Raw genomic sequence first — 71,813 nt, 5'->3', positions numbered from 1 at the left:
ATCTCTACTAACACACACATCCATGGTTGGGAGGCTCTGTTTGCTGCGGTGGATCCACTGGGGGTTGATGTCATGGGGGTTGAGTGAAAACCCACTAAATTGACAGCAGAGCGCTCTCCAGTCGCCGTTGGGACTGCGCCAGGAACGGCAGGAAAAAGGTAAATTGACCGAAGAGCGTCTCCCATCGACCCAGCCCAGTGTAGAGCAGTAAGTTGACCGAAGCGACGTCAAATCCAGCTCTGTTATTCACGCAGCGGGAGCAGCGTAACTTAGGACGACTTCCTGCGGTAGGATTGAGTCATAAATAGAAAGGGAAGGCTAACCACCTTTAAATCCCTCCTGGCCAGAGGAACTGGGATTGTTTACTCTACAGAAGAGAAGAATGAGGGGGGATGTCATAGCTGCTTTGAACTAAATGAAGGTGGATCCAAAGAGGACGGATCTAGACTATTCTCAGTGACAGCAGATGACAGGACAAGGAGTAATGGTCAAGTTGCAGTGGGGGAGATTTAGGTTGGATATTAGGAAAAACTTTTTCACTAGGAGGGTGGTGAAATACTGGAATGGGTTACCTTGGGAGGTGGTGGAATCTGCTTCCTTAGAAGTTTTTAAGATCAGGCTTGACAAAGCCCTGGCTGGGATGATTTAGTTGGGGATTGGTCCTCCTCTGGGCAGGGGGTTGGACTAGATACCTCCTGAGGTCCCTTCCAACCCCGATATCCTAGGATTCTATGATCATTTGGCCAACAACATGCAGCAAAGCACCCAACTCAGTTGCATGAATGCTCTATAAACCACTCCTCAATTATACAGAGACACCAGCATATCTCCCCAGCTCTCAGCCTTCCACCTCAGAAATGTACCATCTTACACGGCTCACGGCCTTCTCTTGAAAAGTGTAAGCTCATTAATTAGTTCGCCACTTCATCAAAAATAAGGGGGACATGCACCAGCCTTTGTCATGTGAGCAACTTTCCCAAGCACTTTGGACAAACTCAGGAGTAAGTATAAAATAGTAAAATAAGTTTATTAACTACAGAAAGTTAGATTTTAACTGAGTATAAGTATTGGTCACAGAGGTCAAAAGTGTTTACATAACAAATGAAAACAGACTCCCAGTCTAAACTCTAATTTGAATATACAAAGCAAGAATTGGATCAAACAGCTTTTCTCACTCACTGGTTGCTCCAGGCCATGTTGAGATCTTAATACACAGACTGAATTCCCTCTCAGCCTGGGACCAATCTCCGCAGTTCAAATTCTGAGTCTTCCAGACAATCTTCCAGGTGTTGAGATTGGGGAAGAGACAGGCCACGTGGGGGTGTCTTTGACTCTCATACATATTTTTTCTCCAGCTGCTAGGTAGATTCTTGCCGTGATGCTGGGGTTAGTTAGCCCCCAATATGGAGCAGCAGTTTGCCTCCTGCACCTTGTGGTAGGCATGTCACAGCTCCTTCACTTTGACCCCGCACGGCAGTGTGTCCCTGTCATGGCCCCTTTCTATCATGCATCACGAAATCTGCGTGCGCACCTCGGGAGTTACACCGCAGAAAGCTGCTTTCCTGTGCAGAAACTTGCCCATGTAGACAAGGCCGCAGAGGACTTCCATAAGAACGCACGACAGGTCATAGACTGGGTCAGACCAATGGTCCGTCAAGCCCAGTGTGCTACCTGAGAGCGACCAGTGCCAGATGCATTGGAGGGAAAGAACAGAACAGGCTTGTTGACCTGCAAGGTGAGGGTCTTTCACCTTTATATTTAACTTCATTGTTGTCAATTCCTACTTATCCTATATCTAACTACCCCTCCTCTGACGTCTCTAGGCAAATCAGGTGTGAACCACTCCATTGACACAGACGTGTCCCAATCCAGCTGAACTGAGGCAGAATTTGGGCCAATGTCAGTTTGGAAAAGGCCTGCTTCACCCAGCAGGTTTCTCAAAGTATCCGCTGCTGTGAACCGCATGTCGTCTGGATGTGTGAACTCCAAAGATAGCAAACATGAAAAAAAAAAACGCAAAGCCAGTTCTGAGGTTTCCAGAGCCAGGCCTGAGGGTTAAAGAGCTGTGCTCAAAAGGACAAGGGTCTCAGCAGCTATAAAAAGAACTAGTTGCAAAAACAAAACAAAAATTACATGGAAAAAAACAACCAAACAACAACCACCCAGAAAAGCTCCTATCACTCGCCCATCACCATTGTAGATCTTGACATCTCCTGCCTAATGTGACATCTTTGCTTTGCGAACAAGAGCCCTGGGGAACTCCTGCGAACTCCAAAGATAGCAAACATGAAAAAAAAAAAACGCAAAGCCGGTTCTGAGGTTTCCAGAGCCAGGCCTGAGGGTTAAAGAGCTGTGCTCAAAAGGACAAGGGGGCTCAGCAGCTATAAAAACAACTAGTTGCAAAAACAAAACAAAAATTACATGGAAAAAAAACAACCAAACAACAACCACCCAGAAAAGCTCCCATCACTCGCCCATCACCATTGTAGATCTTGACATCTCCTGCCTAATGTGACATCTTTGCTTTGTGAACAAGAGCCCTGGGGAACTCTCTGGCTCACCTGTGTGGGTGGAAGGGGTCTCACACTACGTGGGAAGGCTGCATCATGAGAAAAACCACCTGTGCTCTACTTTCACACTTTCTAATCTTTCAGAGTAGCAGGAGGCGGAAAAGTGAGACACATGCATTAGACTCAAGAGCAAAACTAAGAGACCAAACCACAGACTCTGGACTCAGCATTCATGTATCCTGCAGTCTGAACTTGGAATCTGTTTCCCTCATTGGCTACCATCATTTAACCAACACGGAAGTGCTTCTTGTCCAGCAAGGCAGCCAGTTTGGGACTCATAGGCATGGCATGGCTCTGAAGGAATCAGCTGTTTCTCTCTGTGCATCAGGAAACTTGGGATCCAAATGGTAAAAGACAGTTGTTCCCAGTTTCATCATGGCATCCTTTAGAAGTGTGAGCAATTCTAAAAACAGTTTACCTTGGCCACAGGTCACCATAGCGTCCATCTCTGGGGTGAAAATCAACCACTCGTAGCTCTCATTTCTACCTGAGTTCTTGTCAAATCTTTGACCTTAGTTGTAGCAATTTTACACGGCTCTGGCGTAGAATTCTTCACCAACCAGGAGTGAGCTGAACAGAAATGTCACTTCCATTTTTCCCATCTCTACCTAGGAAGGGATTGCATTTCCCAAATAAGAGGCAACATGCACCTGATTAGGAAGGGAAGATCTTCAGGAGCAACCTCCTGCAGGGCATGGGCCACAACTGCTTTGGGAGGCAAATGAATGGGTCTTTTGCTTAGTTCCAAATCATTTACTAGAGAATCCTCTTCCCAGCCCCTTCGGGAAATATTGACCTTACCAATTGAAGAACAGGGGGATAGAGATGGTGATGGAGAATCCCTCTGATTTACCCTATGTTCTTCTGTTGTTACAGAGGGGAAAAGACATTTTTCCCTATCCCTTCCCTATTCCTGCTCTTTGTTATACTTCAATATATTTTAAGGGAGGAAAACGGGAGTAAAAATATCTGCCTTCAGGAAAACCTGAAGCAACAGCGCTCTGATGAACTGTGACAACTGGGAATGAAACAATATGATCCTGGTGGGGGAACTTGATGACTAACAATGGTTTTTAAATGGGGGAACAGTATAACTGTGATGCTCAGGCTTTGTTTAGACTAGGACATGTGATGGAGTTTAGGTCAGGTCAAGGGGGGGAAAGCTAATGCCAACCACTGCACCTCGGCTGCATCTGCACGACAACTGTAATTGTCTTTTAACACCAAGATCACTAACTTGAGCAGCCAACGCCATGTACAGTCCTACTGGATGTAAGGCACGGGTAGTTTTTGCCTCAGTGTAGCTTGTTGGGAACAAACCTCTCTCCCCCACCTGGAGCTGATGAACATTCCTGGCTGGAGGGACACACGCTCCTTTGATCCAAAAGGAAAGGAGTTGATAGAAAACATCACAGGACTGACCCCAAAGAAGGGTGAGCTGCAAAAGGCAGGAGCAGGCAACTCATCTGGGGGAGCTGAGTAACCACGGTGAAGATGGGGCACAGATCACTAAGTGGGAATTAGCAAATGTGATTTAAAAGAAAAAAATACCTTTGGCCAGCCCTAGTCAAGGCATTTGTTACAGATCACTCCCATGTGGATTTTCTGATGTCTAATAAGGGTTGAGCGCTGATTGAAGCTTCTCCCACACTCAGAGCACGTGTAGGGCCTCTCTCCTGTGTGGATTCGCTGATGTGTGGTAAGGGCTGAGCTTTGATGGAAGTGTTTGCCACACTCACGGCATCCATAAGGTTTCTCACCCGTATGGATTCGCCGATGTATGATAAGGTATGAGCTCCGATTGAAGCGTTTCCCACACTCAGAGCATCCATAAGGCTTCTCACCTGTGTGGATTCTTCTATGTGTGGTCAGTACAGAGCTCCGATTAAAGCTTTTCCCGCACTCAGAGCACATGTAGGGGGTCTCTCCTGTGTGCGTTCTCTGATGTGTGATTAGGGTAGAGCTCTGATTGAAGCTTTTCCCGCACTCAGAGCATGTGTAGGGCCTCTCCCCTGTGTGGATTCGCTGATGTGAGAGGAGGGATGAACTGTCAATGAAGTGCTTCCCACACTCAGGGCATCCATAAGGTTTCTCACCTGTGTGGATTTTCCGATGTGTAATTAGGTGTGAGCTCTGCTTGAAGTGTTTCCCACACTCAGGGCATCCATAAGGTTTCTCACCCGTGTGGATTTTCCGATGTGTAATAAGGTGTGAGCTCTGCTTGAAGTGTTTCCCACACTCAGGGCATCCGTAAGGTTTCTCACCCGTGTGGATTTTCCGATGTGTAATAAGGTATGAGCTCTGCTTGAAGTGTTTCCCACACTCAGGGCAGCCATAAGGTTTCTCATCTATGTGGATTCTCTTATGTGCAATGAGATGCGAGCTCTGCCTGAAGGATTTCCCACACACACAGCATGCGTAAGGTTTCTCACCCGTGTGGATTCTCTGATGTCTGAGAAGGTCCGAGCTCCCTTTGAAGCTTTTCCCACACTCGAGGCATGTGTAGCGTGTTCCTTCCAAGTTCATTCTCTCACGTGTAATAAGGTCTGACTGGCTACCGAAGTTTTCCTCTGGCCTCTGCTGACTCTCACAGGCTTTTGTTTTTTCTGGGCGTGCACAGCTCCCAGAATCATTCCCTTTGGACCTTCCTGACAACATCCCATGGGCTTCTACTCGCTCAGCATCTTCCTGCTGGGGTTCCTCCTCATTTTCACTCACCATCCCAAAACCTGACGGGAGACCGAGAGAATCCAGACGTAAGTCTCTGCCTGCGCCAGAGAGAAAGGAAATCTCAGAGAGAAGAACGGAAAAAGGGATGAAGGAACGAAAACGTGTACAGGACAGATCAAACCTATCAGGAGCTGATTTTCCCTTAAACCTTCCCCAGAGGAGAGAAAGGAAGGGATCAGTTCTGGGTCCGTATCTCAGAAGAAATCTCAGGGGACAGCGAGATTGGGGAGGGACCTGCTGCCAGTTGTCAGTCAGGATAGGTGGGAAGCCATGAGTGACCTCTGCCTAACGATTCCACATCTGCAGGGAACAATCCTGAACTTGGAGAGCTCACAAGATCTTTGTAGGGCATCCCAAATGTTTCCTGTATTCACCGACAGTTTTGGGGTTGGTTTAACCAATGCCTCACCTATGCAGGCAGCTCTCGGGAGCACTTTTTTCTTAGAGCCATGAAGGTCTGGGACGCACGACTCCTCCCCTCGTTCCAGCTGCGAGATCACATCAGTTCTGGAAACTGGAAACCCTGCTCAAGGCAAAGAAAACAAGGGAGGTCAGTGGAATTTGTGGGATACTTGTCACAAAGAATATTCCATGCTTTTAAGCCCAGCTCACTTTTAAGTAGTAACGTCCCAAGGCCGGCTTCCTTGGCTCAAAGTGCCAGGAGATGATTATTATAAATCATATTCATTACCTTAGTGCCTAAGGGCCAACTAACAGTGGGTCCTCATTTTGCTAGGCACAGTACAAACCGAGAAGCATTGATGGCCCGTGCCCTGAAGAAGTTACAATCTAAATAGACAAGGCAGACACAGAATGGGGGAAGGGGTACAACCCACCAGCAGAGTGAACTCCGTGAAGGCAGAGTGACAGATCTGATCAACACAGGCCTAGATCTTGAGACTATCGGATTTAATGTTACAACCAGGGCCAGCGTTTTCTGGAAATTGTAGCTAGGACTGCATTTTTTCCCAAAATTACTCTTTGTTTCTGGAATCACCGTTAATATCCGGAATTGCTGATCAGAGGGTGGGTGGGGCATGCAGGGTCACAATCCCCCAGATTTCTCCCTGGAGACACCCGTCTCCTCCCCAGGGCACAGGCTGGCTGCGGCTGAGACTTGATGCCAATTTCTTCCCTCTTCATAGAAGTCTGGGATCGGCAGTGGGACGCCAGGCTCTCTCATCATGCTGCAGAGAGGACGGCACTCACAGCTGCTCGCGGCCGTGTCCACAGCACCTCTCCCCTGCTCATCTCCCCTGTACACAGCTGGTTCATGCCCCGTCTCTCCAGCGCACAGCTGGCTCTAGGCTCTCAATGCCCAGTATCTGAGCCCCACCGCCCCCACACAGCCGGCTCCTGTCCCCTCCCCCCAAGGCACTTTCAGGCTTTAAAGGATTAGATATTGCTCACGTTTGTCAATTACTCTCTTTTCATTGCCTGCAAACTCTTGCCCTAATTATGACTGTTGTCTGTATATCTAAGCCAGCCCTTGAAAGCATGAATTCTTCACAGACTATGATGCCGAGATGCGCCACATGATACCAGGAAGGGCTGCGGGTTGGGTTTCCTGTGCAAGCTGGTATCACTACAGGGTGATGAATGCCAGATCTCAAGGCTGGTTATGCAGAGCTCCACCTTTTGAAGCTTTACCCAACGCAGAAAGGGGTAGGGACGGATTTCCCCTCATTCAGGAGACTGAAGACGACAGACTTTTGGGGGATAAACAGCTGAGTTTGAGCTGACTGAGGGGGGTCTTTCTGGGCTACAAACTCACAGGACCTGATAACCAGCAGGAGGTAACCCTTTAAGAAAGGTTTTAATACACTTTGGAACCGATCAGGGATTCCCATGAGGACTGCTGAGGGAATGAAGGTAAACACGCATTTGGATGCTCTTCTTGTTTTATGAGAATGGGAACAGGAAGGGCAGGGATATCACTGAATGCAGGATCTCAGCAGTACTAGATGTCAGGATAGCACCATATTGCAGCCCATTGGAAAACATAATCCCAACTACACATATAAAATGATGGGCTCTAAATGAGCTGTTTCCACTCAACAGAGGGATCTTGGAGTCACTGGGCACAGTTCTCTGAAAACATCAACTCAGTGTCCAACGGCAGTCAAAAAGCAAAGAGAATATTGGGAATCATTCTGAAATGGATAGATAAGAAGACAGAAAATATCATATCGCCTCTATATAAACCCATGGTACACCCACATCTCGAATACTGCCTGCAGATGTGGCTGCCCCATCTCAAAAAAAGATATATTGGAATTGGAAAAGGTTCAGAAAAGGGCAACCCAAATGATTACAGGTATGAAACTCTTCTGTACGGGGAAAGATTAAAAAGACCGGGACTATTCAGCTTGGAAAAGAGACAAAGGGGGGATATGAGAGAGGTCTATAAATCAAAACTGCCGAGGAGAAAGTAAATAAGGACGTGTCATTTACTCCTTCTCATAACACAAGGACGAGGAATCACCCAATCAAATTAATAGGCAGCAGGTTTATAAGAAACAAAAGGAAGTATTTCTTCACAGAATGCACAGTCAACCTGGGGAACTCCTTGCCAGAGGACGTTGTGAAGGCCAAGATTATAATAGGGTTACAAAAAAAAAACAAACACACACCATGAGAAATCTATTGAGGACAGGTCCATGACTGGTTATTAGCCAGGATGGGCAGGGATGGTGTCCCTAAATTCTGTTTGTCATAAGCTGTGAATGGGTGACAGGAGATGAATCACTTCATGATTCCCTGTTCTGTTCATTCCCTCTGGGACACCCGGTGCTGGTCACTGTCGGAAGACAGGACACTGGGCTAGATGGACCTTTGGTCTGTCCCAGTGTGGCCATTCTTAAATACCAGGGAACCTAGTGAGTCCAGTGCAATGGGAGGGAGTAGGAAAATCCCTGGCTGTGGAGAACACTGGGAAATTAGAAACTATCATTCAGAAGCAACAGACTCTAAATAGTCTAGAAAAGCAGAATGTGAAAAATAAGAATCGGGGTCATGTGACTTCAGGAATGAGGGACTCAAAAAACCAAGTCTGCAGAGGAGAAAGATTGTGGCTAGTGCACATGGGGATGGGGGGAGCAACTCTCCAGGTCTCAAGGATTTTCACCAGCAACCGAGGCCATTGTCCCATGCACGGGGCAATCCGGAGCAGTGAGGAGTTGTGTCATCTGTAATCCTGGCTGAGTTTCAATGTTCTGCTGCTGGAGCTCCCTTGTCTGGATTCCCCCAGCCAGCACTCAAGGTCTGTGTGATCAGTAACCCTGGACCAGCCGCTCTGACCCCAGCAGCCTGCTTCTTACACCCCAAGCACATTCTGGTCTGGGTGGAGAAGGCTCAGGGTTTGAGAGAAGGCCAGGGGTAGGAAGCTTCTGTTCGTTATGCTAGACCTAACCCCCCGTTTTACTTTTGCAAACAGGAGATATTTGACACTGTTTGATTCTGCTCCTGTGCTCTCTTCCCACAGCGTTCAGCAGCAGGGGAGGGTCTCTGGTCGTGTGTGTGTCACGGGCATGCTGGGGTGATGCTGGAACAGGACAGAGCAGAGTTGGCATTGTGGGGGTGGCATGAACCTCATCTCTTCCGTTCCCCTTCCAAGAACCGAGGGGACAGGAACCCTTACCCAGCGAGGTCACAGTCTCATAGGTCTCCTGCATGACGTCTCTGTAGAGGGCTCTCTGAGCGGGGTCCAGCAGAGCCCACTCTTCCCTGGTGAAATACACAGCCACCTCCTCGAAGGTCACCGGCCCCTGAAAGAGCCAGAGCCCCACACTCAGGACCTGCTGCCCCACTCACAGCCCCACTATTCATGGGGGAGAGGAGCCAATCAAACGGAAACTCTGGGTGGACCGCAGTCAACAGAGTCCCACCCCCACCCCGCTCAGAGCACCCAGGAAACACCAGGGTGAGGGGGCGAAGAGACACCCCTCCTCTCTCCCAGCAGATCCATCACACACCTACTCGCCACAGACTGATACCGGAGATGCTGCCCCGAGCAGGGTCTAGGGAGAGATCTCTTGTAGGAAGCCCAACACCCTCCTCCTTGTGAAAAGAAAAGGAGGACTTGTGGCACCTTAGAAACTATCCAATTTATTTGAGCATAAGCTTTCGTGAGCTACAGCTCACTTCATCGGATGCAAACTGTGGAAAGTGAAGAAGAGCTTTTTATATACACACAAATCATGAAAAAAATACCTCCTCCCACCCCACTCTCCTGCTGGTAATAGATTATCTAAAGTGATCACTCTCCTTACAATGTGTATGACAATGAAGGTGGCCCATTTCCAGCACAAATCCAGGGTTTAACAAGAACGTCGGAGGGGTGGGGGGGCAGGAAAAAACAAGGGGAAATAGGTTACCTTGCATAATGATTAACCACTCCTAGAGCTGGATATGAAGCAGGGGAATCTCCCCTAAGCCTGACTGGTGGCTTCCCCCTTCGTATTTCAAGGCACCCGCTGGTTAGTTCGGTCAGGCTCCAGCACTACGAGTCTGGTCCTTTTTCCCAGCCCTATCTAGGTAGGTTATTTTCTGTTCACCAGACTGGAGCATTTCCACCTCCGAACCTCATGGGTCTCTTCCTAGAATCTAGGCCACTTATTAAACAACTCCCAGCAGGTCTGCCACCCCCTGGCCTCCTCCCTTTCTCCACCCTGTGCATTTCCTGCCCCGCTCCAACCTCCAAACCAGACGGTGCAAACCTTCCCCTCTCCCGTGTATTTGCTGTCCCTCTCCCTCCTGCAGGAACAGATCAGAACCCCCCCACAATAATCCCCACCTGAGCTGGCTCCTCTGCAGCCATGTCGCTCCCTTGTCCCATGGGAGGACGGGATGAACCGGAAAGAAACATGAGCTTCGTTCTGCAACCTGGCTGGGCAAGAAGGGCTGTTGTGGAAGTTTAGGAACGGGCATAAGTTCATTTCATATCACGCTTCCCCCAGGCTCTTTCCCTGCAGAGCGAGATCCGAGATTCTGCCGTGCTGAGAAAATGCTCAATCTCTGGATTACAGCAGAGACCTGGCCCCTCCTGCCAGGCTAGGCCCACAGACACACTTTTAACCTCCTTTCTCCCTCCCGCATCCCAAAACAAAGTCTCTGAATGCAATCCTAGAAAAAAGCAGAACCAAAGGAGTCCCTTTCGAGGATTCCCTCTGACACTGACCCCACGGCAGCCACACCCCAGCAGGAGGGACATGGGGTCAGGAACTGGGTTTTCCTCTCTCTCATCCTCGTCTTGTCCACAGGAAAGTGATTCTCCCCACAGTGCAGTAAGACATCTGTCTGGGCAGATGAGAGAGCTGGAAATCTCTTTCAAAACTCTTTTATCCCACGGACCCTGTCAGTCTCTCTATCTCCTTTTCCCTGTGCCCTCTCCATGCCTGTCTGCTAGGAAACTCTCATTCCTGGGTTGTTTGCTCCCCCATGGCTGGATTTGCTCCTGCAAATGGCAGGAGAAATGGGGTGGGGGGCTGTTTGTGGAGAGTCATTTTATAGTCCTTCACTGCCTGCCTGGGATTTCCCCATTGCCTGCCTAGGACCCCCACCTGCCCTCCTCCAGGATCTGCCAGCCCATTTGCCTGGGACCCCCTCCTCCTCCCAGCACAACCCCCTGACGCTTTACAGGAGGACCCCTCACTCTGCGCCAGGGACCGCCCCACCACAGCTCTGTGCACTGGGCATGGCAATGGTCCCAGGAGCCAGCTGGGCAATCCCAGACAGAGCCCCTGGCACAGCACCAGGCAGCGTCTAATCCCCTGCCCCACCTGCCCAAGAGAACCCCACCCCCAGTGGTCTGCAGCCAACAGGCCCCCAGCGATACCCACCTCCAGGACCCATAGCCTTAGGGCTGGGCACTTCAGAACTACCCCCCGAAACCCCAAACCCTCCAGAACCCACCAACCTGACTCGGGTCCCCCCTGCCCAGCCACCCAGAGGCCTCCCCCTACCACAATGTCCCTTCAGCTCCCGCTGCAATCTCCCCACACAGACACCTGCCCCCCCAGCAACAATGTTCCCTCACAGTGTCTGGTAAGTGGATAGAAAGTTATCACCACCCCCTGCTGGCCAGTCACACAGGCAGAGGGAGCCCGAGGGGACGCCTCTTTAACAGGAGAAGGGAAGCCATGGAGGGCCAAAATAACTAAGAAATTTCCATACTCTGTCACTAGCAAATAATGGCCACCGTGGATCCACCCCAGAGTTGGCTACATCTTTGCACTGCGGGAAGCCCCCCCCCCCCCTCACGGAGACCCATGGAGGGTGATAGGTTCCCCCCAAGGAAGGACAAGTTGCTAGGATTTACAGACATGGGTAACAGCCCCAAACCCAAGAGGATTTTTAATTGACATTTGATGATGACATCGTAAGAGGGAAACCTGAGATTTGAGATCAGTGTTCAGAAATGAAAGAGAAAGGGTGGAAATCTGAGGGATTTTGGATCCATTTATGCAAATTATAGAGAGGAAAGTGGAAAATGAGTGGGATTTTATAGCAGTTGTTGATAGGAGGTAAAAGCTGAGTGTATTTCCCACCACTATTTGGTCAATGAATAGAGCGGAAATGGGCAACATTGGCAAACGTTTTAGATCCATATTCAGGAATCTGAGAAAAGGTGTAAATCTGAGTTTTTCGTCGTAATTTATAATCACAGAGACAGGGAAAGCTCTCAGGGGCATATTCAATTAGAAGTAGACAACTCGAGTAAAAGTGGGGAAACGTTGAGGGTATTTTTTAGGAATCTTTGAGACGTACAGAGAAAACGTGTCACAAACTACGCAACTGAGAACATGGGATAAACGCCAAGACCGGGGGGGATTTTATGTGGCTATTAAAGAACTAGCTGCAAAAGGGGGACCGTTTGTCATATAAAATCCAGCCTGTCCAATACATAAACAGAGAGTGATGGTCCCGTCCCCCCCCACGGCCCCCGTTCACCTGGGCAGCAGGGAGCCCTCTGAGGGGCTGACTGAAGGGGGCGGGGGGGGAGCTGGAGGGCTCCCTGGGGGCTGGGAGGGGGCGGCAGTGGGGGATGGGCAGGTGGGGGGCAGAGAGTCACTTTCCTGCCCCCCCCGCCAGCGCTCCCCCCCCCCGGGGTCTCCCACTCACCGGGGCGGGTCCCAGCTGGACAAAGCCCCCCCCCCGGCCGGGCACGGGGGGGTTAATGACGGGCCCCACCCCGCACAGACCCCGGAGGGGAGCCGCACCTGCTCCTGCGACAGATGCGACACGAGGCAGCGCCTGGTCTGCTCCGGACTCCGCCCCCAGACGCTGCCCCGCCCCCGGTCTGCTCCAGGCTCCGCCCCCAGACGCTGCCCCGCCCCCGGTCTGCTCCAGGCCCCGCCCCCAGCGCTGCCCCGCCCCCGGTCTGCTCCAGGCCCCGCCCCCAGGCCCTGCCTCGTCTCGGGTCTCTCGGAGGAGCAGCTGCGGCTCCGCTCCGGGGTCTGTGCTGGGGGGGCCCGTCATTAACCCCCCCGTGCCCGGCCGGGGGGGGCTTTCTCCAGCTGGGACCAGCCCCTGGCTCTGCCCGCTCCCGACCCGGTGAGTGGGAGACCCCGCGGGGGGGGAGCGCTGGTGCGGGGGCAGGAAAGTGACTCTCTGCCCCCGGCACGGCTGGGATTGGGGGGGGCAGAGACTGGGGCCCGGCGGGCGGGGTCCCTTGGGGGGTGTTGGGGGGGAGAAGCCGGAGTTGCGGGGGGTGGGGGTTGAACTGTCTCTGTGCAGCCAGGAAATTACCGGGGGGGGAAGTGGGGGGCGGCGGGGGAGTTAATTGGATCCCCTTCCCCCCCCCCCCACGGGCACAAATCCCCCCCAGTTTTCCCCTTTTCCCTCTAGGTAGCTCCCACGTGGTTGTAAACTCATCCCCACCCCCCCATTGATCCGCTCTCTCGTCTCCCCTGATCCCCCCCCCCGTCTCTCCCTCCTCCTCACATGTCCATTGAAACTCCCCTCCCGTGGGGGGGGCGGGATTTCCCTCCCCCCCCCCCCCGTTTTATCCGCAGCGATTTGTCCCGGTGTCGGTGGGAAGTTGGAGCCTGGAGCCATCCCCCAACCTGGCTGCCCCGGCGTGGGGGTGGGAGGAGACGCCTGGTCTCTGCCGGGGCGGGGAAGGGAGGGGCCGTGTCCCCCATGGGGCTGCCCCCGATCCCGGCTTCCCAGTCCCACTTGCTGCCCCCCAACTGCAGCACCTGCCCATCCCCCACTACCAACCCCTCCCCTCCCCCAGGGAGCCCTCCAGCTCCCCCCCCCCACCCCCTCCAGTCAGCCCCTCAGAGGGCTCCCTGCTGCCCAGGTGAACGGGGGCAGTGGGGGGGGGGGACCATCACTTTCTGTTTATGTATTGGACAGGCTATTTTATATCACAAAGGGTCCCCCTTTTCCAGCTCGTTCTTTAATAGCCACATAAAATCCCCCCCGGTCTTGGCGTTTATCCCATGTTCTCAGTTGCGTAGTTTGTGACACGTTTTCTCTGTACGTCTCAAAGATTGATAAAAAAGTTTCGGGGGACTTGTGGCACCTTAGAGACGAACCAATTTATTTGAGCATGAACTTTCGTGAGCTACAGCCCACTTCATCGGATGCAAACTGTGGAAACTGCAGAAGACATTATATACACAGAGACCATGAAACAATACCCCCTCCACCCCACTCTCCTGCTGGTAATAGCGTATCCAAAGTGATCATCAAGTTGGGCCACTTCCAGCACAAATCCAGGTTTTCTCACCCTCCGCCCCCCCACACAAACTCACTCTCCTGCTGGCAACAGCTCATCCAAAGCGACCACTCTCCTTACAATGTGCATGATAATCAAGGTGGGCCATTTCCAGCATAAATCCAAGTTTAACCAGAACGTCGCCCTGAGTCCTTCTCCATCCTGGTTGGGAAATTAACCCCCCTGCAACAATGGTCATCTTTCCCTCTCCTTTGAGAATCATTTGTTCCCTCCTTTCTCTCTGTTAAAAATGTTTGCTGATAAAAGAGACTAGCCATATATTCAATACCCATCAAAGCCAGGGGCCTCCCCCTGTTTCGGGGATGGGTGGTTCCCAGTTGGTAACAGGAGAGTTGGCTGGACCCTTCTCTTTTCTCCAGCTGGCACGGGATGAGGAGGTCCCTCTGAGTGCAGCGTGGTCCAGAAGTATCCCAAACCCCATGACAAAGGGTCTCCGTGAGGGGGGGCTTCCCGCAGTGCAAAGATGTAGCCAACTCTGGGGTGGATCCACGGTGGCCATTATTTGCTAGTGACAGAGTATGGAAATGTCTTACTTATTTTGGCCCTCCATGGCTTCCCTTCTCCTGTTAAAGAGGCGTCCCCCCGGGCTCCCCCTGCCTGTGTCACTGGCCAGCAGGGGGTGGTGATAACTTTCTGTCCACTTTTCAGACACTGTGAGGGAACACTGTTGCTGGGGGGGTGCATGTCTGTGTGGGGAGATTGCAGCGGGAGCTGAAGGGACATTGTGGTAGGGGGAGGCCTCTGGGTGGCTGGGCAGGGGGGACCCTAGTCAGGTTGGTGGGTTCTGGAGGGTTTGGGGTTTCGGGGGGTAGTTCTGAAGTGCCCAGCCCTAAGGCTATGGGTCCTGGAGGTGGGTATCGCTGGGGGCCTGTTGGCTGCAGACCAGTGGGGGTGGGTGTCTCTTGGGCAGGTGGGGCAGGGGATGAGACGCTGCCTGGTGCTGTGCCAGGGGCTCTGTCTGGGATTGCCCAGCTGGCTCCTGGGACCATTGCCATGCCCAGTGCACAGAGCTGTGGTGGGGCGGTCCCTGGCGCAGAGTGAGGGGTCCTCCTGTAAAGCGTCAGGGGGTCGTGCTGGGAGGAGGAGGGGGTCCCAGGCAAATGGGCTGGCAGATCCTGGTGGAGGGCAGGTGGGGGTCCTAGGCAGGCAATGGGGAAATCCCAGGCAGGCAGTGAGGGACTATAAAATGACTCAACACAAACAGCCCCCCACCCCATTTCTCCTGCCATTTGCAGGAGCAAATCCAGCCATGGGGGAGCAAACAACCCAGGAATGAGAGTTTCCTAGCAGACAGGCATGGAGAGGGCACAGGGAAAAGGAGATAGAGAGACTGACAGGGTCCGTGGGATAAGAGTTTTGAAAGAGATTTCCAGCTCTCTCATCTGCCCAGACAGATGTATTACTGCACTGTGGGGAGAATCACTTTCCTGTGGACAAGACGAGGATGAGAGAGAGGAAAACCCAGTTCCTGACTCCATGTCCCTCCTGCTGGGGTGTGGTTGCCGTGGGGTCAGTGTCCGAGGGAATCCTCGAAAGGGACTCCTTTGGTTCTGCTTTTTTCTAGGATTGCGTTCAGAGACTTTGTTTTGGGATGCGGGAGGGAGAAAGGAGGTTAAAAGTGTGTCTGTGGGCTTAGCCTGGCAGGAGGGGCCAGGTCTCTGCTGTAATCCAGAGACTGAGCATTTTCTCAGCACGGCAGAATCTCAGATCTCGCTCTGCAGGGAAAGAGCCTGGGGGAAGCGTGATGTGAAATGAACTAATGCCCGTTCCCAAACCTCCACAATGGCCCTTCTCGCCCAGCCAGGCTGCAGAACGACGCTCACGTTTCGTTCCGGTTCATCCCGTCCTCCCATGGGACAAGGGAGCGACATGGCTGCAGAGGAGCCAGCTCAGGTAGGGATTATTGGAGGGGTTCTGATTTGTTCCTGCAGGAGAGAGAGGGACAGCAAATAGATGGGAGAGGGGAAGGTTTGCACCGTCTGGTTTGGAGGTTGGAGCGGGGCAGGAAATGCACAGGGTGGAGAAAGGGAGGAGGCCAGGGGGTGGCAGACCTGCTGGGAGTTGTTTAATAAGTGGCCTAGATTCTTGGAACAGACCCATGAGGTTCGGAGGTGGAAATGCTCCAATTTGGTGAACAGAAAACAACCCACGTAGATGGGGCTGGGAAAAAGGACCAGACTCCTAGTGCTGGAGCCTGACCCAACTAACCAGTGGGTGCCTTGAAATAGGAAGGGGGAAGCCACCAGTCAGGCTTAGGGGAGATTCTCCTGCCTCATATCCAGCTCCTCACAAGGAGGAGGGTGTTGGGCTTCCTACAAGAGATCTCTCCCTAGACCCTGCTCGGGGCAGCATCTCCGGTATCAGTCTGTGGCGAGTAGGTGTGTGATGGATCTGCTGGGAGAGAGGAGGGGTGTCTCTTCGCCCCCTCACCCTGGTGTTTCCTGGGTGCTCTGAGCGGGGTGGGGGTGGGACTCTGTTGGCTGCGGTCCACCCAGAGTTTCCGTTTGATTGGCTCCTCTCCCCCACGAATAGTGGGGCTGTGAGTGGGGCAGCAGGTCCTGAGTGTGGGGCTCTTGCTCTTTCAGGGGCCGGTGACCTTCGAGGAGGTGGCTGTGTATTTCACCAGGGAAGAGGGGGCTCTGCTGGACCCCGCTCAGAGAGCCCTCTCCAGAGACGTCATGCAGGAGACCTGTGAGACTGTGACCTCGCTGGGTAAGGGTTCCTGTCCCCTCGGTTCTTGGAAGGGGAACGGAAGAGATGAGGTTCACGCCACCCCCACAATGCCACCTCTGCTCTGTCCTGTTCCAGCATCACCCCAGCATGCCAGTGACACACACACGACCAGAGACCCTCCCCTGCTGCTGAACGCTGTGGGAAGAGAGCACAGGAGCAGAATCAAACAGTGTCAAATATCTCCTGTTTGCACAAGTAAAACGGGGGGTTAGGTCCAGCATAACGAACAGAAGCTTCCTACCCGTGGCCTTCTCTCAAACCCTGAGCCTTCTCCACCCAGACCAGAATGTGCTTGGGGTGTAAGAAGCAGGCTGCTGGGGTCAGAGCGTCTGGTCCAGGGTTACTGATCACACAGACCTTGAATGGTGGCTGGGGGAATCCAGACAAGGGAGCTCCAGCAGCAAAACATTGAAACTCAGCTAGGATTACAGATGACACAACTCCTCACTGCTCCGGATTGCCCCGTGCATGGGACAATGGCCTCGGTTGCTGGTGAAAATCCTTGAGACCTGGAGAGTTGCTCCCCCCATCCCCATGTGCACTAGCCACAATCTCTCTTCTCTGCAGACTTGGTTTTTTGAGTCCCTCATTTCTGAAGTCTCATGACCCCGATTCTTATTTTTCACATTCTGCTTTTCTAGACTATTTAGAGTCTGTTGCTTCTGAATGATAGTTTCTAATTTCCCAGTGTTCTCCACAGCCAGGGATTTTCCTACTCCCTCCCATTGCACTGGACTCACTAGGTTCCCTGGTATTTCAGAATGGCCACACTGGGACAGACCAAAGGTCCATCTAGCCCAGTGTCCTGTCTTCCGACAGTGACCAGCGCCGGGTGTCCCAGAGGGAATGAACAGAACAGGGAATCATGAAGTGATTCATCTCCTGTCACCCATTCACAGCTTATGACAAACAGAAGTTAGGGACATGTCACATGTCGCACGCCCACACGGCACATCGCATATCGCAAATCAAACACACAGCACGTCGCGTTTCGCATATCTCACACACACAACACGTCCCACACACACAGCACGACACACAACACTTGTGTGTGTGAGACGTGTTTGTGTGCGTGTGATGTGTTGTGCATGTGTTGTCTGTCGTCTAGAGTGTTGTATTCAGTGTGTGTTTGACGTGTTGTGTGTTGTGTTGTGTGTGTGTGTCTGTGTGGTGTGTTGTGTGTGTGATGTGTTGTGTGCAATGTTGTGTGTTTGTTTTGTGTTGTGTGCCGTTGGTGTGGTGTGTGTCGCACGCACAGAGACAACACATCTCACCTCACACGCACAGCACGTCGCACGCTCACATAGCACGTCACACACACACTACATTGCGCATCGCACATCTCACACACACATCACACAAACACACAGCATGACACACAACACGTGTGTGTGAGACGCGTTTGTGTGTGTGCGACGTCTTGTGTGTGTGCTGTGTGTCGTCCAGAGTGTTGTGTTCCGTGTGTGTGTGATGTGTTGTGTTTCGTGCTGTGTGTGGTGTGGTGTGTGTGTGGTGTTTTGTGACGTGGTGTGTGTGTCATCTAGAGTGTTGTGTGACGTGTTGTGTGTGTGTCTGTGTGGTGAGTGGTGTGTTGTGTGTGGTGATGGGTTGTGTGTCGTGTTGTGTGTCATGAGACATTTTGTGTGTGACATGGTGTGTGTCGCACGTACAGAAACAACACGTCGTACGCCGCACGCCACACGCCGCACACACAACACGTCGCACATCGCTTGTCACACATTGGACATAGACACACAACACGTCGCACCTCAGACACACACAACACGTTGCACGTTGCACACATACACACAAAACGTCGAACGTGGCACACACAACACGTCGCACGTCACGTCACTCCCAGCAAGTTGCACTTCACACATGTCCCACGCGTGTCACATGCGCACACACAGCACGTCGTATGTCATGCACAACACGTCGCGTGTAGCACGGACACACAACACGTCGCACGTAACACACACAAGATGTCACGTGTTGCACATCACACACAAAACATCGCATGTCACAGGCACATACACAACACGTCGCATGTCGCATGATGCACATTGCACATAGCACGGACACACACAACACGCTGCCCGTTGCACGCACGCACAGCACGTCGCACGTCACACTCAAAAACACATCTCACACCACACAACACGACACACGCCATGTCACACAGACACAAAACACTACACACGTCACACACACAACACAGAATACGTCACACAGACACAAACACACACATGACACACACCACGTCGCGCACAACACATCACATGACACCAAAAACACAACACCACACACACACTCAACATGGCACACAACATGACACAACATGTCACGCAGACAGACACAAACACGACACACAATGTCACACACACAACACACGTCTCACACACACACCACATCACATGTCACCACAAACACAATACCACACACACAATCCACACAACACTCTAGTCGACACACAACACCACACACAAGACATCACACACACACACACAACCCGTCACACACACACATATCACGACACACACAACATGACACAGAAAACGACTCACACAGAAACACACACAACACGACACACACAGAAACACATCACACGTCCCACAAAACATGTTGCACATTGTCACACACACTCATGTAAGCATGTCGCACATTGCACGCCGCACGACACACACAAAAACCTGTCACACACACAAACACACACACAACACATCACACACACAATGTCTCATGCACACACACACAAGACACACAACCCGTCTCTCACATACACACACATCACACGACACACACAATACGTCACACACAACACGTCACACACACACAAACACACACAACACGACACACAACACGTCACACAGACAGACACAAACACACACGACACATAACTTGTCACGCACACAGAACACTACACAAAACACATCCACACCATTTCATATGACACTACAAACACAATACCACACACACAATCTACACAACTCTAGATGACACACAAAATGACACACATGTCACACACACACAAAACCACACACACACAAAACGTCTCACACACACACAAAACACAACACACAACCCGTCTCTCACACAAACATAACATGACAAACAGAACACGACACACACCACGACACACACAGAAACACATTTAATGTCCCACACAACACGTCGCATGTTGCATGGATACACACAACACATCGCACGACACACACACAGAAACACATCACACACACAAAAACACACAATGCGACACACAACAAGACACACAACACATCACGCACACACCACGTCACACACAACACGTCACATGACACCACAAACACCTCACCACACACACACACACACACACTCAACACGTTGCACAACACGACACACAACACGTCTCACACGCACACACAAACACACACAACACGACACACAACACGTCACACAGACAGACACAAACACACATAACATGACACACAACACATCACACACACAACATTACACAAAACATGTTTGGAAGGGGGATGGACGTCATTCTTGCGACAAGGCACCTGCTATGGCCAAAAACAATTTAGCCCTGTGCGCGCTTCCAGACAAGTCTTATGTCCCAAATACTTTGGGTCTTCCGGGATAAGTCCCTGAATAATCAAGGATCTTGACCAAAAAGGTCATCACGTCTAAAAAGGAAGAAAGATTTTCGTTGTGGAGACCATGAAACAAGCCCTGCAACTTTTGGACACGTATCCCGACAGCCCACAGGGGGCACGTCAAGGGACGTTCAAAGCGAGATGGGCGTTCTTTTTGGGGAGACTAACCCCCATTGCACTGACCAGGAGAAGGGGGAAGTGGGAGCCTGCAGCGCCATCTAGCGGCCAAAGGAGAAATCGCCGGCTTCTGGACCTGTGTGCGCCCTTGGTTCGGTTCCCATGCAAAGCTGTGTCACGCCAGGTTGGGAAAACGGGGTTCTGCTGCCTGCCATCATCCTCTGGAATGACTCAACCCGATAGGACACCTCCTACGATACACTGCTCCGAGTGACGCTCTCAAATAGGTCCCCACAGCTCCCCAGTCTCCCCCCTCCGGGAGGCAGGGGTGAGAGGATTGTTCTCCCCAACTGACAGAGGGAGAAACGAAGGCTGAGAAAGGCGAAGGGTCTCGTCTTCCATCATACAACTTGTCGGGATAGAGTTGGGAACAGGACCCGGGTGTCCTGACTTTCAAATGAACCATCAGTCTGGAGTTTCACACACTGAAGGATCAGAATAAAGGGACCTGCAATGAGCTACAGACCAACAACCATTCACACTGATTCTTCAGCGAGTGTTTTAGAAGCACGAGAACACCAGCGAGAACCAGAAACGGCTCAGAGGCAATCAGCAGCAAGGGGGAGAACAATTCACCAAACAGATGGTTGGTTCTGGCTTATTTACTGGGCCTTAAAGGAGAACAACAAAGTCCTGAATCTCCTCCCTGCCACGAGACCCCCTGCTCAGCCAATCAGCATGGAGACTCTGGCGGTGGGCTGAGGGTTCCCCAGATGGCCGAGGGATGGCTCAGGTCACCGGTGAGGATCACTCTCAGAGCACGCTTCCTGTCCCATCTCTTTGGGAGGCCTCCCACCATGAGGGCTATAGAGCAGCCCCCTCCTCGCCAGTGGACGGAGGGAAGCAGGAAAAGGAAAACCAAAAAAGACAAACCCCAAGGACTCCAAGGGACAAAGGCCTAGCTGGGGGAAAACTGTCCCACCTTAACCTTCTGTTTTCCCTGCCGAGAATTTGGCCAGCACCGGGCGGATCAGCCTGCCTCGGTACCAAACCTCTCCGGGGCTCTTCCCTTCTCCACAGGGACGTCTGTCTTCTCGCTCAATGAGCAGCGGGAAAGGAGAAAACTCCAGAGAGGCTCCACCTCGCACTCACATACGAGACCCTGAATTCTCTCTCAGTCCTCAAGGAGACACCTCAAGAAGGAGACTCCCTGCAGCAAAGCCCCGGGGGTCTCTGAGATCCCCCTGCCCTGCAGCCTGTCCTCCCTGGCCATTGTCGTGGACTCTCTGTGAGGTCACCGCCTCCCAACCGCCTTTCACCAATCAGCTGAGTGCTGCAAAAGGCCCTTGTGATGTCACTGCCACCCCCACCCCTGCCCTGCAGGGCTCATGTCCTGCCCCGAGCCGGCTCCTGTGCGTGTTTGAGCTGCTTCCCCTGGGTCACCCCCACACACTCAGTGGTCGTGCAAGGGTTCACGCAGGCCACACGTGGAACCATCAGGGGATGCTCAATGTGCCGCACTCGGTTTTGCAGAGGTTTGGAGACTTGAAGGCCAGAAGAGACTCTTAGATCATCTCATCTGGCCCCCTACACATCACAGGCCTCCTGCATGGCGCAGTCGCAAGTTTTGGACCAAAGCAGACTCGAGAAAGGCATCTCATCAAGGGATGGAGGAAGCACCACTTCCCTTGGGAGTCTGGAGAAAATTGATGCTGTGGGGGGCAGGGAATTGACCCCAAGGCCACACCTGTGAGTCTGTATCATAACACACATGCACAACAGCACTGCGCGAAGTATGTACACGTCACCTTAACTCTGATGTTTCCTAACGTTTAAAGGCCTGGTCTCCAGGGTGTTCTTTGTGCTTCTAGGTCTATTTTGGGGAGAGATGCAATCATTTAGTTCAGAGTGGGAGCCGTGTTAGTCTGTAGCAGCAAAAAAACAAAAACAAAACGAGGAGTAGTTCTGGCACCTTAGAGACTAACACATGTATTTGGGCACATTTGATGGTGTGGCTGATGTGATTAGGTCCGAGGATGGTGTCCCTAGACTAGATATGTGGACAGAGTTGGCAATGGGTTTGTTGCAAGGATAGGTTCCTGGGTTAGTGTTTTTGTTGTGTGGTTGCTGGTGAGTATTTGCTTCAGGCTGGGGGGCTGTCTGTCAGCGAGGACCAGCCTGTCTCCCAAGATCTGTGAGAGTGAGGGATCATCCTTCAGAATAGATTGTAGATCCTTGATCCTGCGCTGGAGATCTTTTAGTTGGGGGCTGAAGGTGACGGCTGGTGGCGTTCTGTTCCTTTCTTTGTTGGCCTGTTCTGGAGTCAGTGACTTCTGGGTATTCTTCCTATCAGCAGGTGGGGATTGTAGTTTGAAGAATGCTTGATAGAGATCCTGTAGGTGTTTTTCTTTGTCTGAGCGGCTGGAGGAAATGCGGTTGTATCTTAGAGCTTGGCTGTAGAGAACGGATCGTGTGATGTGGTCTGGATGAAAGCTGGAGGCATGTAGGTAAGTACAGCGGTCCAGGATAGGGTGGTATTTATGTGACCATCGCTTATTAACACTGTAGTGTCCAGGAAGTGGGTATCGTGTGTGGCCTCTCCTTCTGCCCCTCCACCCCCACCAACATGATACAGTTCTGCGGTGACCTGGAATCCTACTTTCCACATCTCCGACTGAAGGAATTTTTCCAACACACCTCTGAACAACACACTAATCCACAGAGACCTAACTACCAACACGACAAAAAGAAGGATTCTGCGTGGAATCCTCCTGAAGGTTGAAACACCAGACTGGACTCAAGTGCTTCACCCGACAAGCACGGACTGAAGTGGTGGAAAAGCAGCATCACTTGGCCCATAACCTCAGCCGTGCAGAACACAACACCGTCCACGGCCTCAGGAACAACTCTGACATCAGAATCAAAAAGGCTGACAAAGGAGGTGCTGTCGTCATCATGAATAGGTCGGAATATGAACAAGAGGCTGCTCGGCAGCTCTCCAACTCCACATTCTCCAGCCCATTCCCCTCTGATCCCACTCAAGAAACTCCCTGAAAAAGCACAAGAACAAATCTGCACAAACCCGCCCCTGGAACCCCGACCAGGGGTCTTCTATCTGCTACCCAAGATCCATATACCGGGAAATCCTGGACGCCCCGTCATCTCAGGCATTGGCTAGGGGTGCTGGTCGCGCAGGGCCTGAGGAGAGAGTCGACACAGCCAGATACTCCTGCTGTCTGGATGCCAATGCCTGAGAGGATTTCATCGCAGTCTCTGACGAGGGGGTTCAGGCTCCAGAGCTCTGCTCTGTTTTCCCAGCCCTGTGCAGGGGGTTGTTTCCAGTTTCAGAAATGGGGCAATGTTCACACACTCCCAATGGGTCTTTGCATAAATCAGGCCCTAACCCAGGGGCAGGCAAACTTTGGCCTGATGCCGAATCGGGTTTCAGAAATTGTACGGAGGGACAGTTAGGGGAGGCTGGGCCTCCTCAAACAGCAAGACGTGGCCCGGCCCCCGCCCCCATCCGACCCCCGCTTCTCGCCCCCGGACGGCCGCCCCGGGCCTCCGGCCCCATCCAACCCCTCTGTTCCCTGAGGGGCTCCAGATCCCCCTGCCCCTAACAGCCCCACACTGCCCCATCCAACCCCCCCCCCTTCCTGTCTGCCACCCGGACCTTCTGCCCCATCCAACCACCCCTTCTCCCTGACCGCCCCGGGACCTCCTGCCACCATTCAACCCCCTGTTCCCCGCCCTCTCACCACCCCGACCCCATCCACCCCCAGCCCCTGACCCCCCCGAACTCCGCTGCCCTCTACCCCACCCCTCCCCTGCTCCCTGCCCCCTGACCGCGCTGCCTGGAGCCCCAGGACCAGCCGCCGGGCCGCACCGCACAGAGCCCCGGGGTCAGCCAGGCTCGTTGCCCCGCTGCCCGGAGCATGGGCCGGCGGCGCCGGGAGCGGAGGCTGCGGGGGGCGGGGGACGGCAGGGGCATGGCCGGGGGCTCTCCAGAACGGCTCAGAGCCCTCGGCCCCCCTTCTGCCCCCCCCCCGCTCCCCACATGTCGCAGCCACCCCACCCAGCTGAGACACCCCACCCCACCGACCCCTCCCCTCCCTTTCCCAGACACCCAGCTTGGGACCTCTCTCCCCTTGTCCCAGCACACAAGGCTGGTCACAGACAACTGCTTGGAGACCAGGGTAGCTCCCTCCATAGGCAAGTCAATACCCCTGAGGCAAAAGGGTGGAAGCTGGAGGGCTCCCTGGGGGAGGGGAGGGGGCGGCAGTGGGGGATGGGCAGGTGGGGGGCAGAGAGTCACTTTCCTGCCCCCCCCGCCAGCGCTCCCCCCCCGGGGTCTCCCACTCACCGGGGCGGGTCCCAGCTGGACAAAGCCCCCCCCCCGGCCGGGCACGGGGGGGTTAATGACGGGCCCCACCCCGCACAGACTCCGAGCTCCGCCCCCAGACGCTGCCCCGCCCCCGGTCTGCTCCAGGCCCCGCCCCCAGACGCTGCCCCGCCCCCGGTCTGCTTCAGGCCCCGCCCCCAGATGCTGCCCCGCCCCCGGTCTGCTCCAGGCCCCGCCCCCCGGCGCTGCCTCGTCTCGGGTCTCTCGGAGGAGCAGCTGCGGCTCCGCTCCGGGGTCTGTGCTGGGGGGGCCCGTCATTGACCCCCCCGTGCCCGGCTGGGGGGGGCTTTCTCCAGCTGGGCCCAGCCCCTGGCTCTGCCCGCCCCCGACCCGGTGAGTGGGAGACCCCGCGGGGGGGGGAGCTGGTGGGGGGGCAGGAAAGTGACTCTCTGCCCCCGGCACGGCTGGGATTGGGGGGGCAGAGACTGGGGCCCCGCGGGCGGGGTCCCTTGGGGGGTGTTGGGGGGAGAAGCCGGAGTTGCGGGGGGTGGGGGTTGAACTGTCTCTGTGCAGCCAGGAAATTCCCGGGGGGGGAAGTGGGGGGCGGCGGGGGAGTTCATTGGATCCCCTTTCCCCCCCCCACGGGCACAAATGCCCCCCAGTTTTCCCCCTTTCCCTCTCGGTAGCTCCCACGTGGTTGTAAACTCCCCCCCACCCCCCCACTGATCCGCTCTCTCGTCTCCCCTGATCCCCCCCCCCCGTCTCTCCCTCCTCCTCACATGTCCATTGAAACTCCCCTCCCGTGGGGGGGCCGGGATTTCCTCCCCCCCCAACGTTTTATCCGCAGCGATTTGTCCCGGTGTCGGTGGGAAGTTGGAGCCCGGAGCCATCCCCCAACCTGGCTGCCCTGGCGTGGGGGTAGGAGGAGACGCCGGGGCGGGGAAGGGAGGGGCCGTGTCCCCCATGGGGCTGCCCCCGATCCCGGCTTCCCAGTCCCACTTGCTGCCCCCGAACTGCAGCACCGTTGCCCCCAGCCCCCACCTGCCCATCCCCCACTGCCGCCCCCTCCCCTCCCCCAGGGAGCCTTCCAGCTTCCACCCTTTTGCCTCAGGGGTATTGACTTGCCTATGGAGGGAGCTCCCCCCCCGCCCCCTCCAGTCAGCCCCTCAGAGGGCTCCCTGCTGCCCAGGTGAACGGGGGCAGTGCCGGGACCATCACTCTCTGTTTATGTATTGGACAGGCTGGATTTTATATGACAAACGGTCCCCTTTTTCCAGCTCGTTCTTTAATAGCCACATAAAATCCCCCCCGGTCTTGGCGTTTATCCCATGTTCTCAGTTGCGTAGTTTGTGACACGTTTTCTCTGTACGTCTCAAAGATTGATAAAAAAGTTTGCCCCACTTTTACTCGAGTTGTCTACTTCTAATTGAATATGCCCCTGAGAGCTTTCCCTGTCTCTGTAATTATAAATTACGACGAAAATCTCAGATTTACACCTTTTCTCAGATTCCTGAATATGGATCTAAAACGTTTGCCAATGTTGCCCATTTCTATTCATTGACCAAATAGTGGTGGGAAATACACTCACCTTTTACCTCTGTGACAAAGTGGGACTGTTCTTAATGTTTCCTCTGAATAGTGTGGGGGTGCCTCAGTTTCCCCTATGAAGTTCTTAAGTATCTAGGGGGTGGGATAAGGGTGTATGATCGTTGCAGAGCCCTAGAGGGCAGGTGTGGGCAGGGGTCTGGACACAGAGAAGGGCCGACACCCTGTTTCCTGGCCACTGATGGCCTGGGAATCAGGTGACCTCCTGGCCCCAGGGAAAGGAATAAAGCCCAGAGGAGGAGGGGCTGGAGGGAGTTTCAGTTTGGGGCTGGCTGGGACATGGAGTGAAGGGCAGACGGGGTTGTCTGGCTCAGTGCCCCCCCCCAAAATGGCCCCAGCTGAGGGGTCCTGTTCTCTGCACCTGCAAGCTCTGTTTTAGACCATGTTCCTGTCGTCTAATAAACCTCTCTTTTACTGGCTGGCTGAGAGTCCCGTCTGACTGCGAAGTTGGGTTGCAGGACCCTCTGGCTTCCCCAGGAGCCCTGCCTGAGCGGACTCGCTGTGGAAGCGCATGGAGGGGCAGAGGATGCTGAATGCTCCGAGGCCAGACCCAGGAAGGTGGAAGCTGGGTGAGCTGTGTGTCCTGCAGACAGGCTGCTCCCAGAAAGGCGACTGCACCAGAGTCCTGCCCGGCTTCATGGGGAGCAGTTCCAGAGCATCGCCCAGGGACTCCGTGACAACCTCCTATCAGCAACTGCTATAAAATCCCTCTCATTTTCCACTTTCCTCTCTATAATTTGCATAAATGGATCCAAAATCCCTCAGATTTCCACCCTTTCTCTTTCATTTCTGAACACTGATCTCAAATCTCAGGTTTCCCTCTTACGATGTCATTATCAAATGTCAATTAAAAATCCTCTCGGGTTTGGGGCTGTTCCCCATGTCTCTAAATCCTAGCAACTTGTCCTTCTTTGGGGGGACCCTGTCGCCCTGAGTCCTTCTCCATCCTGGTTGGGAAATTAACTCCCCTGCAACAATGATCATCTTTCCCTCTCCTGTGAGAATCATTTGTTCCCTCCTTTCTCTCTGTTAAAAATGTTTGCTGATAAAAGAGACTAGCCATATATTCAATACCCATCAAAGCCAGGGGCCTCCCCCTGTTTGGGGGATGGGTGGTTCCCAGTTGGTAACAGGAGACTTGGCTGGACCCTTTTCTTTTCTCCAGCTGGCACGGGATGAGGAGGTCCCTCTGAGTGCAGCGTGGTCCAGAAGTATCCCAAACCCCATGACAAAGGGTCTCCGTGAGGGGGGGCTTCCCGCAGTGCAAAGATGTAGCCAACTCTGGGGTGGATCCACGGTGGCCATTATTTGCTAGTGACAGAGTATGGAAATGTCTTACTTATTTTGGCCCTCCATGGCTTCCCTTCTCCTGTTAAAGAGGCGTCCCCCCGGGCTCCCTCTGCCTGTGTGACTGGCCAGCAGGGGGTGGTGATAACTTTCTGTCCACTTGTCAGACACTGTGAGGGAACACTGTTGCTGGGGGGGTGCATGTCTGTGTGGGGAGATTGCAGCGGGAGCTAAAGGGGCATTGTGGTAGGGGGAGGCCTCTGGGTGGCTGGGCAGGGGGGACCTTAGTCAGGTTGGTGGGTTCTGGAGGGTTTGGGGTTTCGGGGGGTAGTTCTGAAGTGCCCAGCCCTAAGGCTATGGGTCCTGGAGGTGGGTATCGCTGGGGGCCTGTTGGCTGCAGACCAGTGGGGGTGGGTGTCTCTTGGGCAGGTGGGGCAGGAGATTAGACGCTGCCTGGTGCTGTGCCAGGGACTCTGTCTGGGATTGCCCAGCTGGCTCCTGGGACCATTGCCACGCCCAGTGCACAGAGCTGTGGTGGGGCGGTCCCTGGCACAGAGTGAGGGGTCCTCCTGTAAAGCGTCAGGGGGTCGTGCTGGGAGGAGGAGGGGGTCCCAGGCAAATGGGCTGGCAGATCCTGGTGGAGGGCAGGTGGGGGTCCTAGGCAGGCAATGGGGAAATCCCAGGCAGGCAGTGAAGGACTATAAAATGACTCTACACAAACAGCCCCCCACCCCATTTCTCCTGCCATTTGCAGGAGCAAATCCAGCCATGGGGCAGCAAACAACCCAGGAATGAGAGTTTCCTAGCAGACAGGCATGGAGAGGGCACAGGGAAAAGGAGATAGAGAGACTGACAGGGTCCGTGGGGTAAAAGAGTTTTGAAAGAGATTTCCAGCTCTCTCATCTGCCCAGACAGATGTATTACTGCACTGTGGGGAGAATCACTTTCCTGTGGACAAGACGAGGATGAGAGAGAGGAAAACCCAGTTCCTGACTCCATGTCCCTCCTGCTGGGGTGTGGCTGCCGTGGGGTCAGTGTCAGAGGGAATCCTCGAAAGGGACTCCTTTGGTTCTGCTTTTTTCTAGGATTGCATTCAGAGACTTTGTTTTGGGATGCGGGAGGGAGAAAGGAGTGGTGGGGTGGTGTCCGTGGGCAGCGATGGGCAGAGACCCCCCACCTAGGAGGTGCTGCCAGAGGGGGGTGTGGGTCGCTTTTGGGAGATGCCTGAGGTAAGAGCTGCACCCCAAGCCCCAGCCCAGACCCCAACCCCCTGCACCCAAACTCCCTCCCAGAGTCCACCCCCTGCACTCCTTCCTGCACCCTACCCCCATGCCCCAGCCCAGAGCCCACACCCCACACCCAAACTTCCTCTCAGAGCCTGCGCCCGCACCCCCTCCTGCACCCCAACCCCCAACCCCAACCCAGATCCCGCACCCAAACTTCCTCCCACAGGCCTCCCCCCACACCTGCTCTCGCACCCCAACCCCCTCCCGCAGCCCAGAGCCCACCCCCTGCACCCAACCCCCTCCCAGAGCCCGACCTGCACCCTCTCCTGCACCCCAACCCCCTCCCCCAGCCCAGAGCCCACCCCCTGCACCCAACTCCCTCCCAGAGCCCGACCTGCACCCTCTCCTGCACCCCAACCCCCTCCCCCAGCCCAGAGCCCACACCCAAACTCCCTCCCACAGCCCGACCTGCACCCTCTCCTGCACCCCAACCCCCTCCCCCAGCCCAGAGCCCGAACCTGAACTCCTTCCCAGAACCTGGCCACCCCACCCATTCCTGCACCCAACGCCCTGCCCCAGCCAAGACCCCACACATGCACCCAAACTGCCTCCCAGAGCCTGTACCCCTCACCCCCTCCCACACCCTAACCCCCTGCCCCAGCCCAGAGCCCACACCACACACGCAATTCCCTCCCAGAGCCTGCCCCACACCTGCTCCTGCACCCCAACCCCCTGCCCCAGCCCAGACCCCGCACCCTGCATTCCCTCCTGCACCCCAACCCCCTGCCGCAACCCACAGCCCACACCCAAACTCCCTCCCAGAGCCCAACCCCTTTCCCTCTCCCTCCCATACCCAAACTCCCTCCCAGAGCCTTAGGCAGATGTGGGGGGAGGTGGACGGGGAGGCAGGACTTGATCCCATTCTGGAAACCACCAAAAATTGTAGAAACCTGCCGCCCCTGTCCAGCCCAACCTTCTGCGGGTGCCCCTCAGGCCCCACCCATGCAGGGTTTGAAGCTTGCATTGCTTAAATTCCAGGACGCTGGGGGACTTCAGCTCCCCTTTGTCCAGCGGGAACCTTCACCCCACTCCCAACCAGATTCTTGTCCATGGGATGACTGTCGGGGGGCTGGGCCCCTCTTTGTCTTTTCTCTCTGGGACAGGCCAGGGTACCTAGAACTGGGGTATCTGAGCACCCAGGACCTTCTATGGAGATGCCCTTCTCCTTCCCCTTCTGTGGTCCCATCTGTCATTGACTCCAGCCTGTTTTCTATCCATCGTCAGCACCATCCCAAGCCAGCTGCACCCGCCTCAAAAAGACAGTGTCCCCTGATGGGTGTAAATCACTGAGCTCTCTCCTCTCTGAGCACTGACTGCCCCTCCGTCTCCTTGCCCCTCAGTCTGGGCAGACGGGACCTTTCCCTCCAGGGCTGGAGGATTCCCCCTTCTCATCCGCTACTGTCCCAAGCCACCCCTTGGGTGGGAATCTTAAATGTACCAAGGTGACTTAGGAGCAGAAACCCCCACAGACCTTCCGTGCAATGGGCACCTGCCACGCACTGAGCAGGACTGAAACTCCTGCAGGGAGACTGCTGGGCCACATCCCCTCTGGGCCTGAGCAAAGCAGCAGGGTGAAAAGAGACTTGGAGATGCTGGGGATCGAACCCAGGGCCTCATACATGCAAAGCATGCGCTCTGCCACTGAGCTACATCCCCAGACGGGGGCTGTTTGGGATGGGTTATGCTCAGAGCCCTCCTGTTTCCAGAGCCTCCAGGGGCCTAACGGCAGCATGGGGGACACATTCCCTGCTCTGAGGGCCAAACCCTCTGTCCTGGAGGTTGCTGGTTCTCAGGGGTCACTTTGCAGCAGGGCCAGTTTCTCTATGTGGGGGAGAGAGAGGGCCTGCCCTGGACTCCGGGTGCAGAGATACACTCGGCCCTCTCCCCTGCATTGACTGGCTGGAGCTGCCAGCCCCTGCTGAAAGGTAACGGCGCTGGGGGGTGCTGTGAGTCGCTCAACACCTCACCCCGGTGGAAGAAGTTGGGGGGGGGGGGGGGGCTTTTCTCGGATCTGCTATTTCCACCTGCCTGTAAAGTCCAGCTTTCCCCAGCACATTCACTGCAGTGCACTCGGGTCACTGTTTCCATGGCTGACAGCAAAGAATCGCTCCCAGTTTCCCTTCTATCTGCAGCACGATTAGCCTGTGTCGGTGGTTAATGAGGTGGAACTAGTTGTCGGTGGTTATTCATTCCCCACCTGGACAATTCACACAGTCCCTTTCCTGCTCAAATCCCCAGCACCTCAGTGATCCCGGTAGCAGGGATTAGGTTTTCCCTCAGGCCCTGAGATTCTCAGGGTCCTTTTTTCCCTCCACCTGGAGTGAACTCAGCTTTTTCCCCATCCCAGACATTCCATGAAATAACAACAGCAGCATAAAGAAAGTGGGGAGGGAACATCTCCTGGCCAGGGCTGGAGGTGCCCAGGGCCCCCTGCTTCTCCATTGTTTCCATCGCAGAAGAGAAAGGTTCCTTGGAATTTGACACCCTACTTTGCACAAGGGACAGAGAAAGATCTTGATGTTCCTGCATCTGCACAAAGAAAATTGTCCTTCTGTGTGAAAGAGAGGCAGGAAATAGCTGTTTCTACCCAAATGATCAACGAGACCAGAAAGTGACGCTGTGCAATTAACGATCTGGTACTACACTAACTCTGCGGTTACTTAGATGCAGCCACAACCGGCTCTGTGGTTGGTAACCTTACAGAGACGCTGCGGGTGATCATGAACTCGAAGCACGTTCCCTTTAAACAGCTGCCATTGGAATGTAACACAGACTCGTCCATTCCTCCCAAGGGGATGGGGTTCTTGTTCTTCTGCACATTGTAGCCCATGGAGACCAAGGATCTGCAAATGTGCCTTCATGTGTCTTTGTTTCATTGATGAAAACATAAACTAGACACTCAGAGGATTGGAACTGATTTCAGATGAGGGACCTGTTTGCTAGGTTTCTATGGATTTGCACAGGAAAACACTGAATGTTTCCATTCATCCCTATTCAGTGGAGCTCCCGAACATAATGGAAATGTGCTTATTTTTGTAAAGGGAACAGGCTTGTAAGGGGGCACTTGGATTTGAACCAAGGACTACTTAAGCTGCAGTCAAACACTCAACCACTGAGCTACACCCCCCATGGCATTGGCATAGGCAAGTCAGTGATCTTAAGGATTTTGAAGGACAGGCCCTGCTCAGAGAGCTCCTTTTCCATTCCCAGACGATGGGTGGTTTTAAAAATGGGGTTTGATTAAACTTTATCTATACATGTAGACCCCACAGCTTGCCCACCCACCAACACAGCTTCTCCCACTGACACAGCTCCCATCTCTTGGGGAGGTGGATTAACTACTCGGATGGGACGGCTCTCTCCCATCCCCTTAGAGCATCTTCATTAGTTATGAATAAGTAGGAAATAACCGACTGAATGGACAGCAACCAATTCATCAAATATTGCTGAGCCTGCATTCAATATGGGTAACTGGTCATATTGGGCTGCATTAGGAGGAGCATTGCCAGCAGATTGAGGGAAGTGATTATTCCCCTCTATTCGGCACTGATGAGGCCACATCTGGAGCATTGCGCCCAGTTTTCAGAGCCCCCTCCCACTACAGAAACAAATTGGAGAGAGTCCAGGGGAGGGCAACAAAAATGATCAGGGGACTGGAACACATGACTTACGAGGAGAGGCCGAGGGAACTGGGATTATTTCGTCTGCAGAAGAGAAGAGTGAGAAGGATTTGATAGCTGCTTTCAACTACCTGAAAGGGGGTTCCAAAGAGGATGGATCTCGACTGTTCTCAGGGGTACCAGATGACAGAATAAGGAGTAATGGTCTCAAGTTGCAGTGGGAGAGGTCTAGGTTGGATATTAGGAAACGCTATTTCCCTAGGAGGGTGGTGAAGACTGGAATGGGTTACCTAGGGAAGTGAGGAATCTCCATCCTTAGAGGTTTATATGGCCTGGCTTGACAAAGCCCTGGCTGGGATGATTTAGTTGGGATTGGTCCTGCTTTGAGAAGGAGGTTGGACTAGATACCTCCTGAGGTCCCTTCCAACCCTGATCGTGGGTTAGAATAACATTTCCCAACCAACCATCAGTTGAGCTAAGCGCAAATCAAGAAGGGTTTCTTCAGGTATGCTGGCAATAAGAAGAAAGCCAAGGAAAGTGTGGGCCCCTTACTAATGAGGGAGGCAACCTGGTGACAGAGGATGTGGAAAAAGCTAATGTACTCAATGCTTTTTTTGCCTCTGTCTTCACAAACAAGTTCAGCTCCCAGACTGCTGCACTGGGCAGCACATCATGGGGAGGAGGTGACCAGCCCTCTGTGGAGAAAGAAGTGGTTCGGGACTATTTAGAAAAGCTGGACGTGCACAAGTCCATGAGGCCGGATGCGTTGCATACGAGAGGGCTAAAGGAGTTGGCGGATGTGATTGCGGAGCCATTGGCCATTATCTTTGAAAACTCATGGCGATCAGGGGAAGTCCCGGAAGACTGGAAAAAGGCTAATGTAGTGCCAATCTTTAAAAAAAGGGAAGAAGGAGGATCCTGGGAACTACAGGCCAGTCAGCCTCACCTCAGTCCCCGGAAAAATCATGGAGCATGTCCTCAAGAAATCAATTCTGAAGCACTTAGAGGAGAGGAAAGTGATCAGAAACAGTCAGCATGGATTCACCAAGGGCAAGTCATGCCTGACTAATCTATTGCCATTTATGATGAGATAACTGGTTCTGTGGATGAGGGGAAAGCAGTGGACGTGTTGTTCCTTGACTTTAGTAAAGCTTTTGACACGGTCTCCCACACTATTCTTGTCAGCAAGTTAAAGAAGTATGGGCTGGATGGATGCACTACAAGGTGGGTAGAAAGTTGGCTAGATTGTCGGGCTCAATGGGTAGTGATCAATGGCTCCATGTCTAGTTGGCAGCAGGTATCTAGCGGAGTGCCCCAAGGGTCGGTCCTGGGGCCGGTTTTGTTCAATATCTTCATAAATGATCTGGAGGATGGTGTGGATTGCACCCTCAGCAAGTTTGCGGATGACACTAAACTGGGAGGAGTGGTAGATACGCTGGAGGGTAGGGATAGGAAAGAGAGGGACCTAGACAAATTGGAGGATTGGGCCAAAAGAAATCTGATGAGGTTCAACAAGGACAAGTGCAGAGTCCTGCACTTAGGACAGAAAAATCCAATGCACCGCTACAGACTAGGCACCGAATGGCTTGGCAGCAGTTCTGCAGAAAAGGACCTAGGGGTGACAGTGGATGAGAAGCTGGATATGAGTCAACAGTGTGCCCTTGTTGCCAAGAAAGCCAATGGCATTTTTGGCTGTATAAGTAGGGGCATTGCCAGCAGATCGAGGGACGTGATCGTTCCCCTCTATTCGACATTGGTGAGGCCTCTTCTGGAGTACTGTGTCCAGTTTTGGGCCCCACGCTACAAGAAAGATGTGGAAAAATTGGAGAGAGTCCAGCGAAGGGCAACAAAAATGATTAGGGGGCTGGAACACATGAGTTATGAGGAGAGGCTGCGGGAACTGGGATTGTTTAGTCTACGGAAGAGAAGAATGAGGGGGGATTTGATAGCTGCTTTTAACTACCTGAAAGGTGGACCCAAAGAGGATGGATCTAGACTTTTCTCAGTGGTAGCAGATGACAGGACAAGGAGGAATGGTCTCAAGTTGCAGTGGGGGAGGTTTAGGTTGGATATTAGGAAAATCTTTTTCACTAAGAGGGTGGTGAAACACTGGAATGCGTTACCTAGGGAGGTGGTAGAATCTCCTTCCTTAGAGGTTTTTAAGGTCAGGCTTGACAAAGCCCTGGCTGGGATGATTTAGTTGGGATTGGTCCTGCTCTGGGCAGGGGGTTGGACTAGATGGCCTCCAGAGGTCCCTTCCAACTCTGTTATTCTATGTTTCTTTGAGTCTATGATTCAAATCCCTGACGTAATCCCACTCTGTCCAGTAGCCCCAGGCACATTCCAAGCGTTGGATTTGAGACACTGAGTCAGCTTCCTGCAGTGAGTTTCAGCCTTCCCAGAGGTAATTTGTGGGGGCTCGCCATTTTCAGATGTTCTTGTTTATTTCCCCTCCATCCAATTCAAATGAGTTTGAAATTACTTATGGCAACATTCTTTCACCTACTTTGGTAAATAGAACAGTTATCAAATGTTGTACTGAGAGACCAGTCAGTGGGGAACAGAGCGATAGTCATTTGTAAACCAGTTGCATTAAGAACCACAGGTCTCTGGATGGGGGTAGGCCACCGTGGGGATGGGGGTGTCACAGAGAATTTGGAGGGAGGTGGCGGAGTAGAGGGTGGAAGAGGTTGAATTAGGGTACATTTTCCCTTGGCCCCGAAAGGGGCAGCACGACATGCCCAATTAAAAGGGGGTGTCACGCCTGAAGAATTTACAATATCCACCAAAATAACAGGAACAACAAGACAAACACAGAACACAATGTTTTGTTGCGACAGGGGACCCACGGCGTTCTGGGTTTTCTTCCACTGGCACCAGCTTGCCCAGAAAGTGTCTGAAAAAGAAAATAAGCATTCCCCAGCCCCTGGGTGGGGACAGATGATTGCTTAAAAATGCCCCTTTCTTTTCACATTTTTTTTGGCTGACTGCAGGAAAACCAAAAAATTACCTTTCTATTTTGTTTGTTTGTTTTTTTATTCAAAGGATACTTGCTGCATACCTAGGCAGAGGAGGCCTGTCTATGTAAACACGGTCTGTTCCTGAAGTCTTTCCCCCAGCTCATCACTAGATGTGAGGGGGGAGGTCATTCAGGCCTTCCTTACACTTCGTATTTAAAAACTCCTTATTGTTCCTACCTCTGCTGGCCTTAGATTTCTCCTCCTGTCCCTTCTTTGGCAGCTCATATGAGGTGGCCAAGTGGTTAAAGTGGTGGGCTGCTAATCATTGTGCTTTGCATGCATGGGTTTGAATCCCATCCTCATTGTGTGCATTTTGTCTTCTCCCCTCCTTCACAAACAACCATCTCCCCTTTGGTACAAGCCACATTGCTTCCTGTAAACAAAAACCTTCTCAGGAACTCAGACCTCCCTTGCTGTCAATAAAACACGTCTAAATCCCAGATTTCTCAAAGAGTTCTTTGTTTCTTAGTATTTATCTCAAAAGGTAACAGCCTCATAATGTCCCCCAAACACCCTGGGACCAGCCCAAATAATTAAAATGCCCCCACCTCAGCTACGACAGTGACCCACAGCTAGCGTGTCTAGGTCAAGGTGCTCTGGAGGAAGCAACTCAAACATTTTCTCTCTGCTTCCCTTGGTGAGGTCTGACTGGGAAAACAAAATTGAAAATTTTCTGCTGGGAAACCAATTCCAGTCTGTTTGGGGACTTTCATTTGAATGGATTATTATTATTCTCTTCTGATCTCTGAATTATTTCAGTTCAGTCTTTGTCCTCCAGATGTGTTGCCAGGTGTTGAGCAGAGTGGGAGTGAGGCCAAGTCATGACGTCTCTTCCCCTCTTCCAACTTGCTAGAAAGTTCCTCTGCCTTGATGTGAGTCAAGCAGTGTCCATTGTCTCTGGGCTGTCTCGGAGGAGTCCGCATTGTACACGGTTCCTGGGAGAGTCCTTGGGAGCGTGGATACCTTCACTGAGCCAGCAGCGAGTCTGGCTCCTCCAGCGTCACACCGGAAAGGCTGGCGGTGGCCATTTCCCAGCCTCATCACATATTTCAGTGACGCACCCAGAGCAAAACTCCACCACTTCCCAGACAAGCCTAGCACACACCATCCACCCAGCCACTAGCCTTCAACAGATCACGACTTTTACAATGATAGCTCACCAGGCTGACTCTGTACAAATCGTACCTTAATTCTATGAGAGTGGTGACTATGGGGCTTCCAGGGTGCTGCTTTGAGCACAGCCTGCCACCCCTGGGCTGACACTGCAATGGAGAGGTCCCCGTAGAGTCCCTCTCTCCCGGGATAAAGATGGCAGCAGGGCTGGCCTGGGTCACCTGACTTGGGCTCCTGGAGCTCAAGCTGTGGGGCTCAAAACTGGGGTGCAGATATTGGTGTTCATGCTGAAGTCTGGGGTCGGAAACCCTCACCCCTCGTGGGCCTCAGAGATTGGGCTCAAGCCCATCTGTCTCCACTGTCATTTTATAGCCCTGCAGCCCCAGGCCCATAAGCCTGAGTCAACTGCCCCGGGCTCTGGGACAGGTGCCCTGGGTGTTTTAATCGCTGTGGAGACATAACATTGGGATATGTCTACAGTGCAATGAATCACCCATGGGTGGCCTGTGTCACATTAATCCAGGACAGCGGCTTGGGCTGTAAAGTTGCAGGGTACGTGTCTCGGCTCAGGCTCAGGACCCTGCTCTAGGAGCCCAGAAGGTTGGGCGGGAGTTTGGCAAGTGAAAAAGGTAAAACCGCAGTGAAGTATTCCCCTGGACTCAATGGCATTTCTCCATTTCTCTGTCTGCTTCGGGGCAGTGACAAAACAGGTCCTGCTGTGTTCATTATTTCAAAGGGAGGTTTAGGATTTTCATTCTCAGACACGGTGCACAAAGCAGGACTCAACCCTCGCCATAAACTGAATGAGCCGCCCACAGATTCTGGCAGCCCCAATGAGCCACTTGGTGTGAGAGCTCGGACCTGCCCCTGTCCCAGAGGGAGGGGGTCGTTTGCGAGGGGACTGGAACACTGGCCTATCAGCTCTTAACACCCAAACTTTCAGTCACTCTATTATCAGTGCCTCTGAGTGTAATTTAAACAACAAGAATGGCTACACTGGGCTAGACCAAAGGTCCATCTAACTCTGTTATTTGTCTTCTGATAGGAGCCAGTATCAGGTGCCTTAAAAGCCATGACTGGGAGTTGAAGCCAGGATCTCCTGTTTAGAAGACAGGTGCCTTAAACCAGCTAATCCATGGTGCCTTCCTCTGGCTAACGTATGGTGTCTGCCCACACCTGACTCCCTGCCAACCCGCACTGGGCCCTGACAAGCGTTTCTTGTGTTTCGATTCTGTAAAGCAGAAAAGTGGGTGAAGTTTTACTCCCAAGGTGTGTGTGTGATTCTTTGGACAGGTCTATCCTACAAAATTAAGTCAGTAACAACATTACCTTGGGGTGTTAAAAATTTTACCTTCCCTGAGCAATGCAGTTATATCAGCCTAATCCCGGTGTAGCTAGCACTGGGTTAACAGGAGGACTTCTTCCCACCCCACTCTGCCTCTTCGGCTGAGGCCTGCTGGTCCACCTTTCACTCGCTCCTCTCTCCCCGAGGCCTCCTTGCCGGCTGCTCATTCCTCTCCGCCCCCTACCCCAAGGTCTGCCCGCCACCCACACCTCTCTGACCCCTCCCCTGAGACCCACCCTGGCCGCCGCTCCCACCTCTCAGCCCCACCCATGAGACCCACCCAGCCTGCCACCCGTGCCTCTCCGTCCTGCCCTGCCCACCACTTGCACCTCTGTGCCCCTCCCCTGAGGCCCACCCTGCCCACCTCTTTCTTCATGCTGCTGTTGTTATTCCATGACACATTAAAGATGGAATGAAAAGCTGAGTTTCCTCCAGGGTGAGGAAAGGAAGGAGACACCAACCCCCTGGCAAAGCTCTGTGCCCCACAGAAAACCTGCCCCCTGCTATTACAGTCACTGATGTACTGGGGATATGACGGGAAAGGGACTGTCTGAATTATCGAGGCAGGAATTTTACAACAATCTACAGCAACATCACTGGCCACAAACACACTCTCCTCATGCTCCAGCCAGAAGGGAAACGAGCAGGAATTCTTGTTCAGCCCTGGGCACACTTACACAACAGCACAGCAGTGAGTGTGTTGTGGACGCTGGTCTGAGGAAACAATTGGAAACGATCACTCAGTGAGAAAAGAACTAGAGTGTCGTGAGAGCGCTCTACAAAGCAAGTAGTTGTGGCTGAGTGGTTAAGGTGGTGGACTCGAAACCCCTTGGGGGGGTCTCCCTGTGCAGGTTTGAATCCTGCCAACTACGGAGGAAGTTGTGGCTCTTCAGTTTCAGTGCCTGAGCATCCTTGGCCCCAGTGGGAGCCAGGCTACGTCTACATGACAGTTATGCTGCTTTAGTAAAAGCGTTTTAATTAAGCCGCTGTTGCATGTCCACACCAGGCTGCTTGTGTCACCGGAGCGAATCCAGGCGAGCAGCTCTTGGATCGCCACAGAGAGCAGTGCATTGTGGGATGCTATCCCACTGTGCAACTGGCTGCAGGGTGCTTTGGGAAGGGTTTGCAATGCCTCGTGGGCAGCCACACGAGGCAGGTTTCTCTATCCCATTGTTCCATGGGCATCCGACTCGATTGCCAGCTGCTTTTCAGCTGCCCTGGGCGTGGTGGGCAGAGAGTGTGTGTGTGTTGGGGACAGACAGTGTGTGTGTTCGGGGAGCGTGTGTGTTGTGGAAGAGTGAGTGTGTTGGCACACTGTCCCTAAGTTCAGACAGCTGCTGGAAGCAACCAGTCCTGAGTCAGGGGGAGCGGGACACCCCAGTCCTGAGTCAGGGGGAGGGGGACACCCCAGTCCTGAGTCACGGGGAGCGGGACAGCCCCGACATCAGCCCCCACTTCCCGCACTGGCTCAGCACAGCCCAGCAGTCTCTGTCACATACACACACTCACACACACTGCTGCCTGCCTGGCTGTGTGTCAGGGTGCAGGACGAGGGGGGTTTAGAGGGCCATGGGCCCAGCACTTTTTAGCAGCCCTTAGAACGGACGACGGAGGGGGGAACCAGGTGGAGCCTTGGGGGAAGAGGCGTTCTGTGGGTGTGGCCTCGGAGGGAGGGGTGGCATCAGGGAGAAGGGGCGGTGTTAGATTGCGGCCTCAGGGAGAAGGGGCGGAGTGAGTGAGGGCTGGGGGGAAAGGGGTGTCATGGGGGCGTCACAGTTCGGACGCCGGTGGCCCCCCCACTGTAAGGAAGATTCCACCACCGCTGCTCTGGGTCCTAGGTGTGGTGAATTTGTCAGGTCTGAGACAGCAGTTGCTTGTGAATGACAGTGACCCCTTTGCCAATTGGCACAAATAAGCTTTTGTCACACATTGCAACGGGGCAAGGCAAGAAGGCTATAGTAAAGTAGTGAGGAACAGGTATGTTAGCCCCAGGCTAAACAAATCCTTGGTACCATGGTAACCAAACGGCAGTTGTTTCAGGTTAATCAAGACACCTTGGGCCAATTAAGATCCTTCTAGAAAGCAGTGGAGATAGCTAGGTTGATTGGAACACGTGAAGCCCATCAAGGCCTGGCTGGAACTGGTGAAAAGCCTCCCAGTTCATCAGTGAGGCGCATGTGTCAGGATCTGTAGGAGGAAGCCGTGCTGTTGGAGGAACCAAGCAGTGCAAATCCACATCAGGTGCAAGGAAGGAGGCCCTGAGGTAACAGCGAAGGAGATACTGAGTGGGGGCTGCTGTGGGGAAGTGGCCCAGGGAATTGTACACGTCCTATTTCCCAAAAGTCAGCTACCATAGCTGCTACTATTAGGGTCCCTGGGCTGGAGCCCAGAGTAGAGGGCGGGCCCGGGCCCGGGCTCCCCCCTCCCCTCCCCTTCCTGATTAATCATGGATATTGGGAAACAGAGATTGTGCGAGGGAGGGTTGCTTCTCCTCACCTCCCTTGCTGGCTTATGATGGCTCAGTAAGCTGTGGCCCTTGCCTCTAGAGAGAGAGAAGGGCTATGTGGAGGGTCACAGTGAGCCTCTGAGGCTAGCAAAATCCACCAGGAAACGTGGGACCCATAGAGACAAGGACAGAGCTTTGTCACAACATGAACAGAGCTATACCATTACACCCTGATATAATAGAAAGGCCAGCACAAAAAACAGAGAAAGGAACAATAAGATACTAAAATAACAACAGTTGGAACTCTCCATTTCTCTCAGTCTTTGGGTGGATGGGTACTAAGAGCTGTAGCTACAGTTGAGGAACCAGGCGATCGGACAGCTGGCTCAGCCCTCCATACTAGTACCTCTCTCACATATAGGGAAATGGGTCAAAATTGGAATTCATGTCATGACTCACTTCCCATAGGGGATCAGTCTGTCTCAGGCTCTGTCTATACTTCAAACACTGGAAGTATTCTTCTGACAACCTCACACTGTCTACGCTGGGGCTCAGGTCACATTAACTACTTCTCTCAGTGGAGTGGACTTTTCACACCCCTGAGAGAGGTGGCTACGTCAACATCGCTTTTCAGCAGAGACCAGACATTAGATGGCTTATTGACCTAAAAGGTAATGGACTTCAGCCTTTTCCTTGGTGGTTGAGGACTGCAACTTTCCTACCTGCTGAACACATCCTATGACAGATGACTTTCCTTTGCAAATTAGAGAAGTGGGGAAGTCAGTGACCCTTACAGTCTAAGTGTAAGAACTTCTAAAAACTTCTACAAATTGTCTCTTTGAATAATTTTGCTTTCACTAGAAATAGACTTTGAAACTAAGCAAAGTAAGTTCTATTTGAAACACAAAAATTTAAAATCTATACTGGGCCAATATTCACTTATACACTCTCACACACATTCTTTGGAGTGAGGTTTTCTACCAGAACTCCTTACACTACAGGGGGTAAATTAAAGCAAATTAACTTTTCAAGATCAGCTGTCACTTCCTGTATGACTAACAAAACAAAAAACAAGACACTTTGTTTTACAAAGTGATTCAGATTATCACACAATTAGTCTCCTACTCTTTAACCAATCAATTCATTTTCATTGGAAACAATAACATATTCAAAGAGCTCAAATTCTTGTCATATGAGTTCATTTTCTTTTAATCCCCATTGCCAACAACTGAACCTTGGCTCTAGTTCTGGTTTGTCCCAACCAATTCTCTGAGTTCATATATCGCTGGTGCTTCTGCCATGTGTGTTGGTGGAAGGGGTCTCCTATGTGGGAATGTTTGCATCACGAGGAAAAAAAAATCTCTCTTTTCACACTTTTTAATCTTTCAAAGTAGGAGGAGGTAGAGGAGAAGGGATGTAAATGCATAAAACACAAGAGAAAACTGTCCTACACTAAAGGCATTTATCGGTATAACTATATTGCTCAGGGGTGTGAAAAATCCAGAGTTGAGCAATGTAGTTACACAGCCCTAACGCCCTGTGTAGATAGCGCTACGTCAGCAGGACATATAGCTTGAGGGGGCTGGACTAATGAAGTCCGACGGGAGAGATCTCTCCCATTGGCTTAGAGCATCTGTAATAGCATGCTACACCAGTGCAGCTACATGGGGGCAGCTGTGCCAACATCAGCTTTATTGTGAAGCCGGAGCATCAGACACAAAACCAGAGAATCAGGACTCAACATGCGAGTATCTGGAAGTCTGAAATTGGAACCGGACACGTTCGTTGCCTCATTGGTTACCATCATTTCCACAGCCTGAAAGTCCTTGTTTCTGTGAAAATAGAATGAATTATATTGAAATTAGAATTCATTAAAGAAATGCTACTTGAAGGGTTTGTTGAAATATAGTTGTCAAGAAGAGAAACATTAAGGAGTGTGAGACAATGGGTCCTCAAACTAATTAACTTAGAGCTCCTACTGAGCTGGGAGATTGGTAAACATTAGTATGCAAGTAAGATATGTCTGTATATTTGTCAGTTTCTGCTTCCTTTTGTCTCTTATGTTAAATTGGCTTATCCGTATAAATAAGTTAGCTTGAGCCTTTGCAGGGGGCTCACATATCTGGGTGCATTGGCAAAGTGCTTTGCTAATAAACAGAATGGTCTGACAGATTATGCGAGTCCTGAATCTGACTTTGACATTACCCAATCAGGCTCCCAGTTTGGAATCCACGAGGAGGGAATGTCCTATGAAGCACTCTCTCTCTTTGGATCCAAATGGTGAAGGATGATTGTTCTCAATCTAACCCTGGCATGTTTTGGATCTGTAATCAGTGAGTTGTACAAACAAACAGTTTTCCTTGGGTCTTTGGTCACCATAGCTTCTTTTACTGGGATGGAAACCAAGAACGGAGCATGTACTCATTCAACCCCAGTTCTTTCCAAATCCTTGGCCTTGGTTAGGGTAAATGTACACTTCTCTGAAGTAGAATCCTTTACAAAAGCACTCAGAATCTCAGCAGTGTTAGTGAGGAATGGCTTCCTGAAACATGCCCAGCTTTTCTTTAATTTGGTGGCACAATTCCAGGCAAGGGACTGGATACAGGCCTGTTAGTTATCAGAGCTGGAGTTTCTATTCAAAACTAGCTATTTTTCTGCAGCTATTAGATTTCCAACACTGATTTCATTTCATACACTTTTTTTTAGCACCTACAAAGGATAAATTCAATAAAAAACCCACTTCTATTTCCTCAACATCTGCATCATGAAGGGGACCATTCCCCATGCCATAGAATTAGTTAGGTTATTTAAAAATTTTTTAGTAACCTAGCATCCCCCATAATGGGGGACAAAACAGCCCCCTTGCCAGAAGTGGCTTTACCAATTGATGGAACCTGGGATTTAAACTCCAAATGATCACACGGTGCTTGGGATCCATCTGAATTCCCCTTCCAGGTTTTTGACACTTTCATCTCCAGGCATAGCGACTCTGATATAGGATTAAAGAAGTCAAAGCATCGTCTCCAAGCACAGACAGCTGAGAACGCTTCATCACGTGACACTTTGAGAAGTGGAGGGATAGAATGTGATGAAGATCCCTCCTGTCTGAGCCATGCAGAGTTAACAGGTCTGGAGTGATGGGGAAGGAGGGAATCTCTGAGTCACCCCATCTCCTTCCAGTGTCACAGAGGCTGAAATGACACTTCTTTTCCTGCCCCTGCTCCTCTTCCTTTAAATATAATTGGGAAAGTTCCCAATATAACTGCTCTTCAGCACAACCCAGAGCAACGTGAGAACAACTGGCAATGATATAATCTGAATCATTGGTGATTCCGAACAATAATTTTGCAATAGGAGGAATGGTATAGATGTGATGCTCCCTGGTTCCTGATAGGAAGGGCACACTCAAATTATTCATGAGACAATGGAGTAGATAGGAAGGACAAATGGGTCCACCTCAAAACAGGGTGAACTGCAAAAGGCAAAAATGGGCCACTCATTTGGACACGCTGAGGGATAACGGTGCTGCAAACAGTTCAAACAACTTTAAAAGTTACTATGTGGGAATCAGGAAAAGTATTAAAGAAAAAAAAGTACGGATAGCCCTAGAGGTTTTTATGGTGTTGATCTCCTGTGCAGATTCTTGGATGGCTAACATGGGCTGAGTGCCAAGAGAAGGTTTTCCCACACTCACAGCATTCATAGGGCCTCTCCCCTGTGTGGTTCTCTGATGAGTAACAAGGTTTGAGCTGCGATTGAAGGTTCTCACACTCACGGCATTCATAGGGCCTCTCTCCTGCGCGGATTCTCTGATGCTTTATAAGGGCTGACTGGTCATATACGTTTTTCCCACACTCAGTGCATGCATTTTTTGTCTTTCCCCTGAGGATTTCCTGCTGTGTTGTGCTTTCCTTGAGGTCCTTCCGAGTTCCCTGACAGGAAATTAATTTACCCACTTTATCCCTTGGCCGATTTCCCTGCTCTCTCTCTGGTCTGTGCTGAATCTCACAGGATTTTCCCTGCTCATGACTCCTGGACACGTTCCTTTTCGATCTCTGTGATAATGCTCTGTGTTTATCCACTTGCCCAGCATCTTCCTGCTGAGAATTCTGCTCCTCTTTCTCACATACCATCGCATCACCTGCTGCGGTAGAGACAGAAACCTCAAACAGGGATGGAAAGGGGAAGGCCAACGAAAAAAAGTGCTGGAGAGAGGTCAAATAAAAACAGGAACTGAACTCCTCCAAACACTTCCCCTAAATGGGAGAGAGGAGGGGATCAATTCAGCCTTCACATCCCATCAAATTCATGGGGGGAAGGGAGGAAGCTACTGCCTGATGTCTGCTAGGATCTACAGGAAGCCATGAGCTATAGTTACCCTGAGATTATGACCCCTGCTAGAGACAATAATGAACTGAGTGACCTCCCAAGGGCTTTGTAGGGCATCCCATATGTTTCCTTCAGGCACTTACAGATTCTGAGTTGGTTTCATGTTTCCTCACCTTTGCAGGGAGCTCTCAGGGTCTGTCTTTCCTCTGAACCCTGGAGCTCTGAGACCCATGGCTCTTCCCCTTGTTCCAGCTGGGAAAACACATCAGGTCTGGAAATGGGAAACCCTGCTCAGATGAAAGAAAACAAAGGAGTTCAGGTGATTGCATAAGACTCTGTCATAAAAAAAACAAAACATTCTATTAATTTAACTTCAGTGCTTAGTGTGACCTGGTGTGCCTTGGGGAGTCCTGACTGAAAACGCTAAGGTCAGGGCAGGCTAAAAAAGGGAGAGAAGATGCTCCCAGAACTGATGGCTAACACTGAAGTTAAAATCACCGACCACTCACAAACTATGCTTCTGATCCCCCACACTGGTTATTGAGAAGCTGAAAAAGATCACACAGCCCCCTTTATTGCATTCCAGTTCTCTGACTCCCAATCAGCACCTGTGTTCGGTACAGTGAGAGCTTATTTAAAAATTCTGGTCACAGAAACACAATGTTCTGACCCCAAAGGGTCAGCCATACTACCAGGTCAGCACAGGTTTGAATCATAGAATCTCAGGGTTGGAAGGGACCTCAGGAGATCATCTAGTCCAACCCCCTGCTCAAAGCAGGACCAATCCCCAATTAAATCTTCCCAGCCAAGGCTTTGTCAAGCCTGACCTTAAAAAAAAGGTTTGGATCTTACCCAAAATACCAGGCTGCCAGCCAATCCTTTAGCCTCTAAACTAAAGGAAAGAAGGAAAGGTCAGATACATTCAGAAATCTATAGATCGGGTTCTTCACAGTATTGGTGAGTTCCTGGCTTGAAAGTCCGTCTGGAACACATCCACAGCTTGGATGGGTCATTCAGTCCTTTGTTCAAGGCTTCAGTTTGCAGAGAAGTTGCTCCAGAGGTAGGAAGAGGGATTGAAGAGAAAATGAAGATGATGCAGCTGCCCTTTCTATTCCCTTTGCCTTGTGGCTTGTACCTCCTGTGTCCCAAACACAAGCTTCACAGCACATGGCATGGAAAAGCCCTGGAGGTCTCAGTACACAGGCATACCCCTGCATGTCTTGCTGACTCAATAGGCGTATCCCCTTGGTTCTTTTCATGGGCTCATTGTACAGCTGATGACCCTTGACAGGCCAGTGAAGAGGCTCGGCAGTGCTGATGCCAGTCTGTCCGGGGGTGTCACCCAGAAACACTGCACAAGTCTGGAAATACAGATATACCCTACAGGTCTATAACTCACAACACAAAGGTGGTACAAAACATAGAAACAAAATGATCATACTTGGAAAATCATAGCATTTTCACTGACACCTTACATGGCATATCTAGCATGATTCATTGCAATTTCATCATATTGGTATTTTATGATTAAAGTGTCTCACAATTCCCTACAGTGTCACACCTAGTAAACCAGTGAATTCCCAGGACCAGCTCCCTGGGTCCCTGAAGATGCTGAGCACTCTGCTTATGAGGGATTGAAATACCCACATATCCGCTGGGAACACACACAGACAGGCACAGTCTGTACCCTGTGACAAAGTTCCTGCCCTACCTTGGTGGGTCTTGCGCTTATGGGCGGATTTGCTCGCCTTGGAGCTTCACGGCAGCCCTCAGCTTGGCCGTTTTTCTGAACCCACAGTCCAGGTTGACGACTCCTGGGTCTGACCAGGAGTTGGGAGGATTTGGGGGGAACCCGGGCCCGCCCTTTTCTCCGGGCTCCAGCCCAGGGCCCTGTGGAATGCACCTGTCTAGAGTGCCTCCTGGAACAGCTGTGCGACAGCGACAACTCCCTGGGCTACTTCCCCATGGCCTCCTCCCAACCCCTTCTTTATCCTCACCATAGGACCTTCCTCCCGGTGTCTGACAACGCTTGTACTCCTCAGTCCTCCAACAGTCCATGGTCTCACTCTCAGCTCCTCGCGCCCCTTGCTCCCAGCTCCTCACACGCACCTCACTAACTGAGGTGAGCTCCTTTTTAAAACCCAGGTGCCCTGATTAGCCTGCCTCAATTGATTCAAGTAGCTTCTTGATTGGTTGCAGGTGTTCTAATCAGCCTGTCTTACTGGTCTCCAGAAGGTTCCTGATTGTTCTGTTACTTTACCCAAGAAAAAGGGACGTACGTAGCCATCTGGCCTGACCCTGTCACAACCCCTATGTTCACTCTTCTAGAAAACTATGATCAATTATTTACATAGTATGATTGTTTGAGGTATCATTTGAAAATGCATAATCTATAGAATATTATCCTCCTGTTAAAATATGTGTTGCAACACTATGTAAAATTATGAGATTTTACTGTATCATATTGGTGAAAAAGTTACAATTCTGGGGAACACCCTCAGACCAGTTCCTCAGAGACAGCAAGGCAAGCAGCTGGTCAAATTGCCATTCTCCAGGAGGGGGAAGGTGTGAAGAAGACATTTACATTCCTTCACAGGGACCACTTGAAGCTCATATCTACAACAGACAGCCGGTCACCATGACTCAGCTGAGAACTGAAGTTGTTTGTCATACAAAGGACTGAATTATAAAAAGAGGGGAGGAAAATGCTTGAGACTCTCTCTCCCCCCTTTCCCTCTGCTCATGACAGCTCCTGAAGAAACTGAACTTGGCAGCAGGGGCGAATTAGGGGGACTTCTGGCTGAAAGGACAGCCAGCCTGCCTCAGGATATGGTGAGAGAAACATTTGCTTTGTTTCCGTTTTAGCTTGTAAACTTAGATGTTAGTTTGGGTTTTATCTTGCATTTCTTTTGTAAACAATTCTGGCTTTTATACCTCATTACCTGTAGTCAATGAATATGGTTTTTTTGCCGGTAGTTAGCCATCTCATTTTATTGTTTCATCTAACCAGTGTGTTGGGATTAAAGTGTGTTGGAAAATCCATTTGGGATAACAAGGCTGGCACGTGTCATTTTCCACTGATGAAATGACAGACTTCATATGACCTTGCGTCGTTCAGTAGTGTGCTGGACAGTGAAAGATGCACAAAAGTCCGGGACCAGAGAATTTTCTGGGGTTCTCCTGTGGTGCACTGTAATTCGTGAGTCGCTGACTAACAGCGCTCAATACTGTGTAGCTGGCAGCGAGTTACATGCTGGAGACTGGGTGTTAACTGCCCAGGAGTGGCTGTTCTCACAGTAAAGCAGTGTAAAACCACCCCAGCTTGGGCAACTGAGGGGAAACAGCTGTTCAAGCAGTCAAGATTGCACTGTGGTTAATGTCACAGACACTCAATTTCAAAGCATCTCCAAAAACACAGAGAAAGTAAATCCATGTCCCAGAAGTTGAAGACTCCAGACAGAGGACAAGTCTCCCTGGAACTGCTTCTTGCAGAGAGAGAGAGAGAGGTCCAGACACAATGAGAGAGTCCTGGGGAAGCTGGGAACACTAAGAATGGGCTGGTGGGGTTCAGTGGAGAAAGGGAACAGGAAGGGCAGGGATATCACTGAATGCAGGATCTCAGCAGTCCTAGATGTCAGGATAGCACCTAGTGCAGCCCATTGGAAAGCATAATCCCAACTATACATATAAAATGATGGGGTCTACATTAGCTGTTTCCACTCAAGAGAGGGATCTTGCAGTCATTGTCGATAGTTCTCTGAAAACATCCACTCAGGGTGCAGAGGCAGTCAAAAAGCGAACAGGGTGTTGGGAATCATTAAGAAAGGGATAGATAATCGCCTTCTATGATGAGATTACTGGTTCTGTGGATGAAGGGAAAGCAGTGGATGTATTGTTTCTTGACTTTAGCAAAGCTTTTGACACGGTCTCCCACAGTATTCTTGTCAGCAAGTTAAGGAAGTATGGGCTGGATGAATGCACTACAAGGTGGGTAGAAAGCTGGCTAGATTGTCGGGCTCAACGGGTAGTGATCAATGGCTCCATGTCTAGTTGGCAGCCGGTATCAAGTGGTGTGCCCCAAGGGTCGGTCCTGGGGCCGGTTTTGTTCAATATCTTCATAAATGATCTGGAGGATGGTGTGGATTGCACTCTCAGCAAATTTGCGGATGATACTAAACTGGGAGGAGTGGTAGATACGCTGGAGGGGAGGGATAGGATACAGAGGGACCTAGACAAATTGGAGGATTGGGCCAAAAGAAATCTGATGAGGTTCAATAAGGATAAGTGCAGGGTCCTGCACTTAGGACGGAAGAACCCAATGCACAGCTACAGACTAGGGACCGAATGGCTAGGCAGCAGTTCTGCGGAAAAGGACCTAGGGGTGACAGTGGACGAGAAGCTGGATATGAGTCAGCAGTGTGCCCTTGTTGCCAAGAAGGCCAATGGCATTTTGGGATGTATAAGTAGGGGCATAGCGAGCAGATCGAGGGACGTGATCGTTCCCCTCTATTCGACATTGGTGAGGCCTCATCTGGAGTACTGTGTCCAGTTTTGGGCCCCACACTTCAAGAAGGATGTGGATAAATTGGAGAGAGTCCAGCGAAGGGCAACAAAAATGATTAGGGGTCTGGAACATATGAGTTATGAGGAGAGGCTGAGGGAGCTGGGATTGTTTAGCCTGCAGAAGAGAAGAATGAGGGGGGATTTGATAGCTGTTTTCGACTACCTGAAAGGGGGTTCCAAAGAGGATGGCTCTAGACTGTTCTCAATGGTATCAGATCACAGAACGAGGAGTAATGGTCTCAAGTTACAGTGGGGGAGGTTTAGATTGGATATTAGGAAAAACTTTTTCACTATGAGGGTGGTGAAACACTGGAATGCGTTACCTAGGGAGGTGGTAGAATCTCCTTCCTTAGAGGTTTTTAAGGTCAGGCTTGACAAAGCCCTGGCTGGGATGATTTAACTGGGAATTGGTCCTGCTTTGAGCAGGGGGTTGGACTAGATGACCTTCTGGGGTCCCTTCCAACCCTTATATTCTATGATTCTATGATTCTATGATAATAAGACAGTACATAACTTGCCTCTATATAATCCATGGTACGCCCACATCTTGAATATTGTGTGCAGATGTGGTCGGCCCATCTCAAGAAAGATACATTGCAATTGGAAAAGGTTCAGAAAAGGGCAAAAAAACCCGGACTAGGAGTATGAAACAGCTTCTGTATGAGGAGAGATATGTAAGACTGGGACTTTTCAGCTTAGAAAAGAGACAAGAGGGCATATGAGAGAGGTCTATAAAAGCATGTCTGCTGTGGAGAAAGTAAAGAAGGAAGTGTTATTTACTCCTTCTCAGAACACAAGGACTAGGAATCACCTAATCAAATTAATAGGCAGCAGGTTTATAAGAAACAAAAGGAAGTATTTCTTCACACAACGCACAGTCAACTTGGGGAACTCCTTGCCAGAGGACGTTGTGAAGGCCAAGATTATAATAGGGTTACAAAAAAAAAAAAAAAACAAACACCATGAGAAATCTATTGAGGACAGGTCCATGACTGGTTATTAGCCAGGATGGGCAGGGATGGTGTCCCTAACTTCTGTTTGTCATAAGCTGTGAATGGGTGACAGGAGATGAATCACTTCATGATTCCCTGTTCTGTTCATTCCCTCTGGGACACCCGGCGCTGGTCACTGTCGGAAGACAGGACACTGGGCTAGATGGACCTTTGGTCTGTCCCAGTGTGGCCGTTCTGAAATACCAGGGAACCTAGTGAGTCCAGTGCAATGGGAGGGAGTAGGAAAATCCCTGGCTGTGGAGAACACTGGGAAATTAGAAACTATCATTCAGAAGCAACAGACTCTAAATAGTCTAGAAAAGCAGAATGTGAAAAATAAGAATCGGGGTCATGTGACTTAGGAATGAGGGACTCAAAAAACCAAGTCTGCAGAGAAGAGAGATTGTGGCTAGTGCACATGGGGATGGGGGAAGCAACTCTCCAGGTCTCAAGGATTTTCACCAGCGACCGAGGCCATTGTCCCATGCACGGGGCAATCCGGAGCAGTGAGGAGTTGTGTCATCTGTAATCCTGGCTGAGTTTCAATGTTCTGCTGCTGGAGCTCCCTTGTCTGGATTCCCCCAGCCACCATTCAAGGTCTGTGTGATCAGTAACCCTGGACCAGCCGCTCTGACCCCAGCAGCCTGCTTCTTACACCCCAAGCACATTCTGGTCTGGGTGGAGAAGGCTCAGGGTTTGAGAGAAGGCCAGGGGTAGGAAGCTTCTGTTCGTTATGCTGGACCTAACCCCCCGTTTTACTTTTGCAAACAGGAGATATTTCACACTGTGCGATTCTGCTCCTGTGCTCTCTTCCCACAGCGTTCAGCAGCAGGGGAGGGTCTCTGGTCGTCCGTGTGTCACGGGCATGGTGGGGTGATGCTGGAACAGGACAGAGCAGAGGTGGCATTGTGGGGGTGGCGTGAACCTCATCTCTTCCGTTCCCTTTCCAAGAACCGAGGGGACAGGAACCCTTACCCAGCGAGGTCACATTCTCACAGGTCTCCTGCATGACGAATCTGGAGAGGGCTCTCTGAGCGGGGTCCAGCAGAGCCCCCTCTTCCCTGGTGAAATACACAGCCACCTCCTCGAAGGTCACCGGCCCCTGAAAGAGCCAGAGCCCCACACTCAGGACCTGCTGCCCCACTCACAGCCCCACTATTCGTGGGGGAGAGGAGCCAATCAAGCGGAAACTCTGGGTGGACCGCAGTCAACAGAGTCCCACCCCCACCCCGCTCAGAGCACCCAGGAAACACCAGGGTGAGGGGGCGAAGAGACACCCCTCCTCTCTCTCAGCAGATCCATCACACACCTACTAGCCACAGACTGATACAGGAGATGCTGCCCCGAGCAGGGTCTAGGGAGAGATCTCTTGTAGGAAGCCCAACACCCTCCTCCTATTGAGGAGCTGGATATGAGGCAGGAGAATCTCCCCTAAGCCTGACTGGTGGCTTCCCCCTTCATATTTAAAGGCACCCACCGGTTAGTTGGGTCAGGCTCCAGCACTAGGAGTCTGGTCCTTTTTCCCAGCCCCATCTACGTGGGTTATTTTCTGTTCACCAAAATGGAGCATTTCCACCTCCGAACCTCATGGGTCTGTTCCAAGAATCTAGGCCACTTATTAAACAACTCCCAGCAGGTCTGCCACCCTCTGGCCTCCTCCCTTTCTCCACCCTGTGCATTTCCTGCCCCGCTCCAACCTCCAAACCAGACGGTGCAAACCTTCCCCTCTCCCATCTATTTGCTGTCCCTCTCCCTCCTGCAGGAACAGATCAGAACCCCCCCACAATAATCCCCACCTGAGCTGGCTCCTCTGCAGCCATGTCGCTCCCTTGTCCCATGGGAGGACGGGATGAACCGGAAAGAAACGTGAGCGTCGTTCTGCAGCCTGGCCGGGCGAGAAGGGCCATTGTGGAGGTTTGGGAACGGGCATTAGTTCATTTCACATCACGCTTCCCCCAGGCTCTTTCCCTGCAGAGCGAGATCTGAGTTTCTGCCGTGCTGAGAAAATGCTCAATCTCTGGATTACAGCAGAGACCTGGCCCCTCCCGCCAGGCTAAGCCCACAGACACACTTTTAACGTCCTTTCTCCCTCCCGCATCCCAAAACAAAGTCTCTGAATGCAATCCTAGAAAAAAGCAGAACCAAAGGAGTCCCTTTCGAGGATTCCCTCTGACACTGACCCCACGGCAGCCACACCCCAGCAGGAGGGACATGGAGTCAGGAACTGGGTTTTCCTCTCTCTCATCCTCATCTTGTCCACAGGAAAGTGATTCTCCCCACAGTGCAGTAAGACATCTGTCTGGGCAGATGAGAGAGCTGGAAATCTCTTTCAAAACTCTTTCATCCCACGGACCCTGTCAGTCTCTCTATCTCCTTTTCCCTGTGCCCTCTCCATGTCTGTTTGCTAGGAAACTCTCATTCCTGGGTTGTTTGCTCCCCCATGGCTGGATTTGCTCCTGCAAATGGCAGGAGAAATGGGGTGGGGGGCTGTTTGTGTAGAGTCATTTTATAGTCCCTCACTGCCTGCCTGGGATTTCCCCATTGCCTGCCTAGGACCCCCACCTGCCCTCCACCAGGATCTGCCAGCCCATTTGCCTGGGACCTCCTCCTCCTCCCAGCACGACCCCCTGATGCTTTACAGGAGGACCCCTCACTCTGCGCCAGGGACCGCCCCACGACAGCTCTGTGCACTGGGCATGGCAATGGTCCCAGAAGCCAGCTGGGCAATCCCAGACAGAGCCCCTGACACAGCACCAGGCAGCGTCTAATCCCCTGCTCCACCTGCCCAAGAGACACCCACCCCCACTGGTCTGCAGCCAACAGGCCCCCAGCAATACCCACCTCCAGGACCCATAGCCTTAGGGCTGGGCACATCAGAACTAACCCGCGAAACCCCAAACCCTCCAGAACCCACCAACCTGACTAGGGTCCCCCCTGCCCAGCCACCCAGAGGCCTCCCCCTACCATAGTGCCCCTTCAGCTCCCGCTGCAATCTCCCCACACAGACATGCACCCCCCCAGCAACAGTGTTCCCTCACAGTGTCTGACAAGTGGACAGAAAGTTATCACCACCCCCTGCTGGCCAGTCACACAGGCAGGGGGAGCCCGGGGGGACGCCTCTTTAACAGGAGAAGGGAAGCCATGGAGGGCCAAAATAAGTAAGACATTTCCATACTCTGTCACTAGCAAATAATGGCCACCGTGGATCCACCCCAGAGTTGGCTACATCTTTGCACTGCGGGAAGGCCCCCCTCACGGAGACCCTTTGTCATGGGGTTTGGGATACTTCTGGACCCACGCTGCACTCAGAGGGACCTCCTCATCCCGTGCCAGCTGGAGAAAAGAAAAGGGTCCAGCCAACTCTCCTGTTACCAACTGGGAACCACTCATCCCCGAAACAGGGGGAGGCCCCTGGCTTTGATTGGTATTGAATATATGGCTAGTCTCTTTTATCAGCAAACATTTTTAACAGAGAGAAAGGAGGGAACAAATGATTCTCAAAGGAGAGGGAAAGGTGATCATTGTTGCAGGGGGTTAATTTCCCAACCAGGATGGAGAAGGACTCAGGGCGACGTTCTGGTTAAACTTGGATTTATGCTGGAAATGGCCCACCTTGATTATCATGCACATTGTAAGGAGAGTGGTCGCTTTGGATGAGCTATTGCCAGCAGGAGAGTGAGTTTGTGTGGGGGGGGGAGGGGTGAGAAAACCTGGATTTGTGCTGGAAGTGGCCCAACTTCATGATCACTTTGGATAAGCTATTACCAGCAGGACAGTGGGGTGGGAGGGGGTATTGTTTCATGGTCTCTGTGTGTATAATGTCTGCTGCAGTTTCCACAGTTTGCATCCGATGAAGTGGGCTGTAGCTCACGAAAGCTCATGCTCAAATAAATTGGTTCGTCTCTAAGGTGCCACAAGTCCCCCGAAACTTTTTTATCAATCTTTGAGACGTACAGAGAAAACGTGTCACAAACTAGGCAACTGAGAACATGGGATAAACGCCAAGACCGGGGGGGATTTTATGAGGCTATTAAAGAACTAGCTGGAAAAGGGGGACCCTTTGTGATATAAAATCCAGCCTGTCCAATACATAAACAGAAAGTGATGGTCCCCCCCAGCCCCGTTCCCCTGGGCAGCAGGGAGCCCTCTGAGGGGCTGACTGGAGGGGGTGGGGGGGGGAGCTGGAGGGCTCCCTGGGGGAGGGGAGAGGGCGGTAGTGGGGGATGGGCAGGTGGGGGGCAGGTGGGGGCTGGGGGCAACGGTGCTGCAGTTGGGGGGCAGCAAGTGGGACTGGGAAGCCGGGATCGGGGGCAGCCCCATGGGGGACACAGCCCCTCCCTTCCCCGCCCCGGCAGAGACCCGGCGTCTCCTCCCACCCCCACGCTGGGGCAGCCAGGTTGGGGGATGGCTCCGGGCTCCAACTTCCCACCGACACCGGGACAAATCGCTGCGGATAAAACGGGGGGGGGGGAGGAAATCCTGCCCCCCCCCACGGGAGGGGAGTTTCAATGGACATATGAGGAGGAGGGAGAGACGGGGGGGGATCAGGGGAGACGAGAGAGCGGATCAATGGGGGGGTGGGGGGGAGTTTACAACCACGTGGGAGCTACCGAGTGGAAAAAGGGGAAAACTGGGGGGCATTTGTGCCCGTGGGGGGGAAGGGGATCCAATTAACTCCCCCGCCGCCCCCCACTTCCCCCCCGGGAATTTCCTGGCTGCACAGAGACAGTTCAACCCCCCCCCCAGCAACTCCGGCTTCTCCCCCCAACACCCCCCAAGGGACCCCGCCCGCTGGGCCCCAGTCTCTGCCCCCCGCAATCCCAGCCGTGCCGGGGGCAGAGAGTCACTTTCCTGCCCCCCCACCAGCGCTCCCCCCCCCCCCCGCGGGGTCTCCCACTCACCGGGGCGGGGGCGGGCAGAGCCAGGGGCTGGTCCCAGCTGGAGAAAGCCCCCCCCGGCCGGGCACGGGGGGGTTAATGACGGGCCCCCCCAGCACAGAGCCCGGAGCGGAGCCGCAACTCCTCCTCCGAGAGACCCGAGACAAGGCAGCGCCGGGGGGCGGGGCCTGGAGCAGACCGGGGGCGGGGCAGCGTCTTGGGGCGGAGCCTGGAGCAGACCGGGGGCGGGGCAGCGTCTGGGGGCGGAGCCCGGAGCAGACCAGGCGCTGCCTCGTGTCGCATCTGTCGCAGGAGCAGCTGCGGCTCCCCACCGGGGTCTATGCGGGGTGGGGCCCGTCATTAACCCTCCCCGTGCCCGGCCGGGGGCAGGGCTTTGTCCAGCTGGGACCCGCCCCGGTGAGTGGGAGACCCCGGGGGGGGGAGCGCTGGCGGGGGGGGCAAGAAAGTGACTCTCTGCCCCCCACCTGCCCATCCCCCACTGCCGCCCCCTCCCCGCCCCCAGGGAGCCCTCCAGCTCCCCCCGCCACCCCCTTCAGTCAGCCCCTCAGAGGGCTCCCTGCTGCCCAGGTGAACGGGGGCCGTGGGGGGGGACCATCACTTTCTGTTTATGTATTGGACAGGCTGGATTTTATATGACAAACGGTCCCCCTTTTCCAGCTCGTTCTTTAATAGCCACATAAAATCCCCCCCGGTCTTGGCGTTTATCCCATGTTCTCAGTTGCGTAGTTTGTGACACGTTTTCTCTGTACGTCTCAAAGATTCCTAAAAAATACCCTCAACGTTTGCCCCACTTTTACTCGAGTTGTCTACTTCTAATTGAATATGCCCCTGAGAGCTTTCCCTGTCTCTGTAATTATAAATTACGACGAAAATCTCAGATTTACACCTTTTCTCAGATTCCTGAATATGGATCTAAAACGTTTGCCAATGTTGCCCATTTCCGCTCTATTCATTGACCAAATAGTGGTGGGAAATACACTCAGCTTTTACCTCCTATCAACAACTGCTATAAAGTCCCACTCATTTTCCACTTTCCTCTCTATAATTTGCATAAATGGATCCAAAATCCCTCAGATTTCCACCCTTTCTCTTTCCTTTCTGAACACTGATCTCAAATCTCAGGTTTCCCTCTTACGATGTCATCATCAAATGTCAATTAAAAATCCTCTTGGGTTTGGGGCTGTTCCCCATGTCTGTAAATCCTAGCAACTTGTCCTTCCTTGGGGGGAACCTATCGCCCTCCATGGGTCTCCGTGAGGGGGGGCTTCCCGCAGTGCAAAGATGTAGCCAACTCTGGGGTGGATCCACGGTGGCCATTATTTGCTAGTGACAGAGTATGGAAATGTCTTACTTATTTTGGCCCTCCATGGCTTCCTTTCTCCTGTTAAAGAGGCGTCCCCCCGGGTTCCCTCTGCCTGTGTGACTGGCCAGCAGGGGGTGGTGATAACTTTCTATCCACTTACCAGACACTGTGAGGGAACATTGTTGCTGGGGGGGGCAGGTGTCTGTGTGGGGAGATTGCAGCGGGAGCTGAAGGGACATTGTGGTAGGGGGAGGCCTCTGGGTGGCTGGGCAGGGGGGGCCCTAGTCAGGTTGGTGGGTTCTGGAGGGTTTGGTGTTTCAGGGGGTAGTTCTGAAGTGCCCAGCCCTAAGGCTATGGGTCCTGGAGGTGGGTATCGCTGGGGGCCTGTTGGCTGCAGACCAGTGGGGGTGGGGGTCTCTTGGGCAGGTGGGGCAGGGGATTAGACGCTGCCTGGTGCTGTGCCAGGGGCTGTGCCTGGGATTGCCCAGCTGGCTCCTGGGACCATTGCCATGCCCAGTGCACAGAGCTGTGGTGGGGCGGTCCCTGGCGCAGAGTGAGGGGTCCTCCTGTAAAGCGTCAGGGGGTCGTGCTGGCCGGAGGAGGGGGTCCCAGGCAAATGGGCTGGCAGATCCTGGTGGAGGGCAGGTGGGGGTCCAAGGCAGGCAATGGGGAAATCCCAGGCAGGCAGTGAGGGACTATAAAATGACTCTACACAAACAGCCCCCCACCCCATTTCTCCTGCCATTTGCAGGAGCAAATCCAGCCATGGGGGAGCAAACAACCCAGGAATGAGAGTTTCCTAGCAGACAGGCATGGAGAGGGCACAGGGAAAAGGAGATAGAGAGACTGACAGGGTCCGTGGGATAAAAGAGTTTTGAAAGAGATTTCCAGCTCTCTCATCTGCCCAGACAGATGTATTACTGCACTGTGGGGAGAATCACTTTCCTGTGGACAAGACGAGGATGAGAGAGAGGAAAACCCAGTTCCTGACTCCATGTCCCTCCTGCTGGGGTGTGGCTGCCGTGGGGTCAGTGTCAGAGGGAATCCTCGAAAGGGACTCCTTTGGTTCTGCTTTTTTCTAGGATTGCGTTCAGAGACTTTGTTTTGGGATGCGGGAGGGAGAAAGGAGGTTAAAAGTGTGTCTGTGGGCCTAGCCTGGCAGGAGGGGCCAGGTCTCTGCTGTAATCCAGAGATTGAGCATTTTCTCAGCACGGCAGAATCTCGGATCTCGCTCTGCAGGGAAAGAGCCTGGGGGAAGCGTGATATGAAATGAACTAATGCCCGTTCCTAAACTTCCACAACAGCCCTTCTTGCCCAGCCAGGTTGCAGAACGACGCTCATGTTTCTTTCCGGTTCATCCCGTCCTCCCATGGGACAAGGGAGCGACATGGCTGCAGAGGAGCCAGCTCAGGTGGGGATTATTGTGGGGGGGTTCTGATCTGTTCCTGCAGGAGGGAGAGGGACAGCAAATACACGGGAGAAGGGAAGGTTTGCACCGTCTGGTTTGGAGGTTGGGGCGGGGCAGGAAATGCACAGGGTGGAGAAAGGGAGGAGGCCAGGGGGTGGCAGACCTGCTGGGAGTTGTTTAATAAGTGGCCTAGATTCTAGGAAGAGACCCATGAGGTTCGGAGGTGGAAATGCTCCAGTCTGGTGAACAGAAAATAACCTACCTAGATAGGGCTGGGAAAAAGGACCAGACTCGTAGTACTGGAGCCTGACCCAACTAACCAGCGGGTGCCTTGAAATATGAAGGGGGAAGCCACCAGTCAGGCTTAGGGGAGATTCCCCTGCTTCATATCCAGCTCTAGGAGTGGTTAATCATTATGCAAGGTAACCTATTTCCCCTTGTTTTTTCCTGCCCCCCCACCCTCCCGACGTTCTTGTTAAACCCTGGATTTGTGCTGGAAATGGGCCACCTTCATTGTCATACACATTGTAAGGAGAGTGATCACTTTAGATAAGCTATTACCAGCAGGAGAGTGGGGTGGGAGGAGGTATTTTTTTCATGATTTGTGTGTATATAAAAAGCTCTTCGACACTTTCCACAGTTTGCATCCGATGAAGTGAGCTGTAGCTCACGAAAGCTTATGCTCAAATAAATTGGATAGTCTCTAAGGTGCCACAAGTCCTCCTTTTCTTTTCACAAGGAGGAGGGTGTTGGGCTTCCTACAAGAGATCTCTCCCTAGACCCTGCTCGGGGCAGCATCTCTAGTATCAGTCTGTGGCTAGTAGGTGTGTGATGGATCTGCTGGGAGAGAGGAGGGGGTCTCTCTTCGCCCCCTCACCCTGGTGTTTCCTGGGTGCTCTGAGCGGGGTGGGGGTGGGACTCTGTTGACTGCGGTCCACCCAGAGTTTCCGTTTGATTGGCTCCTCTCCCCCACGAATAGTGGGGCTGTGAGTGGGGCAGCAGGTCCTGAGTGTGGGGCTCTTGCTCTTTCAGGGGCTGGTGACCTTCGAGGAGGTGGCTGTGTATTTCACCAGGGAAGAGTGGGCTCTGCTGGACCCCGCTCAGAGAACCCTCTACAGAGACGTCATGCAGGAGACCTATGAGACTGTGACCTCGCTGGGTAAGGATTCCTGTCCCCTCGGTTTTTGGAAGGGGAACAGAAGAGATGGGGTTCACGCCACCCCCACAATGCCACCTCTGCTCTGTCCTGTTCCAGCATCACCCCAGCATGCCAGTGACACACACACGACCAGAGACCCTCCCCTGCTGCTGAACGCTATGGGAAGAGAGCACAGGAGCAGAATCGCACAGTGTCAAATATCTCCTGTTTGCACAAGTAAAACGGGGGGTTAGGTCCAGCATAACGAACAGAAGCTTCCTACCCGTGGCCTTCTCTCAAACCCTGAGCCTTCTCCACCCAGACCAGAATGTGCTTGGGGTGTAAGAAGCAGGCTGCTGGGGTCAGAGCGGCTGGTCCAGGGTTACTGATCACACAGACCTTGAATGGTGGCTGGGGGAATCCAGACAAGGGAGCTCCAGCAGCAGAACATTGAAACTCAGCCAGGATTACAGATGACACAACTCCTCACTGCTCCGGATTGCCCCGTGCATGGGACAATGGCCTCGGTTGCTGGTGAAAATCCTTGAGACTTGGAGAGTTGCTCCCCCCATCCCCATGTGCACTAGCCACAATCTCTCTTCTCTGCAGACATGGTTTTTTGAGTCCCTCATTCCTGAAGTCACATGACCCCGATTCTTATTTGTCACATTCTGCTTTTCTAGACTATTTAGAGTCTGTTGCTTCTGAATGATAATTTCTAATTTCCCAGTGTTCTGCACACCCAGGGATTTTCCTACTCCCTCCCATTGCACTGGACTCAGTAGGTTCCCTGGTATTTCAGAATGGCCACACTGGGACAGACCAAAGGTCCATCTCGCCCAGTGTCGTGTCTTCCGACATTGGCCAGCGCCAGGTGTCCCAGAGGGAATGAACAGAACAGGGAATCATGAAGTGATTCATCTCCTGTCACCCATTCACAGCTTATGACAAACAGAAGTTAGGGACACCATCCCTGCCCATCCTGGCTAATAACCATTCACGGACCTGTCCTCAATAGATTTCTCATGGTGTTTTTTTTTTTTTTTTTGTAACCCTATTATAATCTTGGCCTTCACAACGTCCTCTGGCAAGGAGTTCCCCAGGTTGACTGTGCATTGTGTGAAGAAATACTTCCTTTTGTTTCTTATAAACCTGCTGCCTATTAATTTGATTGGGTGATTCCTAGTCCTTGTGTTATGAGAAAGAGTAAATGATACGTCCTTATTTACTTTCTCCACGGCAGTTTTGATTTTATAGACCTCTCTCATATCCCCCCTTTGTCTCTTTTCAAGCTGAATAGTCCCGGTCTTTTTAATCTTTCCCCGTACAGAAGAGTTTCATACCTGTAATCATTTGGGTTGCCCTTTTCTGAACCTTTTCCAATTCCAATATATCTTTTTTTGAGATGGGGCAACCACATCTGCAGGCAGTATTCGAGATGTGGGTGTACCATGGGTTTATATAGAGGCGATATGATATTTTCTGTCTTCTTATCTATCCATTTCAGAATGATTCCCAATATTCTCTTTGCTTTTTGACTGCCGTTGGACACTGAGTTGATGTTTTCAGAGAACTGTGCCCAGTGACTCCAAGATCCCTCTGTTGAGTGGAAACAGCTCATTTAGAGCCCATCATTTTATATGTGTAGTTGGGATTATGTTTTCCAATGGGCTGCAATATGGTGCTATCCTGACATCTAGTCCTGCTGAGATCCTGCATTCGGTGATATCCCTGCCCTTCCTGTTCCCGTTCTCATAAAACAAGAAGAGCATCCAAATGCGTGTTTACCTTCATTCCCTCAGCAGTCCTCATGGGAATCCCTGATCGGTTCCAAAGTGTATTAAAACCTTTCTTAAAGGGTTACCTCCTGCTGGTTATCAGGTCCTGTGAGTTTGTAGCCCAGAAAGACCCCCCTCAGTCAGCTCAAACTCAGCTGTTTATCCCCCAAAAGTCTGTCGTCTTCAGTCTCCTGAATGAGGGGAAATCCGTCCCTACCCCTTTCTGCGTTGGGTAAAGCTTCAAAAGGTGGAGCTCTGCATAACCAGCCTTGAGATCTGGCATTCATCACCCTGTAGTGATACCAGCTTGCACAGGAAACCCAACCCGCAGCCCTTCCTGGTATCATGTGGCGCATCTCGGCATCATAGTCTGTGAAGAATTCATGCTTTCAAGGGCTGGCTTAGATATACAGATAACAGTCATAATTAGGGCAAGAGTTTGCAGGCAATGAAAAGAGAGTAATTGACAAACGTGAGCAATATCTAATCCTTTAAAGCCTGAAAGTGCCTTGGGGGGAGGGGACAGGAGCCGGCTGTGTGGGGGCGGTGGGGCTCAGATACTGGGCATTGAGAGCCTAGAGCCAGCTGTGCGCTGGGGAGACGGGGCATGAACCAGCTGTGTACAGGGGAGATGAGCAGGGGAGAGGTGCTGTGGACACGGCCGCGAGCAGCTGTGAGTGCCGTCCTCTCTGCAGCATGATGAGAGAGCCTGGCGTCCCACTGCCGATCCCAGACTTCTATGAAGAGGGAAGAAATTGGCATCAAGTCTCAACCGCAGCCAGCCTGTGCCCTGGGGAGGAGACGGGTGTCTCCAGGGAGAAATCTGGGGGATTGTGACCCTGCATGCCCCACCCACCCTCTGATCAGCAATTCCGGATATTAACGGTGATTCCAGAAACAAAGAGTAATTTTGGGAAAAAATGCAGTCCTAGCTACAATTTCCAGAAAACGCTGGCCCTGGTTGTAACATTAAATCCGATAGTCTCAAGATCTAGGCCTGTGTTGATCAGATCTGTCACTCTGCCTTCACGGAGTTCACTCTGCTGGTGGGTTGTACCCCTTCCCCCATTCTGTGTCTGCCTTGTCTATTTAGATTGTAACTTCTTCAGGGCACGGGCCATCAATGCTTCTCGGTTTGCACTGTGCCTAGCAAAATGAGGACCCACTGTTAGTTGGCCCTTAGGCACTAAGGTAATGAATATGATTTATAATAATCATCTCCTGGCACTTTGAGCCAAGGAAGCCGGCCTTGGGACGTTACTACTTAAAAGTGAGCTGGGCTTAAAAGCATGGAATATTCTTTGTGACAAGTATCCCACAAATTCCACTGACCTCCCTTGTTTTCTTTGCCTTGAGCAGGGTTTCCAGTTTCCAGAACTGATGTGATCTCGCAGCTGGAACGAGGGGAGGAGTCGTGCGTCCCAGACCTTCATGGCTCTAAGAAAAAAGTGCTCCCGAGAGCTGCCTGCATAGGTGAGGCATTGGTTAAACCAACCCCAAAACTGTCGGTGAATACAGGAAACATTTGGGATGCCCTACAAAGATCTTGTGAGCTCTCCAAGTTCAGGATTGTTCCCTGCAGATGTGGAATCGTTAGGCAGAGGTCACTCATGGCTTCCCACCTATCCTGACTGACAACTGGCAGCAGGTCCCTCCCCAATCTCGCTGTCCCCTGAGATTTCTTCTGAGATACGGACCCAGAACTGATCCCTTCCTTTCTCTCCTCTGGGGAAGGTTTAAGGGAAAATCAGCTCCTGATAGGTTTGATCTGTCCTGTACACGTTTTCGTTCCTTCATCCCTTTTTCCGTTCTTCTCTCTGAGACTTCCTTTCTCTCTGGCGCAGGCAGAGACTTACGTCTGGATTCTCTCGGTCTCCCGTCAGGTTTTGGGATGGTGAGTGAAAACGAGGAGGAACCCCAGCAGGAAGATGCTGAGCGAGTAGAAGCCCATGGGATGTTGTCAGGAAGGTCCAAAGGGAATGATTCTGGGAGCTGTGCACGCCCAGAAAAAACAAAAGCCTGTGAGAGTCAGCAGAGGCCAGAGGAAAACTTCGGTAGCCAGTCAGACCTTATTACACGTGAGAGAATGAACTTGGAAGGAACACGCTACACATGCCTCGAGTGTGGGAAAAGCTTCAAAGGGAGCTCGGACCTTCTCACACATCAGAGAATCCACACGGGTGAGAAACCTTATGGATGCCCTGAGTGTGGCAAACACTTCAATCAAAGCTCAGCCCTTATCACACATCAGCGAATCCACACAGGTGAGAAACCTTATGGCTGCCCTGAGTGTGGGAAACACTTCAAGCGGAGCTCACACCTTATTACACATCGGCGAATCCATACGGGTGAGAAACCTTATGGATGTCGTGAGTGTGGCAAACACTTCAATCAAAGCTCAGCCCTTATCACACATCAGCGAATCCACACAGGAGAGAGGCCCTACACGTGCTCTGAGTGTGGGAGAAGCTTCAATCAGCGCTCAACCCTTATTAGACATCAGAAAATCCACATGGGAGTGATCTGTAACAAATGCCTTGACTAGGGCTGGCCAAAGGTATTTTTTTCTTTTAAATCACATTTGCTAATTCCCACTTAGTGATCTGTGCCCCATCTTCACCGTGGTTACTCAGCTCCCCCAGATGAGTTGCCTGCTCCTGCCTTTTGCAGCTCACCCTTCTTTGGGGTCAGTCCTGTGATGTTTTCTATCAACTCCTTTCCTTTTGGGTCAAAGGAGCGTGTGTCCCTCCAGCCAGGAATGTTCATCAGCTCCAGGTGGGGGAGAGAGGTTTGTTCCCAACAAGCTACACTGAGGCAAAAACTACCCGTGCCTTACATCCAGTAGGACTGTACATGGCGTTGGCTGCTCAAGTTAGTGATCTTGGTGTTAAAAGACAATTACAGTTGTCGTGCAGATGCAGCCGAGGTGCAGTGGTTGGCATTAGCTTTCCCCCCCTTGACCTGACCTAAACTCCATCACATGTCCTAGTCTAAACAAAGCCTGAGCATCACAGTTATACTGTTCCCCCATTTAAAAACCATTGTTAGTCATCAAGTTCCCCCACCAGGATCATATTGTTTCATTCCCAGTTGTCACAGTTCATCAGAGTGCTGTTGCTTCAGGTTTTCCTGAAGGCAGATATTTTTACTCCCGTTTTCCTCCCTTAAAATATATTGAAGTATAACAAAGAGCAGGAATAGGGAAGGGATGGGGAAAAATGTCTTTTCCGCTCTGTAACAACAGAAGAACATAGGGTAAATCAGAGGGATTCTCCATCGCCATCCCAACCCCCCTGTTGTTCCATTGGTAAGGTCAATATTTCCCGAAGGGGTTGGGAAGAGCATTCTCTAGTAAAGGATTTGGAACTAAGCAAAAGACCCATTCATTTGCCTCCCAAAGCAGTTGTGGCCCATGCCCTGCAGGAGGTTGCTCCTGAAGATCTTCCCTTCCTAATCAGGTGCATGTTGCCTCTTATTTGGGAAATGCAATCCCTTCCTAGGTAGAGATGGGAAAAATGGAAGTGACATTTCTGTTCAGCTCACTCCTGGGAGATGCTGTAAATGTGTAGGAAATGACATCCATGAGGAATGTGATAGAGCTGCAGAAAGACACCCATTTTGAGTAGATACCTGACATTTGGTGTCTTAGAGGGATTCTAAGCCGCACCTGAATTTAGTCCCTTATTTAAATCTGTGCCACCAGATTAAAGAAACAAAAGGGCATATTTGGGGGAGTTCTACCTCAGTATCGCTACTGGTATGTTGTGTGGTTGGTGAAGAATTCTACGCCAGAGCCGTGTAAAATTGCTACAACTAAGGTCAAAGATTTGACAAGAACTCAGGTAGAAATGAGAGGTTTGAGTGGTTGATTTTCACCCCAGAGATGGACGCTATGGTGACCTGTGGCCAAGGTAAACTGTTTTTAGAATTGCTCACACTTCTAAAGGATGCCATGATGAAACTGGGAACAACTGTCTTTTACCATTTGGATCCCAAAGTTTCCTGAAGCACAGAGAGAAACAGCTGATTCCTTCAGAGCCATGCCATGCCTATGGGTCCCAAACTGGCTGCCTTGCTGGACAAGAAGCACTTCCGTGTTGGTTAAATGATGGTAGCCAATGAGGGAATGTAACAGATTCCAAGTTCAGACTGCAGGATACATGAATGCTGAGTCCAGAGTCTGTGGTTTGGTCTCTTAGTTTTGCTCTTGAGTCTAATGCATGTGTCTCACTTTTCCGCCTCCTGCTACTCTGAAAGATTAGAAAGTGTGAAAGTAGAGCACAGGTGGTTTTTCTCGTGATGCAGCCTTCCCACGTAGTGTGAGACCCCTTCCACCCACACAGGTGAGCCAGAGAGTTGCCCAGGGCTCTTGTTCGCAAAGCAAAGATGTCACATTAGGCAGGAGATGTCAAGATCTACAATGGTGATGGGCGAGTGATGGGAGCTTTTCTGGGTGGTTGTTGTTTGGTTGTTTTTTTTCCATGTAATTTTTGTTTTGTTTTTGCAACTAGTTCTTTTTATAGCTGCTGAGACCCTTATCCTTTTGAGCACAGCTCTTTAACCCTCAGGCCTGGCTCTGGAAACCTCAGAACCGGCTTTGCGTTTTTTTTTTCATGTTTGCTATCTTTGGAGTTCGCACATCCAGACGACATGCGGTTCACAGCAGCGGATACTTTGAGAAACCTGCTGGGTGAAGCAGGCCTTTTCCAAACTGACATTGGCCCAAATTCTGCCTCAATTCAGCTGGATTGGGACACGTGTGTGTCAAAGGAGTGGTTCACACCTGATTTGCCCAGAGACCTCAGAGGAGGGGTAGTTAGATATAGGATAAGTAGGTATTGACAACAATGAAGTTAAATATAAAGGTGAAAGACCCTCACCTTGCAGGTCAACAAGCCTGTTCTGTTCTTTCCCTCCAATGCATCTGGCACTGGTCGCTCTCAGGTAGCACACTGGGCTTGACGGACCATTGGTCTGACCCAGTCTATGACCTGTCGTGCGTTCTTATGTAAGCCCTCTGCAGCCTTGTCTACACGGGCAAGTTTCTGCACAGGAAAGCAGCTTTCTGCGGTGTAACTCCCGAGGTGCGCACGCAGATTTCGTGATGCATGATAGAAAGGGGCCATGACAGGGACACACTGCCGTCCGGGGTGAAAGTGAAGGAGCTGTGACACGCCTACCACAAGGTGCAGGAGGCAAACTGCTGCTCCATATTGGGGGCTAACTAACCCCAGCATCACGGCAAGAATCTACCTAGCAGCTGGAGAAAAAATATGTATGAGAGTCAAAGACACCCCCACATGGCCTGTCTCTTCCCCAATCTCAACACCTGGAAGATTGTCTGGAAGACTCAGAATTTGAACTGCGGAGATTGGTCCCAGGCTGAGAGGGAATTCAGTCTGTGTATTAAGAACTCAACATTGCTTGGAGCAACCAGTGAGTGAGAAAAGCTGTTTGATCCAATTCTTGCTTAGTATATTCAAATTAGAGTTTAGCCTGGGAGTCTATTTTCATTTGTGATGTAACCACTTTTGACCCCTGTGACCAACAGTTAGACTCAGTTAAAATCTAACTTTCTGTAGTTAATAAACTTATTTTACTATTTTATACTTACTCCTGAGTTTGTCCAAAGTGCTTGGGAAAGTTGCTCACATGACAAAGGCTGGTGCATGTCCCCTTTATTTTTGATGAAGTGGCGAACTAATTAATGAGCTTACACTTTTCAAGAGAAGGCCGTGAGCCGTGTAAGATGGTACATTTCTGAGGTGCAAGGCTGAGAGCTGGGGAGATATGCTGGTGTCTCTGTATAATTGAGGAGTGGTTTATAGAGCATTCATGCAACTGAGTTGGGTGCTTTGCTGCATGTTGTTGGCCAAATGATCATAGAATCCTAGGATATCGGTGTTGGAAGGGACCTCAGGAGGTATCTAGTCCAACCCCCTGCCCAGAGGAGGACCAATCCCCAACTAAATCATCCCAGCTAGGGCTTTCTCAAGCCTGATCTTAAAAACTTCTAAGGAAGCAGATTCCACCACCTCCCAAGGTAACCCATTCCAGTATTTCACCACCCTCCTAGTGAAAAAGTTTTTCCTAATATCCAACCTAAATCTCCCCCACTGCAACTTGACCATTCCTCCTTGTCCTGTCATCTGCTGTCACTGAGAATAGTCTAGATCCGTCCTCTTTGGATCCACCTTCATTTAGTTCAAAGCAGCGATGACATCCCCCCTCATTCTTCTCTTCTGTAGAGTAAACAATCCCAGTTCCTCTGGCCAGGAGGGATTTAAAGGTGGTTAGCCTTCCCTTTCTATTTATGACTCTATCCTACCGCAGGAAGTCGTCCTAAGTTACGCTGCTCCCGCTGCGTGAATAACAGAGCTGGATTTGACGTCGCTTCGGTCGACTTACTGCTCTGTCTACACTGGGCTGGGTCGATGGGAGACGCTCTTCGGTCAATTTACCTTTTTCCTGCCGTTCCTGGCGCAGTCCCAACGGCGACTGGAGAGCGCTCTGCTGTCAATTTAGTGGGTTTTCACTCAACCCCCATGACATCAACCCCCAGTGGATCCACCGCAGCAAACAGAGCCTACCAACCATGGATGTGTGTGTTAGTGGAGATCAAAGCGAATGTTAAATGTTCAAATGTATTGGGTGTTTAAACCTCCTGAAAACTCGTGGAATGTTGTTTGCACTGTTTTCACGTCTCTGTGTCCTGTTACGCTGTGATAGCAAAGAGTTGCCTTGTGTAGACCCCTGTCACTAAATAACCCCTCAAAGGAGAATGAAGGTGTGTGGGATGCAAGTGAAGAAAAGGTTCATTTCCAAAGAAGGGGTGGTAAGAAGCAGGATCCCTGGGCGGGGGGCAGGAGGGTGTGGTTTGCACTGTTGTTGCCCAGGGTGGGAATGGGGAAGTGGGCTCTGGCTTAAAGCGGTGTCAGGCTTCGGGGGGCTGGGTTCAGAGCTGGAGGTTCGGGTTGGGGTGAGGGTTGGGCTACAGTTTTGGTTCAGGGGTTTCGAGTTGGGGGGCAGGTTATGCAGTCAGGGTTCCAGTTGGGTTCCGGGTAGCGGGTGGGGTTTAGATTTTGGGGGGAGGGTTTGGCCAGCAGCAGCATAGAAGTGAGGGTGGCAATGGGGTGCCAGCCAATAGTGATAAGTCGGGGGTCTTTTAGGTCGTTTCAGTGTCAGTAGCATCCTGGGGTGGGGGTAGGGTCATGTTTACGACAGGGGGCTAAAGTGTTGGGGAAGGGGGTGGCAAGTTGACCCATCCCACTTCGCACTTCCCACACGGACACGCACAATACGTCGAAGGCGTGGACGCACACACGTCACACACACACGATGACACAAAACGGCACACAACACGACACACAAAAATACACACAATGCAAACACACACACAACACGACACAGAAAGCATCACACACAAAACATCACACACACGACCCACAACATGTCACACACACACACTCAACACAACACGACCCACAACATGTCACACTCAACACAACACGACCCACAACATATCACAAAAACACACTCAACACAACACAACCCACAACACGTCACACTCACACACTCACTCAACACGACCCATAACACGTCTCACACTCAACATGACCCACAACACATCTCACAACACGTCTCACACACACTCAAAGACACACAGCATGTTGCACGTACGTCACATACACACAACTTCGCACACACAGTTTGTCGCATGTCGCACATATCACGTCACACACTTGTCTGACTATGCACATGCACATGCACAACACGTCGCACGCACACACACGACATGTCACAGACACGACGCACACAACATGACACGTGACACAAAATGGCACACGACACAAAATGGCACACGACATTGAGACACACATATGACACTGACACGTTGCACGTGGAACACACAGCATGTTGCACGTCACACTTTACATGTCACACGCACAACACATCACACACAGCCTGTTGCACGTTGTAGACAGCACGTCACATGTTGCACACACAACACAGTGCGCATCGCAGGCACGTTGCGCGTTACGCGTATACAGCATGTCACGGCTACACTGCACGTCGCACGCGCACATGCACAACATGACACACAACCTGTCACACACACAAAAATCACAGCAACACGGACACACAACACATCACACACTCAACAAAACACTCAAGAAAACACACAACCACGTCTCACACACACACGACACCACATGACAAACAACGTCTCACACACACAATCACGTCTCTCACACACGCCGACACACACTCACGCACACACGCACAGCACACGGCGGCTCTCACACACGGCACTGACACACACGACGTCTCACACACCCACGACACGACATACGACACGTCACACGACACACAAGACGGCAGAGGACACGACACCGAAATCACACACAACACCGACACGTCACACGACACACAAGACGGCAGAGGACACGACACCGAAATCCCACCCCGGAGACGACCCCCCGCGGGGGCGAGAGTGGAGCGGGGACGGTCGGGGGAACTCGGTCTCTGGGCGGCGCGTGGGGCCGGTGTGGGCGGGAGGGAAGAGGGCGGCAGGGCCGAGGGCGAGATTCCCAGCCCCCGTCGAGCGCTGGGGAGCGAGGGCTCCGGCTCGGCTCTCGCAGCGGCTCTGGCGAGGAATGGTGCCGGAGCTCTCGCCGGAGGGGAACGTGGCCGGAGGGGCCTGAGCCGCTTGGGCCTCTTTCCAAGGAGGCGGAACCAGGCCTCCGCTCTGCCCGCTGCAGACCCGGCTGCCAGGTCGGCGCTTCCAGTTCCTCGTCCGCACTCGCCGTCTTCTCGTGTGTTCGCCAACTCGCTCTCTCCTCTGCTCTCCTGGTGCCGTCTCCCTTTGTAGGACCCGGGTAGGTGTGCATTCCCACAGGTGAGGTCTCGGGAGCCATGGAGAAGTCGGAGCGGACGGAAATCATGCAGGGCAGTAGAAAGGCTGCTGAAAGTACCTGAAGAGACAAAGGGAATGAGAAGGGGGAAGTCCAGACTAAGACAGGAGTCTAGTCTGTAAAGAGAAACAACGGGAAGTCTAAGGTACAGAAACTCTTCAAGTTGCCAAAAGACATTTAGGATGGGAAATGACTTCTTGAATCCAGTCTCTTTAAGATCTTAGGCTTAGTATGTGTGTGTATTTGTATTTGCTTAGTCATCTGCCTTCTTCTGTTTGCTATCCCTTATAATCACTGAAAATCTACCTTTTCTAGTGAAACTATTTTTTCTTTATTATTATTATTATTAAACTCAGTTTGTGCAACGGGTGCTCCGTGAGGAAATGATTTGTGTGTTACTCCAAGGGGCTGCCCGGTGTCACTCTTGCTCCATGAGGGAAATGAGCATGACCTGAATTGGCCACCCAGTGTCACTGTTGGGCCAGGAGGGAAATGATTTGTGCATTACACTGACTGGCCACCCGGTGTCACTGTTGCTCCGTTAAGGAAATTATTTGTGCACTACCGTGAGTGGCCACCGAGTGTCACTGTTGCTCCATGAGGGAAATGGTTTGTGCATTATCTGGATTGGCCACCTGGTGTCACTCTTTCTCCATGATGGAAATGGTTTGGGCATGACCTGAATTGGCCACACACATCACTGTTGCTCCGGGGAGGGAGGGATTGTTTGTGTGTTACTCCTGAGTGGCCACGTTGTGTCACTCTTCCTCCATGAGGGGAATGCTTTGTGCATTACCCTGTGTGGACACCCAAGACAACATACACATCACACACAAAACATCACACACACAAAACACGACACCGACACACACAGAGAGAACACGTCACACATACAGAAACACGTCTCTCACACACACACAACACAGGACACCGACACACAAACAACATGACACACAAATAAAATGACACACAAAACAGCACACAACACGACACACAAAAATCACACACAATACACGACACCGACACATACACACACACACACGAGACGCACAAAACGGCAGACAACGTGACATAGAAATCACACACGACACCGACACCCACACACAATATGACACACAACCCCTCACATGACACACAAAACGGCACACGTGACACACACACACAACATGATGCACAAAACATCGCACACAAAATATCACTCACACACACACAACACGACACACACACAGACAACACGACACACGACACACAACACGAGACACAAATATCTCACACAACACATGACACCGACACACACAACATGCACACAAAACGGCACACAACACAGCACACACCGTCACATGCACACAACACGGCATACAACATGGCACACACACACTCAACATGGACCACAACACGCACACATAAACACGTCACACACACACAAAACGACACACAAGTCACACACACAACACGTCACACGACACATGCAACACGACACGCACAACACGTCTTCAGCCTCCTTCAGCCTTCAGCCTCCTCTGCCCCTCCCTGCGCTTCCCACAGCCAGTCCGCCCAGGCGGGGTCCTGGGGAAGCCAGAGGGTCCTGCCCCCCAACTCCGCAGTCAGACGGGACTCTCAGCCAGCCAGGAAAACAGAGGTTTATTAGACGACAGGGACATGGTCCAACACAGAGCCTGTAGGTGCAGAGAACCGGACCCCTCAGCCGGGTCCATTTTGGGGGGCAGTGAGCCAGACAACCCCGTCTGCCCTTCACTCCATGTCCCAGCCAGCCCCCAACTGAAACTCCCCCCAGCCCCTCCTCCTCTGGGCTTTGTCCCTGTCCCCGGCCAGGAGGGCACCCGATTCCTTTGTTCTCCAACCCTTTAGCTCTCACCTTGCAGGGGGGAAGGGC

At 51.9% G+C, this 71,813-nt stretch overlaps 1 protein-coding gene and 2 non-coding genes across 3 annotated transcripts; all 3 read right to left on the bottom strand.

Moving 5' to 3' along the window:
* Positions 1 to 3,530: 3,530 nt before the first annotated feature.
* LOC142070274 (uncharacterized) lies at positions 3,531 to 5,573 on the bottom strand. The gene has a single exon (XM_075123856.1). The coding sequence runs from the start codon at positions 5,289 to 5,291 to the stop codon at positions 4,134 to 4,136; it is 1,158 nt and encodes a 385-aa protein (XP_074979957.1). The 5' UTR covers positions 5,292 to 5,573; the 3' UTR covers positions 3,531 to 4,133.
* Positions 5,574 to 30,635: 25,062 nt separating this feature from the next.
* TRNAA-UGC (transfer RNA alanine (anticodon UGC)) lies at positions 30,636 to 30,707 on the bottom strand. The gene has a single exon. It is a non-coding gene; the product is annotated as a tRNA-Ala (tRNA).
* A 1,399-nt stretch (positions 30,708 to 32,106) lies between these two features.
* On the bottom strand, positions 32,107 to 32,178 carry TRNAC-GCA (transfer RNA cysteine (anticodon GCA)). Its single transcript has one exon. It is a non-coding gene; the product is annotated as a tRNA-Cys (tRNA).
* Positions 32,179 to 71,813: the final 39,635 nt, after the last annotated feature.

This window comes from Caretta caretta, chromosome 28 (genome assembly GCF_965140235.1).
Source record: "Caretta caretta isolate rCarCar2 chromosome 28, rCarCar1.hap1, whole genome shotgun sequence".
NCBI classification, from domain to species: domain Eukaryota; kingdom Metazoa; phylum Chordata; order Testudines; family Cheloniidae; genus Caretta; species Caretta caretta.
The sequence above is the reverse complement of the archived record's forward strand: the minus strand, read 5'-3'. Positions and strand labels throughout refer to the sequence as shown.

Excerpts from the sequence above, each read along its gene's own strand:
- LOC142070274 (XM_075123856.1), bottom strand. The coding sequence starts at position 5,291 with ATGGTGAGTGAAAATGAGGAGGAACCCCAGCAGGAAGATGCTGAGCGA.